This window comes from Nymphalis io, chromosome 7, assembly GCF_905147045.1.
Source record: "Nymphalis io chromosome 7, ilAglIoxx1.1, whole genome shotgun sequence".
Taxonomy (NCBI): domain Eukaryota; kingdom Metazoa; phylum Arthropoda; class Insecta; order Lepidoptera; family Nymphalidae; genus Nymphalis; species Nymphalis io.
Window position 1 is genome coordinate 12075823 of NC_065894.1, and position 72089 is coordinate 12147911.

Sequence of the window (72089 nt, forward strand, 5' to 3'; positions counted from 1 at the left end):
ATGCATTTCCATTCTTTGCCACATAAATATAGTAAAAATAGAGTTAATACCTTTACTAATAAGATCATTTTAATAAGTAATCGAAACCTGCTTAAGTATTAGACTTTTGACACACTCATTGATGTGTCGTTGTATTTTTTTTTTCTATAGAATAGATACGCGGACGAGCGAATGGGCCACCCGATGGTAAGTGATCACCACTGCATATACATTTATATTAAATATATTATAATACTTCGAAGTAAACAGAGAAGAAGTAACAGTACAACGTTATTTTTAATCATCCTAACTAATATTATAAATGAGAAAGTGAGTTTGTATATTTTTGTTACGCTTTAATTGACTGCTCAACCGATAGTCATGACATTTTGCGTACACGTTATCAGGTATGCAGCAAAAGGGCATAAGGATCTAACTCCACACCCAAGTGAAGGTGCGGATGGAAACTATTAATAATATTTGGCCGGGCCGGTTGGCGTGGTTGGCTGATAATTGCCTCTCAAGCTGAGGGTTGTGGGTTCGATTCCCACCCAAGACAGAAATTTGTGTGCATGAACATGTGTGTTTTTCTGAGTCTGGATGTGTTTGAAAGAAAAGAAAAGAAAATTATTATATGTAGTATATCAATTGTCTGGTTTCCATAGTACAAGCTCTGCTTAGTTTGGGATCAGATGGCCGTGTGTGAATAATGTCCCAGTATATTATTATTATTATATTGTTATTAAGGGTTGTATTCAGCTAAAAGCCCTTACCATTATAATACATACATCTTTCAATTACAGTTTCGTTTAGCAAGTCAACGTAGAAAGTAATTTTCAACTCCTAGCCAGATTAATAAATCACACTGTCGCCTTAGAAGATTTATCGGCCCATGCGAAATATAACTAAGGTCTCTTCACTTGTCAGCTTTTCGCTGATGTACATTTGTAGCAATTTAAAGGTGAAAATAAGCTTCTAATGTATTTATAAGACGAATCAACTATTTTTTTATATTATTTACAAATAAAAGTAGTCTCATTATATATAAGTCGAGATGGCCCAGTGGTAAGAACGCGTGAATCTTAACCGATGAACGTGGGTTCAAACCCGGGCGAGCACCTCTGAATTTACATGTGCTTAATCTCTGTTTATAATTCATCTCGTGCTTTTCGGTGAAGGAAAACATCGTGAGGAAACCTGCATGTGTCTAATTTCATCGAAATTCTGCCACATGTGTATTCTACCAACCCGCACTGGAGCAGCGTGGTGGAATAAGCTCCAAACCTTCTCCTCAAAAGGGAGAGGAGGCCTTAGCCCAGCAGTGGGACATTTACAGGCTGTTACTGTACTGTACATTATATCTCACCTCTGGTCTTCTCCCCTATTTTAGAGAAGGTTTGGAGTTCATTCCAATACGTTTCTTCAATGCGGGTTAATGGATGTATCTCAGGTATATCGTCAAAGCCGTGATATTATAATTTCACTTATGATATTATAATTAAGCGGTAGATTGTCGATGGACTTCACTTCTTGCAATTTAACGGCCTAATTTTAGCGACATTGAATTGTCATGGGAACACTATAGTGATTTTGTAATATCACGACTTTGACAATATACCTGCGACAGATACACATTAGGCATATTTACATCCAACGCAGGTAGGTTTCGTCACGATCACGTGATTGGCGGTGGGTCTCCTTCACGAGCATATGCAATCCAATCTAGAACATCTGGACCACCTCAGTTAATTAATTAGTTAACTTAATTTGTTGATATCAATACATATTATAAAACAAAGACCCTTTACCGAGGTTTTTAAACAATATTGAAATGCTTCTATTTTATTTATTTCGTATCAATTGTAATAATATAAAGAATACTCCGGGATTTAATATATTATATGATTAAGCTTAAAATATCCAATTCATTATAATCAATACATACACCTTTTCGAAGTCAGTTAAAATCGAATATAAATTAATTCCAAGCTTACTTATTACCAGCCCACTTAAAGAAAAAATAATCTAAACCTTACAGTTTAAAATCATATACGCGCTATTTAAGTTTCAAACACTTCCATTCAAACCTTAAGCGGCTTTGAGGACTTAACCCGTCATGCGCCTAAGTAGACTGGTTTATCAAAAATATGCTACACATATATTACAATGGAAACTCTATAGATAACAAAAATGAAAGCTTTATCTTTAGCATTTATATACACACGTACACATTTATATTGTAAAAAATATGGTGCCAGTGTCTCGATAATCTAGATGGCATCGTTTTTAATGACAAGTTTAAAAAACCGTGTAGCCCGAGATAATGGGCTCAGTTAAGTTACTAGTAATTTATGTGTCAAAAATATCAGTAGCAGCTCGTGGTCTGATGGATAGCAATATTTGTAATTTCATGTTCCGGAAAACGTAAAAGCATTTGGTCTTAGACGTGAACTCTTCGGGCGTGTCAGATATCGGCTCATTGAATGAATACTAGAACTCCTCGAAAATGCCGAAGCTGAAAACGGGCGTGAAAACATCAACATCATGAAATACTTATCATATTGACAATAGACTTTAAACCACTAGACATAAACCGTTATTACTCTGGTGTTGTCATCCTTCAAGCCGAAATAAAGTAAGAAAGATGCGATTAGGTGGTAGAGTGACGAGTATATAGTACATAGAAACATTAAATTACATATTATATTATTAGCTACACGGCAACTCACTTGGTGGTTTTGTGCAAACTCATCTGGGTAGGTTACCGCCAAACAGCAATTAAGTTCCAATTTAAAGGGTGAGTAAGCCAGTGTAATTACTGGCACAAGATAAAATATTTTAGTTTCCAAGGTTACTGGCACATTGGCAATGAAAGTAATTGTTAATATTTCTTATAGTGTCAATGTTTATGGGCGGAGGTGACCGCTTACCATCAGCTAGCCCGTTTGCCCGTCCATCTACCTATTTCATAAAATTAATATAATATTTATTCATTGCTCATCTCTTTGTATGAGCATGCTAAGGAAATAATAAGGGCTTATAATGTCGTGCGTAAGAATGGTTTTACAATAATAAAGTCGTTTTATGCTGAATATATTTTTCCTAGTCTCTAAGTATATACTTTTTGACACCTAAACTTTGCTTGTATAATATTCGTAACTACAGTGATTCATTATATATATATATGTCAGAGATAATAAATTTAAGCGGGTATACGACTTCACTTATTAGAATAGCAACACCACACAACGTGATGTATGTCACATAGGTTGGTCGGTTGCCAGACGTCAAGTGTGAAAAGTACCCCCTTGGTCTCTTGGTCTCTTGCTCTCAGGACAGCGCCAGCGCCGGACGTGCGCACTGACTGATTTAATAAAATCAACATATTGGACGACAATGGCGGCCATTAAAATGGCAATCCATTTGTATCCGCGACGTATATATATATATATTACGAATATATTAACGAATACATTACCAATGTCTATAAACGATGGTGACCACATATTAGTGGCCCTTTGGACATATCTCAATTAATTAAAAAAAAATCCCCACTCATTACACAACTGAAGCGTGTGACTGGCGTTTCACTTTGTGTAAAATACTGGCAAAAGCTTTACGAAAGCCGGATAGACTAGATAGTTTGATAAAATATTTAAAAGGAGCCAACACTGTAAATAGCGTTGGACATCGAAAGTTTGCAAGAGCGTCAAAAGAAGTTTTATTTTAAAAATCGAACTGGAGCACAAATATCTGGTCGAGCTAGGCATATGTTATTCCGACACATGTTTTATATAATATTTTTGACGTAATTTAATATCAAAAGAAAATATGAAACTTCTTCGTTCAAATATCAAAGGCTCCAATATTTGTGATAGATTTACAGAAAATAAAATGGAAATCATCGTGCTGTAATAACTTCTGAGGGAATTCTGATCGCGTCCGTAAATATGTCACGTACGTATCCGTCGTATAAGAGAGAAATGCTTTCAAATGCTGAAATGGAATCTTAACAAAAGAAACTTGTATTCTACTGGCACGACGACAGTGGAATGAAACAACTCAGAGGAATGAGTAGCTGGGGAGTGTTATCCGCGAGCCCGGAGCAATCATCGCGCTCATCCGTATGGAAGAACGTTTAATACATCTGACGTGATTATTTTACGATTGAATGATTTTTATAATAAATGTTTTAACTTAAAGGCTTAGAATTGTATCCGTTGCTTTAAACAATTACTTGAAAGTAAATCTTAAATTATGCATAGTATATCCGTTTGGATATAACATAGGATAAAGTAAGCATACCGTAACTGAGGAACAGGAATCATATGGAAATATATGTAATACTAAAAAAAAAAATACTTTTGACTTAAGGTAACTTCATCACATCACGCATACTTTTTAAGCAACTCATAATTAAAGAACAGCAAATAATAAATAAGTTAAAGTTAAGAATCAACAAAACATTAATAGTAATGTCCTCCAGACCGATTTCTGCCACGGCGGCCAATCTCAAGAGAGATTAGCCAACTGCGCAGGAGATATTATAATGCACAAGTGTGTGCGCAAACACAGGTGCACTCTGTATTCCCTAACTCTCATAATCCGACGGGACGGCAATCCGACACGACCGGAAAGAGTTCAGGCGCAGAACCAACGCCTTTACGTGCTTTCCGAGACACGGGAGTGTACACACTTCCAACTTCCAGACTCCGGTCTGCTACTGAGAATTTTCTGACAGAAAAACCCAATAACTTTTTACTGGCCCGACCTGGGAATTGAACCCAGCATCTCCGGGTCTGCAGCCTTACATCAAGCCACTAGACCAACGAGGCATTTACAAAACATTAATATATATATTATGATTAAAACTTATGAGTGTTGTTGTTAGATTTAATAAAGAAAGAATAAATCTTACTTTTATAACAAGACAAGATAATTTAACATCAATATTATATTCAGATCACAAAGTATATTATTCTTACATTGAAGTATTGTATTAACATAAGCGGCGTATAGTTTGAATTGTCAAAACAAAAGGGTTAGTAATCGAAAATATCAGGCAATCCGTTATCTTTAAGGATTAATACAAATGTATCGCTCGGGACCTTTTTTTCGCTTGAAATTTTAGCAACGCTGTATCTTTCTTAGAAATTATGATCATGTTATGTAGTGAAAATAATTTCATTTCACCAAGTAAATGATATTTGCATACATACATTTTTTGATATACACGTAGCAAAATTAGATCTTAAAAATTTCGTTTTTCCTGCCAATGTCTATTGAAATATTAAAAATATGTTGAAAGACTAAAGCAGTCTTCTTGTCAACAAGGTCTTCAGATATAAGAGCACAACTTTGGAGGGAAGTAAGTCTGTTAATGTCCTACTGCTCTTCTCTTCTAAAGAAGAAGGATTAGAGCCAGTTGGAGTATACATCTGTGGCATAATTTCATCGAATTGATCAATTTGTTTTCTTTTGGTACCGAGCACGAGATGAATTATAAATATATCAGAAAATGTAAAAAAAATTTATGGTTACCAGTAAAAACCTGTGAATGTCCCAATGCTGGGCTAAGGCCTCCTCCCCCTTTATGAGGAGACGGTTTTGGAGCTTATTCCACCACGCTGCTCCAATGCGGGTTGGTGAAATACACATGTGGCTGAATCTCAGTGAAATTAAACACATGCAGGTTTCCTCACGATGGTTTCCTTCACCGTCAAGCACGAGATGAATTATAAACACAAATTAAGCACATGAAAATTCAGTGGTGCTTGCCCGGGTCTGAACCCACGATCATCGGTTAAGATTCACGTGCTCTTACCACTGGGCCATCTCGTTTTATTTGGCTTTTGATGGTTACGCAGATTTAATTTCACGGTTTTGAATCCTTTATAATATAAGTGTAAATATTATACATACTATTACCTTTTTTTATATCTTTTTTAATAAAAAAAACAGATTTTGTCAAATTTTCGAAAGATCTCATTAATCAAAAATAAAAGTTTTATAATTTATAATTTAATAATATTATAATAATTTTGTTGTTTATTATTTATTTTAATAAAATTCATTCTGTTGTATTAGAAGTTAAGATTTGATTTTTAAATTTTTGTATAGCTTAGCTTGGTTTATATTATCTTTTGTTATAATTTTAAATATTATTTACGCCTTTAAAGACGCCTTCGTAAGAGTATATGCTTAAATTTAGTGTTTAAGTGTTTAGGAATTAGTTGAAACTGTAACTGTCTCAATAAATAAATAAAAAGGCTAAGTATAAGCGTATTACAGTACGTATACATTAATTACATAATTTAAATGATTAAAGGTTAAAAATTATGTTATATTTATTTAATTTTATTTAAAAGAAACGATAATACTAAACGGTTGGACATGAATTTAGTCAGAAGTTAACGAATAAATTTTGAGATTCGATTAAGCGAAAAGCGTCTGATACCCAAACAATACACAGCCTTATTTACTCAGCGGAACCAGAGCAATGAACGAACTGATAATTCTCAACAAAGCGACAAAGGAATGACAAATGCTTTAAAAATGTAACCCTTATCATTTGCTGTCAGCTACATAGTACGTGCCGCGTTGTAATCGAATTAATTATGAGGATAAAGCGGCCCACTGACGAAGCGACTCGAGACATTATCTGATATTTAATTTTATTTATATTAATAATAATTATAAGAAATATTATTTTGTTTTTTTTTTTTTTTATTTAAGCATTCCTTAACTATTTTATATTTTATCTGGTTGTAGATGGAAAGCTTTTTAAACAGCAGTACTTGGTATTGTTGTGTTAAGGTTTGAAGGGTGAGTGAGCCAGTGTAATTACAGGTACATGGGACATAACATCGTAGTGCCGAAGGTTGGTGGCGCATTGGCCCATATGTTCGTCCGCCTACCTATTCAATAAAAATAAGCTTACTAATTCCTTAAGCAATTAGATTGATAAATTATCACGATAATGTTTTGGATGTAAGAAATATTCTCTTAAATCCGAATAAATATCAGAAAAATACTGTAATATAATAAAACTCAAGAGTATGTTCGCTTGCACGCTGATCTCTAGATCAACCATTTTGATTTGAAAACAACCCTATCTTAATATTTTATAGCCCATTTATAGAGAAACGCTAAAAATAATAGTATCGTGATGATCATACTATAACGCAAAGGGGCGGAGCAGTAACGTTTGACGCGAGTAAAACGCGGAGTAGTAAGTTATAAACATATTATTAAATATCATAACTCTCAGAATAAAAAATACCATCGCTTTCCCCTATTCCGCAAGTAATAATTATATTCTATTTACTTTTAATATTTCCATCCTATTTGCTTATTTTATGCTACCTTGCTGTCTTGATTTCATCATTCATTCAGCAAATCCGCGTAGTGGCTAAGCTCCAAACCATATCCCCCAGGGACCTCCTCAAAAGACAAGAGGCAGCAGCTGGGTCACTTACTCATTGTTGCTTAATTTACTTTGAGGTAAATGTAGTATATTAAGGTTTTCGATGTATGTTGAATTAGACAAACCATATACCATTTTCATTTATCCAAGAACACAGAAAAACATCAGTAAAAATGATAACAAAGGACTAATTAACTTCGTTCTAAGTGGCTAACGTGTTTGTTCATTCTATTGTTACATTCAGAGAGATAAATAAATATATAATAAAATTCGCTAGGAAAAAACATCGTGAGGAAGTATGTGTCAGATGAAAATGTGTATGAGTCCCGTATTGGAGTGTACTGAAACGAATTTTAAATCTTCTATTTAGCCCAGCAGTGGGACAAAAACAGTATATTACTGTTATTTTTATAGAAAAGTAAAGTGGACTGGTCTTATTTTTCTGTAAAAATATTTAAATAACTGAACTATTATTGTTTTTATTTTTGCAATGCACCACCAGTAACCACTATGATTAAATTGTGGTTAACTTAATAAAAAATCAAATTAAAATATAGTAATTAATGTTAGTATAATTAATTATCCATATATTTTGTGATATATTTTTTCATTTTTATGTAATGTATATTATTTCCTTCTATCATAAAAAATCAATTAATACAAACATTGTTCAATACATATATATAATAAATAAATACTCTTTATTTATCTCGAACACGTAATTCCATAATACAAATCATCTCATTTATCTGAACAAAGAGCATTATTAATTACAAAATAGTAACTGCTATAAGCCATGCAAATATTAATTAGCACGTAATTAACCTGTCTCGAATCAAAACGTTTTGACATACAGGGAAATGACAATTCGAACGAAATTATAACGCTAGTGCCATACTTGATGAGAGATCAAAATAAAAGCGATATATCGCGGTTTCACACTCGTTACAGCACTATCTATCAGGTACAGATTAACATAATGATATAAGTCATTTTCGTATTTAAATATAGAATGCTAAAAACTTGATTAAGGTGCTATATATCGAAATCTAGCAAAGCTATGGATTATAGTCTCGTCAAAAATATAGTCATAGTGTATAAATATAACCTTTCTTCTGAGAAAGTTCGTACTAAAATTCGTAAATATATATACATATAAGTTTTCTTGTTTATATTTATCAGTCAATATTTCAAGTGAAAGTAAGTGAAGTTCAAACATTAATTTTGAAGTGGCTTCCATGTGTGCGTGTAATTATAGTAGTAATACAAACACTGACAATGCAGCTGCGATAATGCGTCGTGACAAAACATAAGTCCCTCTGCTTTATGACACGAGCGACGCCAATTCGATCTTTATTACGACATTACTTATAAACGTTGCCGAGTTAAAAAACGATTTTACTCTTTCTGTCATTTTATATTCGAAAGAAGGAGATGAACGTTGTTTAACGCAATTTTGGAAAGCTGTTATAATCTAAATTCAAAAATTTAAATCAGCCTCATATTTTTTTAAGCCGTATTTCTAAGATGAAGGCCGCGAGGAAAATAATTGGTTAGCGGAATATTAGCATTGTTTGATCATGATCGCAGGTTACTGATCTAGGTAATAAGCTGTCTCCTATATTTATTATATTGTTGTTAATCCTTCTTTAACAAACATGAGATAACACATAAACCATTTGAGCATATCACGAGTCAATTACGGACATGAATAGAACGTTCCTAACTTCACTCTTAACTCAACCCTCGTCAATGTCTAACTATTAGCGGAGATTGTATTGTTCGCGAAAAATCAAATTAACTTATATTGAATTTATGTATTAATTAAATAATAATTTTTAATTTTGTGTTATTTATACATACCGAGATGGGTCAGTGGTAAGAACGCGTGAAACTTAACCGGTGATCGTGGGTTCAAACCCGGGCAAGCACCACTGAATTTTCAAGTGCTTAATTTGTGATTATAATTCATCTCGTGCTTTACGGTGAAGAAAAACCGCGAGGAAGCCTGAATGTGTCTAATTTCACTGAAATTCTGTCACATGTGTATTCCACCAACCCGCATTGGAGCGGCGTGGTAGAATAAGCTTCAAAACCTTCTCCTCAAAAAGAGAGGGGAGGCCTTAGCCCAGCAGTGGGGCATTAACAGGCTGTTGCCATACATATCGTTACTACTTTCTAAGGCCATTTATGTTACCTTATATATGGCACTGAAAGATAGTAAAATACTTGGGATTTTGTTTTCGAATTATAAAATATTCACGTGTTCTTGCCACTAAAATATCTCAAGAATTGTAAAAAAATAATTATAATTATAACCCGTGTCAAATGTTAATAAAACAAATCGATTAATTAATACTATATGAGATAAACATAACAATCATCATAAACAAACGAAAATGATACTGCTATTTCAAATTACGCTGAAATCCCAAAGACCTTCCCGAAGCCTTTTTGCGCCAGTTTAATCTCACAGCTCGCGATGCATATGCAAAATAAATGAGGTCAAAGCGTTGTCACCGCAACAGATGAACATAGTCACATTGTATAATCTCAATATATGTAAACCTTAGATAAAATATACAATGCTACATTTACATGATAAAAATCATTTAATTTATTAATAATCTTTATTTTATCCGGGACCGCCTTAAGTTGTACGCTGTAGCGAGGACTGCGGGGTGATAAGAATTCCTTGGTTCTCAGTGTAGTTCCGCGTAATCAAAACACGGAACGGGAAGAGCAGCGGATGCGGATGTTAAAACGATCATGCGGCCCTTCCGATCCTTATCAAGGCCAGCAATAACATTGGTTATATGGGACTTCCCCTGCGAAAGAAAAAAAAGATGCAATTGCTCATATTGCACTATTAAATCAAACTACAGACAACATTAAACGCACATTGGTATATTTATGCTTTAAATCTAACTCGGTCTGGTCAAGTGAAATTGCGTATATTATGTTCATAACGTAAGAACGATGAAATTATAACTTCTTGACCGATTCCAACTACGGTGGCCAATCATGTAAGATATAAGTGTGTGCGTTAACACAAATGCGCTCTCTATACCCACACCCTCATAATTGGAATGAGTTTAGGTTTTACTTCGTATCTTTGAGCTGCTACTAAGAATTGCTCTATAAAAAAACGTAAAAAAATGTTTTGGCAAGAATTAACGCTTGAAACCAGTACCTTGGAATATGTAAACTGAAAATTAGCCAAAAGACTAACGAGCCACTTAAGTATACTCGCTTAATTGTAGGTTCGTTTTATAAATGCAATACAAGAGTTTATTTTTAGTTATAAATAGCTACAAATATACATCACCGAATAGCTGAAAAGTCAAAAGACTTAAGTTATATTTCACGTGGGCCGACAAACCTTTTTAGGTTACAGTGTTATGTATAAATCACCTATCTTCGTGGTCATACCCTGCATAAAAAGCTACTGATTTTAGCTCAGTGTCTCTAAATAATTTAAGGAACGCTTCATTTCAGGTTTTGCATTTCTTTACTGGATTTCTTTTGAATCACGACGCAAGTAATGCCGCGTGTAAAGCGCTAGTTGACTTCTAAACCTAGAAAAACCAAGATGATGGTGGGATGGAGAACACGCGCATGAGATTAATCGATGCGATTGAGATCACGAAAGCAATAATTAAATGTTGAGGATTGAAAATTGACTTAATTACAACGAATAAATATAACATTCCGGACAATTTTATTTCATCTTTTTTATCTCATCTTTATTAAATATAGGAGTCCTTCGAAATGGCTCATTTTCTCGACTGCAAATGTTGATCATATTTAATATAACGCCAATGCAGTTAACCATAAAAACTATGATGTTGTATCGCTTGTTACTGTTACGCTGGCTCACTCACCTTTCACACTGAAACAAATCAATATTAATTATTATTGTTTGGTAGTAGAATCAAAGAATTAGGTATCTTGATTATTCTACTGCCACTAATAGCAATAGATAAATAAGTCAACAAAGATTAAATCAGTACAAATAAAAGAGGAGCATTTTATTCTGTAATACCTATTCAACCAATATACATAAAACAAGAAGACAATTTTAATATATAATATTATTATATAAGTAATATTATATGAGTGCATATATAATATGAGTTCAATTGTAACCGCTTTGACTAGTGACGTGACAAGCGTGAATTTCATGTTCTTGTAATGAATACGTTACGTAGACTGCCTCATTGGTCTAGTGGCTTGATATACGGCTGCAAACCCGGAGGTCCTGCGTTCAATTACCAGGTCGGGCCATTAAAAAGTTATTGGGTTTTTCTGTCAGAAAATTCTCAGTAGCAGCCCGGAGTGTGGAAATTGGAAGTGTGTCCACTCCCGTGCCTCGGAAAGCACGTAAAGCCGTTGGTCCTGCGCCTGAACTCTTTCCAATTGTATCGGATTGCCGTGTCATCGGCATTATTAGAGTTAGGGAATAGAAAGTGCACCTGTGTTTGCGCACACACTTGTGCACTATAATATCACCTGCGTAGTTGGCTAATCTCTCTTGAAATTGGCCGCCGTGGCCGAAATCGGTCTGGAGGACATTATTATTATTAATGAATACGTTACAATTGCTTGAACAAGTTACAATATTCAGTACACCAAATTTTATCGTTACAAGCCCCAAAAGTTCTTGCTAAATTTCCGCTGAATCGGGTTGTTGAAAATCGCTTAAAAGCGTTGCAATACCACACATACCAACAGGTGAAGACAAAATAAAAGCTGCAGCGATATTTGTGAAACCTTACATTGTATCTCACTCGTGAAATGTTGATAAACGACTTACTTTGATACGCTATTTTGATCCTTATATCCTTCAAGTGTTATAATTATTTAATTATAGACAATGTCGCTTATCACTTTCTGACATTTCAAGATCATGTTCTGCGATGATTTTTCCCTGAGTTTGACAAAAGCAATTCTTATTAAATTACATAAGAAATAGTAAATAAGGGCTTAATATAATGTATATTAATCAATTTATCTTTATTTACAGGTAAGAGGTTCAATACTTACGATCAATAAACTTCACATAACGGTAAGGATTTCATTTATACAGGACACTTGTTTTATGCTTTTCTTTTATAACCGTTTTATGTTCAAAGTGATTGACGTTTTTTTATTGCGACTTCAGTACAATTGTATCAATAAAATCATGACGGATTTAGTGCGGTTCCACCTGGTTTGGTATTCCGATGATATATTTAATTGATTGTGCATCAGAAGTTAAAAACGATTTATATAAATTTAAAGTTTATGTCGCATTGTAAATTAAACATTTGTTTTTATGAGAAACAAATATTTCCATAAGACTTCCACAAAGAAATCGTAACAGTAATTTAAAAGATGAACTATGAACTACGAACACTAAAGACTTGGTCTATACAAAACTAGGTTCAGGTTTCAGCAGATGTGACTCAGATGTGATTGATTTTAATTTAATATCGTGTAAGCAAAATTTTTTATAGTATAGGTAGGCGGACGAGGATACGGGCCAGCTGATGGTAAGTGGTCAACAATGCCCATCGACATTGGCATTGTAAGAAATGTTAACCATCGCTTACATCGCAAAATGCGCCACCAACCTTGGGAACTAAGATTTCATGTCCCTTGTGACTGTAATTACATTGGCTCACTCACACTTCAAACCGGAACACAACAATACCAAGTTTTGCGGAATATCACAAAGCCCTACCACCAGGACTGACTAAAGATAAGTGAGTTTTCACGTGTATGTTGTTTTTTAAACTTATATATAGAAATTAATTCTTTCTTTTGTTCGTATTCGTTATGTACGCGTATAGTTCGTCCGATTGTATTAAAACTTTTGCAGGTATTGGTACTTGCGTCAAAGTTTCTGATATGTCCCGTCAATTTGAAATAGTTCGCGCGCATTTCGTATCGAGAAATTGTTTGAAGAATTGCAACACATTTCCTAATCCAAGATTGTATCTACTTATAAAGGAAATTTTACTAAAATCTATCTTATCATTCGAGTTAGGATAACTCACTATATTATATATTTCTGTATTACAATAATTTATTATATGCTTTATGAAATATTACATCGAAAACGAATAGTTTTCACTGAAGTAAATTTGAAATTTTATTTATAAACAAAATACGCGACAACCAATCAGGGCTGTTATCAAAAATAACTAACGTCAATTTAATTTGATACCGCTATTTTATTGGCCTCAGAGTAACATCTTTCAAATACCAACAAGGTACAAATCGCCAAGGGGTTTGAAAGCCGTCCGAAACTATTGCCAGTTTAATACGCCTTATACCACCGTGGGCTTGGACGAACGCGAATTATAATAGTTGAATGTTGTTAATTAATCTATGGTATTATTTTGATTTATATTTTTATATGAAAATTGAAAATTTTGCTCATCAAGTACAACAATAAAAGCAATTGAATACAACAACAAAATTAACCTTTTTATTCATCATTTCCTCTGGGTACTATTATCATCACGCCTTCAAGAAGAAACAACTTGAAAATGTTATTATTAGTGTCTGACGACTATTTATTAATGTATTACAGGCACAAGGCAGATATTTGTTTCCACAGGTCGGTATCGCATTGGCGATGTAAGGGATGATTAGTATTTCTTGCCAATATCTGTCGATGGTGACCACCAGGTGGCCCGTTAGCCCGTCCACCGATATTTAAAAAAAAAACATATGAAAAAAAAATCAGTTAACTATTCTCCCACAAGTCCTACAGATCTAGTCTCGGTCAACACTATAATACATGTATTGTAGTGTATATACAGCTAAGTATGATAATGAACTTATTTATAAAGATAAGTCTGTTGATTTATTTAGTGACAATACAAAAAAGAAAAAGAAATTTATTAAAATATTGAGTATAAGCTCAAAAAAAAATTTGCTAAACGGTTCAATATCATAACGAAAATAATACTTTTGTAATGATATTTTATATTGTAAGTATGTATGTACGCTCATAATGCGTAAACTATTAAAATAGCTTTGTTTTTCTTCCGTTATTAATTCGTTTTATTAATTTATTAAGCCTAATAAAAAGAGGTTTATGTGTGTGTTATTTAATTATATGTTAGTTTGTCTAGAGTTTATGTTTGTTAGTTAAAGCACCCAAACCAGCTGACAAGGTTTATGGGTGTCAGGAATAAAATTAAACAATAATATTTTGTTGTTAATAAATAAAATAAAATAAATAAATAAATGGAAAGAAGCAGTACTTGTTATTAATGTTATTTTATTTCCTATATTATTCGTTATTCTTGTTTTCATATTAATTTGTACATAGTAGGTGAATATTCAAAAATACTTCTAATACAAATTAACTGTACGTTAGCTATGTTGCACGGTATAACAACCTCTAAGAGGAATTATCTGTAACCCAGTAGCATAAGGCTTTGTAACGTGCGATATTAAATACATATAATTTATTTGTGGTCCTAGTAAAAATAAATAATTAACATTTATACGATCACAACTTGTCAGACGTATTTATAATTAACGAGGGTACTTGAATATTTTGATCGACGATATAACTTTCTTGCGTGAAGTGATTTGTATCATAGATTTATTAAATATTGTTTTAAACATTGGGAGCCTATAAGTGTATATAGTGTTTCAGTTAAGCAATTGATTGTTATCTTAATTGTTTTGGGATGAAATGTTTTCAACGCTACAATGAAAAACTCAGTCGAGGTTAGTTGGTGTTCATTTATTTCATTTTATATTTTATAAGTTGGTGGACGCGCAAATGGGCTATCGGATGTTAAGGGGTCATCACGGCTCCTAAACATTGGCGATGTGAGAAATATTAACCATTCTTTGCATCGCCAATGCGCAAACCTTGTTAACGAAGATGTTATAGTCCCTTGTATCTGTAGTTTCACTGGCTCACTTACCGTTCAAACCGGAACGCAACAATACTAAGTATTGCTGTTAAGTGGTAGAATATAAGTGGGTGGTACCTACCATGATATTTGGGCTTATCTCAGTGACAACTAAAGATTTTGCGTTTATTCTTATTATTATTAATACATATATAGTTATACATATAGTTGTCTATTCAGAGTATCTGTATTGCTAGTGAGACAGTATATTTTTTATTTTTGGTTATAATAATATGTAGGTAACTTGGCAAATGGACTACCTGATAGTAAGTGGTCACCACCGCCTATAGATATTAGCGAAGTAAGTAAATTGACCATTATTTATATTAGCCAAATGGATTTCCTTATTGCTTTTCTTTCACTGACGCAATAAAATGTCCTACTAGTTTCAAAAAAATATTAAAACTATCGTATTCGCTAAAATATCTGATAGAATTTCATTTGGATTAATATTTTTTCCAATTCCATTTCAAGAAGATTTCTCCTTTCCAAATAAAAACTAACAAGTACATTTGCTTTTATTTTTAAAATGTATTACATTTCTAGATGAAAGGTAACATCGTGTCACTAAGCCGTATTCCATGACATGTGAAGTGTAACGCTGGCCATGATATTATATAAAGAAATATATAAAATCTGTCTTAATTCGTCAAGTAAATTTCGCGATTGATATGTTTTTGTATAGATATCATAGTACCTGTACGTATAATATCATTACAATTAGTGGTTTAGTTAGGTGAGTGAGCCAGTGTAATTACAGGCACAAGGGACATAAAATCTTAGTTCCCAAGGTTGGTGGCGCATTGGCTATAAGCGATGGTTGACATTTCTTACAATGCCAATGTCTAAGGGCGTTTGGTGACCACTTACCATCAGGTGGCCCACATGCTCGTCCACCTTCCTATTCTATAAAAAAAAAAAAAGTTAAGACGCATAGATTTATTTTCACCTAGATAATATTACTCTTGTATTTAATTAAATAAATTTTAACCGTATCTATTAATTCAATAAAATTAATTAGACAGAGGAATAAATATTTAGTTAAATATAGTTTAAATGTATCAAAGACTTATAAAATGAGAAATAGATAAAAGTTAAATTAATTTAACAAACATAATAACAAAAAAATATATAACAACAAAAAGTAGACATAATATAAAAAACTTTTTATAACGTTATATACAGCGTGTATTGCACCCAGGATGCTGCTGCTGTCCACTTTAGTCCTTCCCATCGTCAGCTTTCGAGGAATTAAGGACTGGTCCATTTTTCACCCAAATGATCGAAATAACGATTAAACGGGAAAATGATGCCAGCATTCTTGCAACCATTCCGCGGTCATGTTTTTTTGTACAGTAGCTATTTTAATATTTCTTTATATATATTTATATTTAAGGGTTAAATGTAATTAAATATATTAAAGTTCATATATATGTTAAAAAAAAACTAAATATATTGATCTCAAGCACAGGCAACTTCTACTATTGTCCAATTTTGGTCAAATATTTAAACGTATTTTCTATTCAAATTTTTGCAATACTTCACTGGTGGTAGGGCTATGTGCAAGCTCGTCTGGGTACTCATAATATATTCTACATCAAAATAGCAGTACTTGGTATAGTTGTGTTCCGGTTTGAAGGGTGATTAAGCCACTGTAGTTACAGGGACAATGGACATAACATCTTAGTACCCAAGTTTGGTGGCGCAATTGCGATGTAAGCGATGGCTAACATTTCTTACAATACCAATGTCTATGGGCGTTGGTGACTTCTTACCGTCAGGTGTTATGTCCCGTGTGCCTGTAATTACACTGGCTCACTCAACCTTCAAACCGGAACACAATAATACCAAGTACTGTTGTTTTGCGGTAGAATATCTGATGAGTTGGTGGTACCAGACGAGCTTGCACAAAGCTCTACCACCAGTAAACTTCTATTATTTGGCTTCAATGCTTCTATTTCTACTTTGTAAATAATTAACTCTACTGTACATTTATTTCGGCCGACGGTGTACGAAACACACTTAGGTTAGACGTAATGTGGTTGACCAGAACACGGTTTCGCTTTTTGCTTGCTCCGGTCCGGCCGGTCTGACATAATCGCGTTTTGACTTTCTTTGTACGACCTTGACTGTTTTTTTGCAGTTATTAAAAGTCTCTCAACTTTTATTCTTTCCATTTCAATATTTTATTTGTATTTTATATTAACAAAATAATCCACAAAATTAAAATATTCTTTGCTCTTATTGCTTGCTGTACAAGCATTTTTGAAATTTCATATAACAGGATTAAATTTTATTTACTAATATATAAATGCGAAATTATTTGTCTGTAACGCTTTCATGGCAAAACTACTGAACCGAACGAGAACATTATTGTTTTATACATAAGTAGACTAATGATCGACATGCGTTACTACTACAAATTTGTTTACAAACTATTATAAAACACGTGCGTTAAATAATTACCGCCTTAACAAACATGCTCAAAATTATACTAATTATCATAGTTCAATTGATAAGGAAGTTGATGTGTTGCATTACATCAGAGTAACAATGAATTTTTTTTTAATTTAAACTAAGCCCATTTTTAAGAAATTTACAGCTTGTGTTAGGAGACTTAACCTGTAACTTTTACATTGCTAGGCGGCTCTAAACCATTTTGCTATTACACTATCGCTGTACTCTTCAAAGTATATATCGGAAAAATACAATATAATATAATTCACGGGCCGGTTGGCGTGGTTGGTAGATACTTTCCTTTCACGCCAAAGGTTGTGAGTTCGATTCACACCAACGACAGACATTTGTGTTCATGAACATGTATATTTGTCCTGAGTCTGGGTGCAATTATCCATATAAGTAAGTATTTACTAAAGAAAAGTAGTATATGTAATGCATCAGTTGTCTGGTTTCCATAGTACAGGCTCTGCTTAGTTTGGGATCAGATGGCCGTGTGTGAATAATGTCCCAGGATATTTTTATATTATTATTATAAAAGGTTTTATATGAGAAAATACATGTATGTGCCATCTTTAATGGTGATCAGTTAAACGATGTTGAAGTCTATTAATCTGAATACCAACATTTATTTTTATATATAAGATTTTGTAAACTCAATTATCTAACATGTTAAATTCTGACATCTCAATTTAATCAAATTAAGTCGCATCACTCCCTCCGCGTTCGTTAATGCACTTAACTAAGTGATAGCATAAGCTATATTGCTATGTATTAATTATATTCTACGATCAAGTATTAAAATATCTTAAAATTATTAAAACAAGATATATCATGAAATAGAAATCATGAAATAAAATAAAAGCCGAGACGGTCAGTGGTTAGAACGTGTGAATCTTAACCGATGATCGTGGGTTCAAACCCGGCAAGCACCACTGAATTTTCATGTGCTAAATTTGTGATTATAATTCATCTCGTGCTTGACGGTGAAGGAAAACATCGTGAGGAAACCCGCATGTGTCTAATTTCATTGAAATTATGTCACATGTGTATTCTACCAACTCGCATTGGAGCAGCGTGGGGGAATAAGCTCTAAACCTTCTCCTCAAAACGGGAGAGGAGGACTTAGCCCAACATTAACAGGCTGTTACTGTGTGTATCATGAAATATAGTTAAATAACTAATTCGAAAACCTAAATAAACAAAACAATCTACAAATAATGGATCGTATTTTAAACGCTTATCACGTCAATCTATAAAATATATAATTACAATTTTATATACTTAAACCATCTCTGAAACGCGTCGCATCTTGTGATATAAGTTTAATGTTTTTTTTTAATTAGTTTCCCCGTCCCTTTCCATTCATAATTCTCATTCCCTATTTATAATTATAAATAGATAATCTTATGTTAATTTATAAATTAAATAACGAGATTTTTATACATTTAAAAAGTATTATAGCAATTGTGAGTTGTATTTTGATTATTTACATAATAATTATAAACACGCAAATTTAACTAAATTTAGGTGTTATTGTAACCGCAACGCTCAAAATTACTTATTTAACTATAATGTGACATATATAGAACAAACATAATTATGATATTGGTTTTACCAATATGTGCTTAATATAATAATTAATTAATAATTTATATTCATTAGAGCTTTGCTAATAATATAGGATTTAATAGCCGTAGTTTTTTTTTGTATTATAGTATTTATATTTGAGCATTTATGTACTTTTCTAAATAATATAATGCTGAAAATTTGGTTATGAAACTATCAAAATAAAGACTTATGTGCAGGAAATAAATTATATAATATATAAATTAAATTAACCTGATTAATAAATAAAATAAAATTTATTTAAAAAATACTTTGAGGGGTTGGTTTAAGATTAATAATGACTTTAATTTTTTTATGACAAATTCAAAATTAATTTGTAATTCCAACTATTGGTAAGAAACGTCCAGGTGACCGCTAAAGTACAAAAAAATATTAGACCAAAATCAGTTCAGCAGATTATGGGGAGCGCATTGCGAACACTACACACCGGAATTTAATCCATAATAATTTTATCACATTCACAGTCACGGATTGGATAGGCTGCGGGATCTTGTTAATATAATGCATCCGCGGCCTCTCCCTTACTGTGCTCCGCTCGTGGCTCGGCGGAGTTCTCCTCAGGGGGCGAAGATAATTCCCCCCCCCCTCCCCGCACTCCTCGATAGTGCACTCGACAGCGCGAGGCCATCCCGTTTGCCGTCCTCCTCAGGGCCGTCTCGCATCCACGGCCCCAGGCCCTATCTTTTAAGCCCCGGGCGTCGGGGCTGTATGCCAATGTCTATGGGAACTCAACTAGGATCAGAGACCCACACAGGCGGGCACACTAGCCTACCTGTATTAATTAATTAATTTATTTACATGTTAACACCAACAAGTATTACAACAAATATACACAATAAATTAAAAACCAACATCAGAATTTAGGCAATAACCTACCTTTTCATAGGTGTAAAATTACTTGAATTATAGTCAACATTGTAAAAAAGAAATAGGGACATTTAATAAAACTAACGAAAAAAAATATTGAGAAAATAAGATAAGATTTTTTTTTTCCAATTGATTAATAATTTAATTAGTTAAGTAAAATAGAATAAAATAATCGTTTATGAATTTAAGTACACTAAGTAATTTAAACTGAGTCATAATGAAAATATTTAGTTTGAATTATTCATATTATAGTAAATATTTAGTCTATATGGCAGATCTCAAACGCGTAATGACTACTGTGAATTTATATAATATAAGGTATCAATTGTTATTTTTATACATTATAGTTTTTTTCTAATTAAATAAATTGTCATTAAAATGTCGGGGTCGAGTAAAAAAAAAAATTAAACGAACGAAGAATCCAAAACATTTCTCATGGCTCGACCCGGCAATATGGAACTAAAAGCCACACAATCCATTAGAGCAATGAAGCAGACGAATTGGTTTAACGAAAATTATTTCGACGGACAATCTCAATGAGTTTGGGAGATATAGTTTACCAAGTTATTAGTCAGCTGTGCTTATACAACATTCGTGTCACGTGACCGCACTTATAAATTTGTAGACCCTAAAGTCTACGTGATTTCAGAAACTAGTACACTTTATTTACAACCGTCTGTTTGCTTTAATTGGAACCTTTAATAGTACGAAAGACGATAATAGAAATATATACCCGCATCTGTTATTTGATGATGACAAAGCTTATATTTTAGATAATATGTACATTGATAAATCACAAATGCATTGCCTCGCTAAATCTCGGGCCAACTGTTAATTAATATTAACTTCAATTCACTTTTTATGATCAACTTCTCCGATTTGTTATTGAGGAAAATCAAACATTAGTGGAGAAAATTTTACTTAAGGAATTGGAAAAATATAGGTTGTCTACTTTCTCTTCAGCAAAACTAGGTTATTTTATTCCCTGTTTAACAGTATTCGGTTTCCTTGTCAAAAGAGTGACACGTCCATGGTATTCACGCTTCTCTGTTACTATCCCAGCTCGAACTGGTATGCTTAAAAGTTTAAAATCTAGGCATAGATGTGACATATTATGGGAATAAAATAATCTTTCATTTTATAAAAAAATAACTGAGATGTGCGTGTGTTGGATGCTTTTCTACCAAATATAATCAACGAATTCGCTTTTGAGCGGCGTGTTTACAAGAGCTCTAATTCTTTTATTTAAGAACAGGGTAGGTTTTTGATCAACAATGTGTTATTTATTGTTTTTGTTGTTGTTTTTATTGTTTTCTTTATTAAAACTAAAAGTAGTGACTCCATTCATTCTCTCACATTGAAATCTAAATACCATATAGATACTAAATAGATTTCGGCTACAAATTATTTATATTAAAATATATAAATATTTTAATTATAAAATATAGTATTATTAAAATATATTTTTCTTATATCTCAAATTTCCGATCTAAACAATTTTTTATTGATTCTTTACTTTACTTTTATTTAATTTTATATTTTTTTTATAATTACTGAAACATTTTTTTACAATGAATATGAACTTTGAAATTCTAGGTTTGAATGTTGTTCAGAAAATAAGCACTCCAAGGACCTTCAAGAGAAAATATCCAGAAACCCATTCATCCATCCAATCAATTAGTAGAGGATCACGAGCAATCTCACTATCACATATACTTCCCAATTATTACGTAAACGGTTTACCTTTGACTCATCCGTCCATCACTGATTTAAATCTAGCCCGATTTATCAATCAGACTTCAAAAATAGCTTCAATTTCACAGCTTGTTTTATTATCCAAGCAACTCACTATTTAAATTTCTCGTAATATGTGACTAAAATATCTTAAGCTAGGAAAAATCCTAGGGTTTTTTGAAGCGATAAATAATTTTAGGACGCAATTGTGCAAGTTAAGCTGTCTATTATAATAGAGTAAATAATTAATTAAAAGTTTTGAATTGAAAACAAGTTAGGAGAGCGGTCCGAAGGTCGTCTAAAGTATTATCAATATGCGTTGTTGATTTTACAATGTGTATATATTATTATCATTGGCAAGCTTATACCTATTTAGTCTTATATTTACTTGGTTTAAATTTATATTATTTTTAGGAACGTTGTATAGTTTGTCAACTAGTATTTTGCTGCGGGGATTGTCGTTGGAGGCATGAAAAGGTTACACACGGTCTGACTTACGATTGTCCCATTTGCCGAGGTCACAGATTCCTTTGTCGACCTGAAGACTTAAATGAAGACTTTATTCAACACCTCTCAACAGAACATTTACCATTACAGTGCAAGAAGTGCCATAAGTTTTTCCTGACTATGGAAGATTTTGATGAAATAGATAAATGTACAACTATTTCCGAACTAGTGGATGAAGATAAAAAAGATTTAAATGTTGATAATAAATTCGATTCAATTTATGAAAAAGTTCATAATAGTGATGCTGAAAATTTTGAAGCAATTGTCTCTGTTAATAATTCTACCAAAACAGCGATCATTACGCCAATTATACGAAAGAAGTATCTAGTCGATTATGAATCTAGTGACACTGACTATGAAGACAGTCCAAAAGAACAAATTATGGCAACACCCCATCCAAAATTGGTTCCAAAAACATCAAAATTTAAAAGGCAACGCGCAGCCACACCGCATACAAAGAAGATTTCAAGTTTAATGAGACAGCAGGTGGTTGAAGAAGAAGAAGAAAATAATTATATTGAAGATGAAGATTATGACGATTCACCAATCAGCAAAACAACGCCATCTAGAAGTGAAAATATCGAAAGTAAGTATTGTTATATTAAATTTCGGTTACATACACATATGTATTATAATAAAAACCTTAGAAAATCACAGTAAAAACTCGACATTAAGTTCTAACTCTTAGTCAGTGTTTTTGAAAAGTTATAAAGTTATTTAACATACCATTATTTATGCGATCTTGATCGATTTGATCGCTCGACTTCCTCAATTCACAAAGGGCCTCTTAAATATGAACACTCCTTGTAATTTAACACAAATAAGGAAACAAGAAATAAGCAGTGTCGTCATATCTTTAACGTCTGTTATGGAAATCGCAAGATTTTAATGGGCTTTAATTTATTTAATTTTCTTTTCAACCAATTATTTTCAATGATACTTCAGATATTTCAGTCACTCAATTTATCTGATTTAAGTTTTACCTGTTTATAAAAGAACTCGTCAAATTCTAATTTTTATTTAACACCATTAAAGCTAATAAAAAAACAATATAATTTTTACTGGATATCTTTTAATTTTATACATAATTTTGAAAATAAATTGTTGTTTAGTGTTCTTATTCCATAAACAAATATTATTAAAAAATATTCTTCCCCAAGTTACAGATTCCGAAAAAGAAATGACAACACCAAATTCACACTTACCACACGTCATGAAGCTCGCGCAGATTGTGACTACCAGTACACCGACACACCCTGTAACCGGGGGGAACTGGTCCATGTTCCCGGGACCTGGAAATGACTCTCCTCTCTCGGAAATCGAAACTACTGAAAGTCCAGCTCAAAGTATAGACAAAGAAATGGAGGTAATGGTACAACAATGTACCGTCGACAATTTTTGTTATTCTTAATTTCAGTACAATAAATATCAACATATTATTACCAGAAAAACTGAAATTTAAAACAAATTCTATACTAAAAGTAATAAGAAAAAAAAAACATTTTATTAGTAATGTTTGCTTATATTTTGTAGTCTTTGATAGAACAAAAGTATATTATAAATTTTTCAACATATAATTGATTCAAATTTCATACGATATATTTTCATCCTTTTGTCGTCACTAAGATGAAAATCTTGTCACACTTGTGGGGAATAAATTGTATAGCAATTTTAACGTTGCTATATTGATCCTTAAATTCTACTGAAGAGTTTTTACCGAACATTTTCCAATCTTGAGCCAAGAAATTTTATACGGCGCCTTACCGCTTTAGCGTGAAATATGTGCTCAACTTACCACCTAAAATTTTCGTTATATTTTCAATAAAAAAAATTGTTTATCTTTTTAAGTTGTATTAAAATGAAATTTTATTAAGTTTGTATGGTTAACATTTTAGGCATGTAAAACAGATGATCTTGCACCAAAGCTGAAAAGTATTATAATTATTGGAAGTCGCTCTAAGCTCGGTAGTCAAGATAGCTCAGAGAAACAAGTTACGTTCCAGGATAGTGAAAATAATAATGAATCTTCTATTAAAACCAAGAAAGTTAAATTCGCTGATGATACAGTTTTTGAACAGGAACCTAAAAGGAAGCGAGGTATGACATGTTATAATTGACGTTTATAGTTCTTATCGCATTATACATTTCCATTCATAAAGTTAAATAAACATTTTAGTATTTAGAAAACCAAAACGTATGTTAACACCTGGTCCGCAAAAGCCAAGATATACATACAATCCACGATTTCAAGCACTAATCAATCGTTTCGAAAGTCAAGCAATGACGTATGCCCGAACACCACTCAATACCAAAGAGCGCAAAGAAAAAGATTTAGAAGACACACCACCGGCCGGAGATCATAATAAGCCCGCACGAGCAATAAGTTTCAAAGACGATAGCCCGGTTGTGGAAACGGAAAGTCAATCAAAAGAGTCCAATGAATTATTCAAAACCTGCGTCGAATCTCCAGTTGGACCGATCAACAACGCAATATCAACGTTAACAGCTAATATTGCGGGCTCGCTCCAGACTTGTCTTACGTCTGTTTTACGCTCGACGGACGACGAAACAGAGATACAATTCAAATTCGTTATCACAAAGAAAAAAGTTTGTGTTAGAAGGCTTGCTGAGGACGGCGGATGTGTTAATTTAACTGAAGTAGAGAGGCAGGAACTGACGAATAAAGAAAATATTTGGTCGTCTGTTGCGAGAGCGGTTAAGAATGTTTTTTGGGGTAACCAAGGTAACAGATTTTTTTTTATACTTGAAAAGTAACAGCCTATGAATGCCCCACTACTGCGCTAAGGCCTCCTATCCTTTCTTCAGGAGAAGGTTTGGAGCTTATTCCACCACACTGCTCCAATGCGGGTTGGTGGAATACTGTGGAATAATGTGGCAGAATTTCAGAAAATAATGAAAATAGACACATGCAGGTTTTCTCACGATGTTTTCCTTCACCGTCAACCACTAGATGAATTATACATATACACAAATTAACCACACGAAATTTCACTTGTGCTTGTCCGAATTCGAACCCACAGTTATCGGTTAAGATTGATGCGTTCTAACCACCAGTGGTTAGAACGCATCAACATTTCCCTGGACCACTTGTGGTCAACAAACAGACTTAATGTCCTGGAAGCAATTAACAAATCATAATAATAACGTTGGAAATATTTTCAAAGAATACCATTACAGTTACCAAATTATCTCCACATTCTATTATCAGTAGAATAATAATAATAATAATAATATCCTGGGACATTTTTCACACACGGTCATCTGATCCCAAATTAAGCTTATACGAAGAAACTATAAGAATAAATATTACTTTCAGAATACACACAGAAATATCTCCTGTTTTCCAAGTATTTCGTTCAATAGCTTCTATATTATTGGTACGATATTTAAAAGACGATATTATTAATTCAGAAAATTATATTTCTAGTATATTATGGGTTTTTTAAAATAAAATTTAGTAAAAATAATGTTTAATCCTAGGTCATTTTTTCTAATACTTTTAGTTTTATTACTTCGCGACTGATTGAGTTACCCAAAAAGCGCACGCGTAAGCGTTGTATAAAACTTTTGTATGTGACTTATCATAGTTTTTATCGCATATAACTACAACACTTTTGTACCTACTCGTCTGGGTAGATACCACAGACTTACAAATATTCTGCCGCTAAATAGATAGAGATACTTAATATAGTTATGTTTCGGATTGAAGGGCGAGTGGGCCAGTGTACAAGGGATATTATATCTTAGTTCTCAAGCTTCGTGGCACATTGACAATGTAAGGATTTTTTTATATCTCTTACAATACAGTGCTTATGCCCATGGACAATGGTGACCATTTACCATCGCGTGGCCCAAAAATTTCACAATATAGCATAAATACAGTTAGTCTATAACTACACCTAGAACTATATACTACATACTTGTTCGTTTCATGCATCTCAATTAAAAAAAAATATATCTTACTAAAAATATAGAAGACGAGGTAGAATTTCTTTGAACGCTGCGTTACGTTACGTTAAACTTTTTTCAAAGTTATATTCTTATCGAGTAAGAAAAATATTTTGCAACAAGGAAACTTTCTCTGAATCGCATTAGGATTTAGATGTGTTGCGGGTTAGCTGAGAGAGGGCTACAAATGTATTCAGCTATAGAACCTCACTTTTCTCACTTGCTGTATGCGAGGAACTATTATGTTATAGCAGCAGGAAAATGTTTTATATAATAACAATAAAAAGTAGAACAAAAGTTTTATATAATGATAATAAAAAGTAGAACACTAGTCGACTTCAAAAATTTGCATATAAACTTCAAGTAAGAACTTAAAAATAATATGTAAATATTTACCGTTTTTTATTAGTCAGTTTTGGAGTCACTTTTCATACCTAAATAAATTTGCATTGCTTTACTTTCGCTAGTACTGATTTGGCTTTTATTAAATATTTAGATTAAATGCTAGTTTCAGCCCCATTCTTTGCCCGGGTGTGAGGGAGAGAGCAATTGTTAGGTATACTACCTTCTTTTCTGTACCCTCTGAGCTATATTCAAAATATCATAATGATCAGTTGAGTAGACATGAAAGCACAACAAACGAACAAGCAAATTTCATTCGACTCAACTCATTTTCGCATTTATAATTTGCTCATCATCATTTAACATCCTCAGTACCATCACTAATATAACGAAGCTGATTTGATAACATCCTTATTTGAGTTTTAATAAATATCATAATTAATATCTATAAGTATAAACATCTTTGCACGGGCAGAATAATGGTCGACATAAAACGTTTGTATCGTAATACACGTAACTCAATGGTTTACGTGGTGATGTCCTTTGAGCTTTACTCTGTTCAATCTTGCTTGATATCAAATTTCATCACAATCTGTTCAGTGACTGATCTCAAGACAGATTAGCCAACTGCGTAGGAGATATTATAGTACACAAGTGTGTGCGCAAACACAAGTGCACTCTCTATTCCCTAACTCATAATTCGACGGGACGGCAATCTGTCACGACCGGAAAGAGTTCAGGCGCAGGACTAACGGCTTTACGTGCTTTCCGAGGCACGGGAGTGTATACACTTCTAACTTCCAGACTCCGGGCTGCTACTTAGAATTTTCTGACAGAAAAACCCAGTAACATTTTATTGGCCCGACCTGGGCATTCAACCCAGGACCGCTTGATCTGCCGCCTTAAATATAATACATACTTATAATCAACATACATATACTATACCATTTACTTAAATATTGAATTAAATATACAGATTAGTATGCGGAATGTTACTACAACTATATATTACTTACATACAAATTAAATGTAATAAAACTATGGACATACGTTTATTACGAACAAAATTACTGTAGACCCTTTCGATAAGAACACGTAACGCGTAGCGAGACAATATTTCTTACTCTTCTGCACATGTTCCCAGACTCCAATTACTTAACGTACGATTAATGTATGAAATATCAAACAATATATTACGTGGTAAGAAAAGGTTGATTACGTTAATATGTTAAGTAATTTTTCAATAATAATTAATAACTTTGCTTCGAAGTTTCCGAGATTTTTTTTACTACTGTAAGTAATGTAACTAACACTAACCTTGGGAACTAAGATGTTATGTTTCTTGTGACTAGTTACATTCTCACTCACTCACCCTTCAAAGTAGAATGCACCAATAACGGCGGTAGACACATTCCATCAGGTGAGCCTTCTAACCGTTTGCCCCCTCTTACGTAAAACACACCTATACTAAGTATTGCTGTTTCGTAGAATGTCTGATTACTAAGTACCCATGGCCTGCATTCATTCCTACCACCAAAGAAAATACATGTTTAGTTTCATAATCGACCAATAATTAATGTATTATTCTTTAATATTTTTGAGTTGATTTAAGGAGTAGTACCTTTATATAAAAAGCCGAGTTGGCCCTGTGGTAAGAACGCGTGAATCTTAACCGATGATCGTGGGTTCAAACCCGGGCAAGCACCACTGAATTTTCATGTGCTTAATTTGTGATTATAATTCATCTCGTGCTTTACGGTGAAGGAAAACATCGTGAGGAAACCTGCATGTGTCTAATTTCACTGAAATTCTGCCACATGTGAATTCTACCAACCCGCATTGGAGCAGCGTGGTGGAATAAGCTCCAAACCTTCTCCTCAAAAAGAGGAGAGGAGGCCTTTAGCCCAGCAGTGGGACATTCACAGGCTGTTACGGTTACGGTTTACGGTACCTTTATATATATATACATATTATGTTTAATAAGCTGTAGTAGTAGGAACAGCAAAATATAACGCTATTTTTAGTAGTTATAAAAAATAATAACCTGGATCTTGGTAGCTAACCATTGAAACAGTCCTTTTTTATTTCAAATGAGCAAATCAAAAACATTTACCTTCAATTCACCAAAACGTAATAAAAAATTCCCAAAAACGTTTCAAACGCGATAGAAAAATGCAATATTGCTTTACGGATTCCACATTCTTTCTATTCACTTCCATTTTTATTTTCACTCGTAAGCCAGATTACACGAATAATAATTTTTTCTTCTATTTTAGATCCAATTACGGTTTAGTGTATTTAATTTATTTCTGACAATACAAGGTCAGCATTTCATATATATTTGATTCGATTGAAATAATTGTAGAGAAGAATTTGTGTTAAACAGCAATTTCGTTTATGAATAACATTTTTTTATCGTTTGCAGTTAAAATTCTTGGATCTTGGAGAAAGTAGTGTTAAACATTTCGAAACAATATAACACCCTGTTATTGCCTCAAATGGAAATAGAAACCTTTCTGGTAATTTTCGACCAGAGAATCGGTCAGTCGGAAATTCTAGCATTTTCGTTCTTCCAAGCAGTCGAAACTTATAATATATTACTACCATTTTAACCCCCGGCGGGAAATGAGGTGTTATAAGCTTATGACAGTACACACAGTATTATTGTGTCTGTCTGCGGCACCGTAACTCCTCAGAGCTCAATTTAAATAATTGTTAAATAAACAAATGTAATAATCATTTCTAAATTATTATATTATCTATAGAGAACTTAAATAATCAATGTTTTCAGTCAGCTTATAATAAAACTTAAGACAATATGAAGAGCATTTGCAACAATACTGTACATTGCAATAAAATTTATAAATATAAGAGCGCCGTTAAATTTAATTCGATACAAAACAAAAGCGCGAAGATCGTAAATTAAACATCTTACCCAAGTCTAGCACGTACTAAGTAAAGCAATTCCCGCTTAGTACCACACAAACTAGCTTTATAATATTCAAGAAACTTTTATTACAAACTTAATAAGGATCATAATCTTTTAAGTATTTTCGTACTTAGATATTGCGATCGTTAAATGTTTGGATGTCAGAAACATTTTTTACGATGATGCGTCTACGTAATAATTTCTAACAAACGCTGTTACTCGTTAGTGACATTTAGATCACGGGATCGGGACGTGACCGCGACGCGTGATGAGACGAGACGAGACAGTAGCGGGTCGCTTGTAGACAGGAAGGGGTTAGGTATCGTCTGCTTCATTCTAGGTAATATGTCAAAGATTGACATATTCCCACTTGCATACTATGTTTGTTTTTGTCCGCGATCGGTCGTCCACTAACCTGTCATATGTCACTTCGTCTGATACGAAGAGCTGAATAAAAGCTATTCCATTATTCCTGCGCCTTATCTTTTCGATCTTAACGGACGTATGCTAAATGTATTGGGTTCCGGTGCGTGCATGGCTATTGCTGGCTGATGTTTGTAATGAAACTTTGACTGATTTATTTCACTGGAAAGTTATGTTATGTTTGATATAAATAAATGGCCATTCATTGATATCAAAATGTAGCCTTCATCTAACCACTATCGTTTTTATAAGACTAACGTGTATCTTTTTAGGGTCTCGTATGCTACGAGTCGGATTGATTATATCTTATTTAAATATTAAATATTTTTTTATTGCGGTAACAATATTTTTTCAAGATTTCGAGAAGTATACATAGAAAATTTCTACATTACACATAAGTCCGATGTGAATATATAATCTAAATGTGTTTAAGCTTTTCTAAGTTAATCAGTGCTGTCTTTTTCAAGATTCTACTTCAAATGTCATATCAATTAATTAATTTATTTATTTATATTGGTACACAAACAGAATAAATACAATCAGGGCATACATTAAAATTACGAACTTATACAATTTTATGCTAGATTACATTCCTAAGCACGTGTACACGGCATGCTCATCAAAATAATATTAATAGTCAGTTGTTCTATCTAATAATGGCAGAAAGAGATAAATCAGTGCTCAACTAAACAGCTGCTAAGCAACGTTGCTAAGCTCGTTTGTGACTTTACTAAGTCCCAAATGAGCATATAATTAGTCGCCTTTAAAACAGCATATAAATGGCTCACTGCTGGGCTAAGGCGTCTCCTTACAAGATAGGATTTCCAGCTTATTCTATCACGCTGCCTCATGATACAGTTACATGTGGAAATACATTGTCAACTAGTTAGAAATTGATACAATTATCCTTGAATACTTTGATCATTTAGTTGACCTTAAGCAGAACACTCATTGTGATAGACTTGTAGGTTTAACTGTCTAATTATAGATGAACACGATATAATAAATAATGAAAATTTGTGAACAGCGAACGCCCACTTGTCGTCATTTACACATTATTTACAATATTATTTGCGGACATTCTTTAATTTAAAAAAGGTTTTATGAAACACAATTGTGAGCTCATAATACATTAGGTTACAAATTTAGGTAACAATATTTTACTTGTCACAGACAGACTTATTATGTTTTACAATTAGCAGGTATGTGTTAATATGTTTATAACTAGATTTATTTATATATAAATTACCACCTAAAGCAACTATAATACACATTTAATACATTTTATTTTATTGCACTTTTACTAACAGGTAGCGAGGTACATTATTATTTACAATTGTTTTTTATTATAAATTAATGGTATTATAAATATTATAATATATTATAAATTAACCAGAATGTTCGAATTATATTTTGATTTATAAATGAAATTGTAACTGAAAGTTACGGAAATGTATATAAATATAACATAATTACAAACGGAATGAATTATTATTATAAATGTATAATATATATTAAGAAAGGCTTAAATAAATATTAAGAAAGAAATATTAATAATATTATTAATAGAATAAAAAATCTTAAAGACCCATAACACACCAAATTATATAAATAACGAAAAGATAGATGTCGCTAGTAGTACAATATTTTGATACAGTTTTAATAATCATTGGTAGCTCGGTCAATGTTCGATTACTATATTGAAGAAACGATTTATCTTTTCTTAACCTTAACCTTTAAAGTTAATATATTACTGCTAGGTTAACACCTAGCCCTTCGAGGATAAAATTTGGTGTGTTCCACCACGCTGCTCCGATTAGGGCTGGCATTCTCCAAACCTTAATACTTATATTAATGATATAATTGTAATTGTTTTCAGTCACACCACATGTACAAAACGATTCTAGTGATAGTTCATCAGCTTCGAAAAGAAAATTTGAACAGATGTCAGATTCGGAAATGAGTCCATTGAATCATAAACGTCACAAATACGAAGGCAGAATCAGAGGCAGACCTCCTCTCCACGGGAGTAGATGTGGCGTTTCCACCTTAAGAAATTCTCATTCAGCTGAACAGCATTCAATATTTAAAGAACTCTCAATGAACCAGGACGATGTCATGAATTTGAGTTTCTGAGACACAAATAATATCCCTCAGTGTTAAGTTAATGCGTGATCACGTGTTTGATGATTTATTTAAGTTTAATTTGTAGATAAATATTTCATAATTAATTTATAAACTGTTTTAGAACTTATGGCTATCATTATTTAATTATTTTTTTGTTCTGTTTTAATGAATACACAAGGATAAAAGTATGAGTCGTTTTAATTCATCTTAGAATTCCTTTACTCGATATATAAAAATAAGACATTATGATTCTTACAGGAATCTAGCCAACTTCATGGGACTAAATAGTGCATAATATAAGAAAGAAGATAAAAAACTAAATAACTCTTATTGGGCTGACCTGGGATTTGACCCGAAGGACCTTGGACTGTGTATCTTTATGTGTCACCATTAGACGAATTCAAATTCATAGTCTATATAAAACTCCCAATAAACCTTAACACTAATATTCCACAAAAGACAAGACCTAAAAGTTATATAGGTATTTTCATCACAAGCCAAATTCACGCGTTTTTGAAAGTAAGAAATAAGTAAACTCAACTTGCGTAATAGTATTAAATAAAAATTAATACATAGAAATTTGAAATTTGGAGAAGATTTTGCGTAGCGAATTAAGAAACAATTATGGGATATTTAGATTTTAATGGGGGAAGGGAGATTATTATCATCGTTAATTGAATACATTTTATACTTCACTAAATCCACTCGTTTCAAATTCAGTAATAGTCACGCAAAGTATTGATATTTTATCCGTGTCCTTACCGAAGCTTAAGCGTAAAATTTACGATGTACTATTAGATTCTTAATAATAAATTTGTAATTGTTGTTGTTTTTTAGACTATAATTAGAAAATGTTTTTCAAGCAACTGAACAGTATTAACACATACGAGTTACCTTGTCAGTGGTGTGCACATCTGTAATTGATACATATATCAGATAGATGTTGCTAAAATATGATACTAAATTCAAAAGTGTTTAATATAAGTTTAATTAAGTAGATAAAAAAAGCCGAGATGGCCCAGTGGTAAGAACACGTGAATCCACCGCTGAATTTTCATGTGTAATATGTGATTATAATTCATCACGTGCTTTACGGTGAAGGAAAACATCGTGAGAAAACCTGCATGTGTCTAATTTTAGTGAAATTCTGCCATATGTGTATTCCACTAACCCGCACTGGAGCAGCTTGGTGGAATAAGCTCCAAACCTTTTCCTTAAAAAAAAAGCGAGAGGAGGCCTTTAGTCCAGCAGTGGGACATTCACAGGCTGTTACGACTGTAGATAAGCCTTTTCAAATAAATAAATAGTCACATACCAAAACAAATTAATATTGTCATAATATAATATATTATATGTTTTTGGAGAAGGAAACGTGTCGGGCTATAAAATATTATTTTTTAATTTCCGCGGACGAGGTCGTCTTACTACGACCTAGTGCTACGACTAGTGCTAGTTATCTAGAGATCTAGCCTCGTGCAGAAATAGTTAATATTAAATACCGTTTAAAATAAACGTTTAAAAGAACTACAGTTAGAGGGAATTAAAATTAAAACTTATATAATCAAAAATACATTTGTATATACGACAAAGGTTTAATTTTAAATATCGAATTTGAAATATTTTTCTTATTAACTTTTTCACACTGTTTCATTGAATTGAGTTTTTATCGTATCGTCAAAATATAAGCTTTCAAAACCAGGCCCGGACTTAAATATCTAAGACCCCTAGGCACTTTGGCTTTGAGCTGAAGCGGTTATAGTAAAATTATATTAATTTTAGCTAGAACCCTAGGCCGATGACATGTAGGTAGGTCTTAGCATAAAACACTCGGAAAATTGACTCGTTGAATTCATATTGTACTAAAATAAATTTCAAATGAAATACAATTTAAGTACATAGAATGAAATCAAGTCGTAAAGTCAAAATATACTTTTAGTTAAACTATTAAGATATATATTAAATATACAATTAAAAATATATAACAATAATATTCGCTCACTTAAACTCGACTTGGGAATGTCAACATTTTGATAGTCTTTTCTCCTCAGACTTATTGTACTGAGAATACTTCGAATCTTAAATTCAAATGTAAATCTTTTAACATTCACAGATATAGAATGTCACGTAGCATCATAAAACTTCGTCTTTTGTCTTCCAAGCAACAGTAAGAAAAGGTTGAAGAAGAAAAGTAAATTCGTTGCTAGGTATACTGTTTATTACAGTCTCTAAATTGCAACCATCAACGAATAATGAGCCTTATCGACTTCGTAGTAACGATTAAATTCGTTAGCTTATAATATGCTGTTGTCTCCGAATTTTCCGATTTTGTTCAAAGAATTATGACTCTTATCCTTAGCACCGTAATGACGTCGATTGTGAGTCTTTAAACAGTCCAGCTTCGGGAGCACTCACTTTTCCACTAAACTGAGTACGTGGCAAAGTTTGTGTCCTATGTTTAATTTACGTTCTACGTCGTTTTATTAATTCAATGTTTTTACATTTGCTTTGTGACAGAATGAAAGCTGACTTTCGGACACATTAGAAATTGTTTTCTATGTTTTTATCAGATGATAAATATGTAATCAGGAAATTAATTCTTTTTTTATATTCATTTTTTACCGTATTTATTTTGTAACATTTACATTTTATTTTTCCAAAAAACGGTGTATTGCTACTTCTGTTATTAGTTTAAACAATTGGCTATATTGTCTGTATATTGTATTTTTAATGTATAATATGTACATATATATTTCGTATGCTGGTGGTAACGTTATAATTTTTTTTAGTATATTGATTTTTTTAAGTTATTTGTTGAATTTTAAATTCACAGAATTTCACAAACCCCTACCATTTATATGGTACTACCCCCAAAAGATATAACGTCCTACTATAAAACACCCTACCTGAAGCGATAACTTAACGTTTTTTTTATATAAAATCCATAAATTCTATACAAGATTTGTGTACAAAAAAAACACCTTTCTAAGTAAAACTTTAGTTAAATGTAGTTGATGTCTTTTCCCCCATTAACGTTAATGTTGAACTTTCCTCCGTTTTATTTACCCGAACAAACTTTTGAAGCAATTCCGAACACAATATTGGCACTTAAAAGAATTTACGGCTTGGTTCAAATTTTCTTTACTACTCTCTCACATCGTGATTAATGAAGTATGAAATAAATCACAATTTACTCCTCTAAAACATACAATATACTGTATGTATATATGTGTAAGCACCAACAAAAAATATATCATAACCATGTAAGGTTAGACGAGATGATCGTGTGGCACACACGTTGTAACCAATGGGCTTTCATATGCTTAATGTGTATTCAGCAACCCGCATCGGTGCAGCGACATAAGCACTAAGCCTTTTTCTCAAGAGGTGAGGCCCAGTAGTGGGACAGTTACGGGCTTTTGTTTGTTTATCTAAACCAGGAAAGCAAATGACTCCACTCCATGGTAAGTGGTAGTGAAGTCCAAACGCGACGACGGCTAGTACGGTCGGGTAGAATCTTCAGCACTAGCCGCCCGTTTGAAGGAAGCCAGGCTGTAAGAGAAGGAGAACACGTGTGCTGATAAATAATTCCATTTTTTAGTAGTACGACAAAGAAAAGAGTTGCCAAATTTCTTCGTGCGCGATGGAATTGAAGTCACAGTTAGGCGGTGACATCAAGAGCCAGCTCGTGACTTGTGAAGCTGTTACTTTAACAAGTTAAGGGAGCTGTAATAACTTCGTAGTTCGAGTAACTTATTATATAGCCACTAGGATTATGTAAAGTTATATTGTTTCGTATTTATTTAGTTTGAACTTTATTGCTATATTACCCATAAAGCAATACTTTACTTTTTATGGGAAAGAACATTTATAGATGTGCAAAATAAAAATAAATGATGTTACAAAAAAACTGTTTATTTGGACAGATATGGACAAAATATATAATATATATATAAGTGCAGTTTAATTGTCACAAAGCAACCAAAACGAAGGAAACCAACACGACCTTAACGTCACTAGCTGCCAATATCAGTGTCGTAGAAGAGGACCTGTCATTTGATTTGTCAAACATTAGAGAACCGTTGTCCAACCCTGGGGGGTTTCATAACCTCCTCTTAATTCAAACCAATTGACTACTTACCTAGTCAATAAAATATTTCTTGTACAGATACATATAAAATGCGTGATTATTCGAATTTGTATTTTTAGTTTTAATGTTTTTTATTACTTTTTAGCTACGTTTAAATATTGATCAAATAAATATACACAATACCTTGATAAAGATCGTGATTGAATAACGCAAAAGTATTGCTATTCACCAACTTGTTTTATTTGCATTATGGAATTAGCTTCGAAGATTTGTTTTTTATTTAATTTATAATAGGTAAGCGGACTGGCAAACAGACCACAATATACGATGGTGCTGTAAGAAATGTTTACCTTTCCACCAATTAGCCAAAAACCTTGAAAACTGAAATGTTATCTCCCTTATACCTGTAGTTATACTGGCTCACTTACCACTTAAACCAGAACACAACAATATTAAGTTTGTAGTTTTGTGGTACAATATAATATTATGAATGGGTGATACCGACCCAAAATGGGATATTCATGGTAATGATACCCAATATTATTTCAACGTTACATATATATATTAATAGCGGTTTTTATTTAGGCTTACATTGAATTTCTTCTGATCTTAGTTTTATGAACTAGTTTAATACTAAATAAATAGGCAAAGATATTACATATTTTCTGTAGCAATCCAAAACTAACTTTATCCCTGATTGCCCTAGGCTTATGTTCCAATAACACTGAAGTCCCTTTTTATATCAATTCATTATGAGTCCCCATTTGTTTTGCCAAAGATCAAACATTATTTATATATTTTCCTATTAAAAGACCCTTTAGCTACATTTAACCACCGCTGATGAAAGCTCTAATAGAAAGTACTAATGGACGAAGTAGTGTCCCGATTGAGAGTAGTTTGAACAATATTATAAATCAGATTTATTATTTTTATAGCATACAGAGCGATATTTTACGCCAATATCTATGCTGACATATCATAGTTTATGAAACTATTATGCTTCTTATTTATACATATGGATCGATTTTCGCTACAAATATTTTAAGCTCTGGTGTTTTCCATCCCTGGCGCTCAAGTAGCAAATACTTTCGCACTTGCAAGTATTTAAAGATATAGGCGGTATATCAGGGCACCGTACTTCGAACCTAAGAATCAATTTAAAAACCTAGTAAGTAAAAAATATATGTATGTCTCTGGTCTAAATGGTGTCGTTAAATTAAGCATGATTTGTTAAACGACTTTAATCGGTTTTCCAAAAAATGGTGATGAGATGCGAAGCAATAACCTTCAATTAATGTGGTAAAGTATTTAAAACAGCTGTATAATACAAATTAAGAATAGCTAATTATATCAAACAATCTAAATGAGACAATCAAAACACCCAATCCTGTCGACGTCGTCAAAGAACTGAAATCCGTGTCAAATTCTATTAATTTAAATTTATTAACACTTGAATTTAGTCATTATGATGATGTTAACGATTAAGATCCTTATGTCAAAAGATTTAAGAGCACTTGTTGCATGCGTATAAATAAGACATCAATAAAACAAAATTAAGTATTCGCGTTCAGGATTGAGAGTTTAATTAAAATTGTCCCGGGTTTATGGAATGAAGTGATATGGGTAATTACTAAAATTGCCGTCGCAAAAACGTATAAAATTTGTTTAATGAAAAATATATTTAGTACAATATTCAAAATGCGATATTGAATCATTAACATATAGGTTCTGAGATATCTGAATCAGTGATATTTTTTTATATTTGTTATTATGAAACTGACTCGTTGGCATCATCGACATTTTAATACTAATTGAACGTTTTCGTCCGCGTAGAATTCAGTATGTGTAATCGATTCATCGGGTCTTATTATTGCCGAAATAAAAAATATAAGCTTGTGCATCACGTTGGAGTCACCACTTTAGCGTATAGGATATCTTGAGATACTGAGGCGTATATTATTGAGAGACGGATCCAGGTATAAGGCTAGCCAATACTCAAAGACCGAAGTCACAATTGTTTGAGTACCCTGTACTAACTGATTAATGCATTATAATAATCTAATAAGAAATTGTTATGATTTCGTCAACATGCCAAATATGGAGTACAACTAAAAAGGCGATGTGCTGACGGCAGAAGCTTGTAGCAACATTACCTATATAAGAATATAGATATATATAATACATGAGAATATATAAATTAAATCTTAAAATTGGTTGAAAAGTTTCAGTTTATCGTTTATTAAAAATATTTCAATTTTTAATCATGTGTTTCATTATAACTATTATTCAAAGAGAATACGCTTTATTATGATGAAATATTTAAAAAATAACAACTTGTATATATTATTTTCAATATTATCAGCTAGTGCGTAGCGTATGTATCTTTATGTTGTTAATTTATATAGCAGATAACTAAATAAGTATTCAGTATTTTTAAAAGGTTAGCCTATAAAGTAATAATAGGAGCAATGCCAGTTTTCATTATATATTTTCCTCTTGGATGATAATTGATAAATAAATGATTTATAGTCATTAAACTAAAATTGGTTTCATGTAAGATTTAGTTCAACTATCGCTCAGATCAGTTACAATTATTCAGTAGCAATTCTGAAGCAAATGTTTCTTGGCCTATGAAAGTTCAATATGCAGGTAAGCCGTTAAAGCCCTAAGTTGCCATAATCTCATTGAATAGTTCAAATAATTCAAATAGTTCAAATTTATATCTACCCACAGAATTGATAACTTATATCGAAACTTCGCTAAGCATTTCCTCGTCTTCTATAACTGATTTGCTTCTAAATCTTACGTTTTCTTATTAATACACTTATTAAATAAATAATAAAGTAGTAGTACTAACAGCCTGTAAATGTCCCACTGCTTCGCTAAGGCCTTCTCTCCTTTCTTCATTAGAAGGTTTGGAGCTTATTCCACCACGCTTCTTCAATGCGGGTTGGTAGAGTACACACGTGGCATTATTTCAGTGAAAGGTGCAGGTTTCCAACGATTTTTTCTTTCGCCGTCAAGCACGAGATTAATTATAAAAACAAATTACGCACATGAAAATTCAGTGGTGCTTGCCCGGGTTTGAACCCACGATCATCGATTGATTCACGCGTTCTAACTACTGGGCCATCTCGGCTAAATAAAACTAACAGTTACCTTAATTAGATATTAAAATAGGAAATATAATTCATATTTATTTTATAAGTGTATATCGATCTTGGGCCCTGTTATAATATTATAAAGTATATTTTAGCGTGACGAATTGAAAAGCCTAAGACTGCTATGCTAGCAGTTATTCTGATCACGTATGATATCGCACGTGACAGTATTATTTCAAATTCAAAGGGTGAAAAGCGGGACTGTATTAAAAAGAATAGCTACCGTATTAAAACCCACGCACGAAGAGTCGGTTCTTCATTGCAATTGGCGGTCGCTGTGGGAGAGAACTAAGTTTTTTTCAATTTCCATGACACTTAATTCCTTTGATTTAGGGTTCATTTTTATTAAAATATTAGTAAAAAAAATACGTGTCTTGCTATGTGTAATGCCAATAAATATGTCACTACATTAGAGCACTCTGAGTAGTTCAAAAGAACATCTTCCCTTTGTCTGTGGAAAAAAATATTATTGTGCAAAAGTTGTCTTATGTTGGCGATTACTTTGAGCTCAAAGAAATAATGCTGACTTTGGATTGGTTGGAACTCTCGAGATCTGAATGTAAATATATTTTTAAGTAAGCAATTCTATATTCACTATGAGTTCTGTAAAAATATGGATAACAACAGCAAATTTGCCCTAAAGTGAATAGGGTGATAGAATAGTTAAAATTATTTATATGTTTCTAAGCTTATTATAGACATTCATATTACGATTAAGAATTTTTCATTTGTGTGAATGTTTGCAGTTTTGTTAAAAATTGTACTGAATCTTCACCATGAGATATGTGGCAATACTGATGATGATGTCGGTTATGACTGCTACTTTCAAGTAACCGACTGTGCTGGACATATTATAGTGCGCCTGGTGGCCACGAGCAAGTTTACTTCCGTAATCCAATGAAAACTTTACTAAAAAGCACTATAGATTTACGTACTTTCCAAGACGCGGAAGTTTACACTGCCACATAAAATCCTAATAAAAATTTATGGACGGAAAAATCTGATAAATTTTTACTGGGTTTGAAATTCCTCGCGATCTGCTCTCTTATAAGTTACCGAAAGACAAATGAGGCAGTTCAGCTAAGTGGCAATATAACTCGTCTATTAATTATTTTAGTTCAATTAACAAGTAAGAAATAAAAGATGAAACAATATTGCACTCCCATCAATATCCAACATTAGAACATATTAATATCAAGGACCAAAATCGATGGAGTGTAATTGGTAACGTGTGCGGAATACTAACAGAAAAAGCGGTGGCGTTTTGAAGAAGAAATTGAAGAAGAAATAGAGATCAGAGCAGATCAGTATCTGCTGTCTGTCCAGTGACATTTTAATATTCTTAATATCCTGGGAGATTATTCACGCACTGCCATCTGATCCCAAACTAAGCAGAGCTTGTACTATGGAAACCAGACAACTGATATACTACATATACTTCTTTTCTTTTTTTAAATACATACATATATAGATAATTACACCCAGACTCAGGACAAACAGACATGTTCATGCACACAAATGTCTGTCCTGGGTGGGAATCGAACCCACAACCTCCGGCGTGAAATGCAAGTATCTACCAACCACGCCAACGGCCCGTCAAATTGGGAAAACGATTATGATTCCTCGAATTGTGCTCTTTAGTTTTTACTATAATTATCATTTATTATATATGTATAACTTATTAATATATATACCTAAAAAAGCGGCTTTTAAATTCTTTATGGGCTACTTATGTAGAGTTGGTATGTAGGTATCCTTACGATGTTTAATTTTAATGTCGAAAACGAAATGAATTACAAGCCCCATGATTCAGTGGTGATTGTCCGGTATTGTGAACCCGCAAACATCGGAGTCGATACACGTATTTTTACTTATTTGTATACAATATTTTAAATATTTTAATTACAAATTTATATGATCAACGACTGAACAACTTCAACGGAACACCACCATCGTTATATCGCATACATCGTTTTATAAATATCGAGAATAGAAATCGATAAAGATTAATCGGGAACGTGGCCAGAATACGAAGGAAATGGGAAGCGTTTAGACTTCAGATGAATCATTTTCAGATAGACTGTGAGCATTAAGGAAGAATTTCTTGAACTATTTGTCTTATAATTTTTTTTATCTATTACAACATTTGATATATATTTTTAGTTAAATCCAGTTTACACTAAAGCATGATGTCGAGACTGGTGATGAATAACCAGCAGAACCTTAATAGTGGGGTGAACCTCTACTTCTTGTATCACGAGGTGATATACTAATAAATTAATGCATCTTTCTATATCGTACTAATATGTTACAAAAAATTTGTTCGTTTGTTTTTACTGTGTGTTTACGTAAAAAACCAAAAGTGGATTACCCAACGCATGTTGAAATTTTAAATTACTTTCGTTCATAGTTTCAGTACGGATAAAAGCTATGTATATAGATATTAATATATGTTGATTTTTTAATCTATATTGACTTAAAAAATTTTTTCGGCTCAGGTGCTTTGAAGCGAACGCTTCCAAAAATAGTGCTGTATTTATGATACTCAAAAACGGAAAATCAAAACCTTATTTTAACCGCAAGAAGACGAAATGCTTCAGAGTAACTTTTATTTTATTAAAATAATATCTTAATATTATGAGACTTGAGAAAACTAAGAAAATATATGACGTAAATTACATACTTTGCCATATGAGATAACAGACGTAATAATTAAAATTATTATTCTGTATAAATAAATAAATACCACTACTGTAACGAAGTGCACATAAAAATACCATAAATAATTAAAGTTATCATTTATGCAATAAAAGAATATTTCGTATATATAATATTTGGTGAAGTTAATAGATTTTATATTAGAATCCGGTCACGAGGGACCAATTTAAGGTTAGGTTAAGAAAGATTAAGTTATAATTATTATCTCATTATTTCCTTTTTGGAACGAATCCTAGGAGAAAACATTTTGAGCATAGTACAACAGCTCATTTAAATTAAAACATTATAATAAATACTATAATACCATTGTAATACCAACCATAAACACCAATAATAATATATTAATTGGTAAAGTTAAAATTATCTAAGGTATAATATTTAACGTGTATTTGCAAGCTACATTTATAAAGAACGTATGTAAAGATACTTGTTTTATATATTGTCTGGAAGTAACCAGATATAATTCACTGATGAATCTTAATTAGATCTGAATGATTTTGCTTTTAACGTCCTTTCCTCCTATTTCCTCCCAATTTCCTCCCAAACAAAGTAACGTATGAGCAACAAGCATTATGTTTCGCTAAAGCTATTTTATACAGTACGATTAAAACGGCCAGACATAACCCAGAAACATTAAATACCAGTAAATATAATAATTTAATATTAATATTTAAAATATAGGCAATATCGCATGTGTCGGATAAATGTTCATTTACTTTTATTATAGTAATAATTATTTTGTACCTAATTTTGTGGACAAATTTATTGTAAATATGTAGTAATTATTTAATATTATTCTGTTTGTTATATATGTTTTGTCTTGAATAAAATTATTTTGATGTACGCAATTGATCAATATTTTTTTTAAATAAAAAACCACCTTTCGGTATTAGTTATATTCTATACTGATATTATAAATGCGAAAATAACTCCGCCTGTCTGTTACGCTTTTAAAACTTAACCTCTGAACTATTTTAGATCAAATTTGATTTGAAGCTTTAACCCAAGGACGTACATTAGCCACCTAATGGTAAGTGGTCATCATCACCTAAGGCATTCGCACCGTAAGAAATATAAGCCATTTCGTATATCGTTTTTCTTGTATCGTATGCGCCACAAACCTTAGGATCTAAGATGTTATGTCACTTGACGCCTGTAGCCAATACTAAGCTTTGCTATTTGGCAGCGGGATATGTGATTTGTGTGTTACCTAGGTCTTACCTACCTACCTGTCTAGGTAGACAGACTTGCACAACGCCCTATTGACGAGTAAATTCCTTCTTATTATGAATATATCTTTTATTTTTATTCGACAAATGTGGTATTTATATTTGGTATGAAATTATGAATGAATTAAATACTTCGATTTAAATAATTTACTATATAATTGATATTCTTCAATATATTTCATTCAACTGTGATGAGTATGCAAGTCAAAATACATCTTATACCGTTTGCTATATATAAAATAATACGGAGATATAATATCCTTTAATTAACGGCTTATGTTGACTTCAATTTGATAGCAGACGTCACTCACATTTGCGTACATAACTAGAAATAATATAATTGTATATATACATACACATATAACTAGCGTTTCACCCGCAAATTTGCTTGCCAAACCCATAGCTTTCAAAATTAAGAATTTTCATACAAAATTTTATCTCCTTTATAACTTACTTTGTTAAAGGAAACCGTATGCAAATTTTAATGGTGGTAGTCCCTGTTGTTTGGACTGTGCGTTGATATCTCAGACAGTCAAACAGTTTTTTATATATAAAGATAAAATATGATTATATGATTTACCTTTAAAACCTCCTTTGAATAAAATTCAAATTTCTTTATTAAATATAGTATTACTTTTAGTCAAATCATTTTTATAAACACTAGTATTTCTTAACGACCTTACTAATAAATGTTGTGAAACCAGACGAATAGTTAAACAATGATTGTCTTCCTTTTTCGAATGTCAAATCAAAAAGGACAGAAAGATCGAGACCATTGTTTAACTAAACAACTAAGCTACGTTCGTAAGTAAAGCCGTAAGTATTTATCGTTTTTATGTTATCTATTTAGTAGCATTAAATATTTAACTAAAATAAACGGTGACACTCGTATAAGCTTAACGTATGTATCTGTGTTTGTCTGTGGCATCGTAGCCCCTTAGCGGATAAACCGATTTAAATGAAGATTTATTTTGAAAGGTGACTCGATTGAGTGTGTTAGAGTGTTTCTTAAATACATAATTTAAGAAATATACTCAGGTGATGAAGATTATCAGTTCTTTTCTAGTTTTTGAAAGGCAATGTGAGAAACTTCTTCTGGTTTGATCGTATCAAAATTTAGTATCCCATGACTAAAATGATTTTACAATAAAATGGTTAGCCTGAGCTGATGCATCATCATATCCAGTAAAGCACATAAAGCCATTAGTGCAGACGATGACCACTCTCCGGTCGTATAGAATTGTCGGATTATGAGAATAAGAGAATTTAAGGCACATGTATATGCGCACTCTCACTCGTGCTATGTAATATGCTCTGCTAATGTAACAATGTCCTGGATATTGCCGGTCGTAATCGAAATTCTAACCGAAGGACTTTAAAAGCAATATTTTACTGTTGAGATAAACAATCCCTACAATGAATTTTATTACTGGCATCAAGAATAAATATTTCCATTAGGTGATGTAGATACGGCGCGTCTGTTCTATTTTAGTTACTTACAAAGTATAATTCAAAAATAAACACTTCGTAAAACTATACAAGCAAAATATAAAAATAATTAATTTTTTTTATTTAAAAATATATTACATTTTATGTATTATATTTATACGAGACGGCCTAGTCGTGAGAACGCGTGAATCTTAACCGATGATCATTGGTTCAAGCCCGGGTAAGCACCACTGAATTTTCATGTGCTTAATTTGTGATAATTCATCTCGTGTTTCACAGTGAAGGAAAACATCGTGAGGAAACCTACATGTATCTAATTTCACTAAAAATCTGCCACATGAGTATTCCACCAACCCGCATTTGAGCAAGGAGGTGGAATAAACTCCAAACCTTCTCCTCAAAAAGGGAGAGGACGCCTTAGCCCAGTAGTATAATTTTTATAAAGTAAGCCGAGATGGCCTAGTGGTTAGAATGAGTAAATCTTAACCGATGATTTCACAGGCTGTTACTGTACTGTATACAATAGTATAGTAACAATTTCAATCGGATATGATGTAAAACATTCGATGTAACAGCAGCATCATCTGGAATTATCTCGATTATCTGGAGGATATCTAACTCCTCATATCGTGTTTGAGCTCATTGGAATAGTCTCAATGAACAGGTTATAGACATTATGTATGCTTTTTAATTTAATGTTCATTGTGCAAATTATTTAATCTAGTATAAACACTATAGTTGAATTATTTAAGAGTTTACTGATCAGTTGAATTCAAATCATTTCAAGTCCCAGTGCTTTCAGTTCAATTATTCTTGTGAAATGACAATTTGAATAGAAGAGCCAGCTTGAATAAAGTTTATTTTGATTCTTCGCTGTCTATTTGCCTTACTCATTTATAACAATCCTTGATATAGAACGGGACAAAATGATAGCTTACCTTTATAAGATCTTTATCCTTCAAGTAATAATTGCTATTTGTATATACATATTTTATTTGTATATGCATGGCATGGTAGGTATGCCCACAACCCTACCCTAGACCCTAAGATCGATAGAAGTGCCTATAAGTCCATACGGACAAAGCTTGGGCAAAGCGGGGGCGTCACAATTCTTTTAAACTTCTCCTTTGTACGAGTAGGAATGCAATGTATCGATTATAAGTGTGTCCGTAGTCCGACACGCACTTGGCTGATTTTCGTGTGGCCATGCCTACAAACTTTTTTAGGGCTAGATCCGCGTCTGTTTATATTGTTATTAATGTAGTCCTTTTTCCATCGTCGTGAATTTCTGTTTAGCATAAAGGTGACTGATAGAGAACGCTTAGATGGCATTATCCCCCCTTTGTACAGTGCTATTGTTTAGGGTTAAAATGTAAATAAAAACAAATAAGCAACAGCATAAAAATAGGGACATCGTGTCTTGTCGACTCGTCGGGTATAGCTGAATACGTTACCTCTTTGGAAATGATCAAATGAATAAGTAGTAACCAGATATATTTGCACAATCGTCAAGTCGGATTTGCAATCCCATACCTTTTATGAGAGAGACTCTTAACATGAATAAATAGATGTTTGCGCACCAAATTGTATATTTAATATTTCCTACCCAGTTGATTAGTCACTTGGTAATGGCTGCTGTGGGCAAAATCAATCTGGATTACCTCATCGTAATCATAACCATTATTACATGCTTGATCCATCAAAGACATCTATCTAAATTTATCAATGATTGATGATGTAAAAATTACCTGGTGCTAAAGTATTCTTAGACCATCTGTAATGGAATTTTAACTATGATCAATATTAATAACGTGTCGTGGTCGTATCTGAATTAATAAATGGCACCTACCTTTTGGAAGAAACTAATAAAACGGGAGACACAAAAGATGCGGAACAATGGACGCACGTAATGGCCCACAATAATGCCAAATTCCTGATGTAAGCGATGACGGCAGATCGTTTTAAAACATCCGAATTTTGATAGATCGCTTACAATAATATCATCGCTATGATCGCTAACAATAATATGTAGTATACCAGCTAGTCATACTGACTACACACGGATACGAATAAGGATTTTTTTTCAATTGCAATATTTATCAACAAAAACCGCTTAAAATAATATAAGGTTAGGTTAGGTTTTCATTATTTATTTTTTCCAATTAACAAAAATTATTTCTGTAATTTATTTATAAAAGACTGGCTTAGTTTGCTTACAACTGCTTAGTTGCTAATTTTTTCTATCGACATTTCAGAGGCCTACAAATATTTTTTGCAAATTGTTTATGTATCTTTTATTTTTTACATTAGTTTTTCACTTAAATCACTAAAAATAAAAAATAAAAATAAACTCAACTTACTCGTGTAATAGAAGTTCAAATCCATTGCGCCCATAATGTTTGTATAGGTTCGTATGATTATTGAAGTATACAGGAAAAGTAATGAGAGCTACTCGTTGTTTCTCAGTAATAGTAACAAGAGCACAACTCGAAACATACCACCACTGACATTGTAAAAAATATTAACCATCCCTGACATCGCCAATGCTCCACCGACATTTGTGAGTTTTAATGTCCCTTGTGCCTGTAGTTACACCGCTCACTTAAACTAAAACACAACAAGTTTTGCTGTTTTACGATAGAATATCTAAAGTGGTTGGTACCTATCCAGGCGTCCTTGTACCCAAGTGAAATTTGCTAAGAATTTATCATAATTTATACACTACGCACATACAAATAAAGAATTTTTAAATAATCATAATAGCACTGCAATAATGACAATTTTATATAAATATTATTCTATGTATATAATGTCACTCAAAATCTATTAAGGTTTTATTAATCGCCTATCAGTACAAAATTATCGAATTATCAAAAGACGACATTGAATTTTTATATAAGTATGCTTAAGTAGAAAAATGCTACAAATCTCTTCAAACGAAATTGACAAGTTCTAAAAGAAGCCGATAAAATTACTCAAATCACGTTGATTTATTTGAACACAGTATTTGGGAATTCAATTGAATTTGCTCGTCTATTTGAGTGTTGGAAATTGAACTTTATAATATTGATTTAGAATGTAATTTTGCTTACAGGTGCATGGATCCTGGGGCCTGCCAGCTTTCATCTGTGATGTATATATCGCGATGGATGTCACATCGTCTACTTCGAGCATATTTAATTTAGTCGCTATTTCTGTTGATAGGTAAGCTACATATATTGACACTTTAGAACGCTTAACATACTATATTCTGTTACTATAACTGCAGGTCATAATAATGTAACGTGTCTGCAATATCTGAATATCGTCATGCAATCAGTGTACATATAAACATAGTTTTGTATTCGTGCATCTTTAAAGTATGAAAAAAACAATAACCTCTGCTTCAAAAAGTTTTTATAACTTAAATTTAATTCATATATAATACATTATTCTAAAAACATTTTTGTGAAAAAAATATGGATCTTTATTTAATTATATATTAATAAAAAAATAAACGTATTTTAATATTTTTGAAGTCAGCTTAAACTCAATTGAAAACGAAAAAAAGTAAAAATAACTCAATTGCTTTTCGGTAATGTAATTTAAAATTGTGTTATTCTCGAATAAATAAATATAAAATTAATTTATGATAATTAGCAGTGAAAATGTTTGTTTTAGGTATATAGCAGTTACGCAGCCAATAAAGTATGCGAAACACAAAAACAACACACGTGTCTGGTTCACCATCGTCCTCGTGTGGCTGGTCTCGGCTGCAATCGGAGCACCCATCGTCCTCGGTCTCAACGACACACCTGATAGGAACTTTGACGAGTGCCTCTTCAACAGTCAGAATTACGTCCTCTACTCCTCGCTAGGTTCCTTCTATATTCCATGTATCATGATGATGTTCCTGTACTATAATATTTTTAAGGTAAGCTGTGGCTTTAGTACTGATAAATATCAAAATATGTACATAGGAACAGCCTGTAACAATATAGGGTATATTATAAGGAGCAATAATATAGTAAATATCACTTTCTTTCGTATAATATAAAATAAGATCAGTATTCTTATAACAAATTCCCTTGAATCGGTTCCACGTTGACTCGGGACTATATATTTCAAATTATTGTTTAATTTCTTGAGTGAAATATTATAACGAAATAAATTATTTCAAAATATTATTTATATTACAATATTAAGTAAAAAGTGAAATAAATTATTACGCAAGTGATAAATTACGCGACGTTTTTCTATATTTCCGAGGAATTATACCATAAATTTCTTTCATCTTTCAAACGATTACCTGTGAATTATTTTCATAATTTTAATTTTAAACTTAAATTGCAAAATGAGATCTTGTTTTTGTGAAAAGAAATAAAGATTTATGTATTTGATTGAAAAGCATGCTTTGTATTTACAACATAAATTTGATAATTAAAAATATATTTCAATGCAGGCTTTAAGAAATCGTGCTAAAAAGCAACGTGCGGCTAAAAAGCCTCCTGTATCTGGTGACACGATAACAGGGGCAACAGCGGCCGTCGTAATAGAGAACGTAGCTCAGACGAGACAACTCGAGACAGCGTTGGACGACCGACCTACCAACACTGGCTCTGGTAGCAACGAAGACGACCACGAGGACAGGTATCATATAACTGTATCAATGTTTCCATTATCAAATCAAAAATCATATAAACGAAAGTTACCATTACATTACCCTTATAGTATATACTTTATCACGGCTGTAACGTTGGTCAAGTTAGGTAATAATCCTGAGATTTTAGCTCCAAACCCAAAAAAGTTATTGGGTTTTCCGTCGAAAAATTCTCAATAGCGGCCCGAAGCAAGCAAATCGAAAAATGTCTCCGTTCGCGGCGCTCCGTATGAATGTGATCGAATAACACTTTAGAGTCGTATAATATATCCTTCGCTGTTTGCTAATCTCCCTTTAAAATCCCTTACATGGCTAGTCATCGGTCAGAGCATCATATCAGTATGGAACTAATAAAATTCGTATATTGGATGAGATTTAATTCTTTGCTGTACAGATAGCTGGACACTACCTAACATATATTCGTTTATCATCATCGTGTAAGAAGAATAGGAAAACGGTTATAAGATAACTATTCGATTGCGATAAAGTGACAAATTGTTAATACCATTATTCACCTGCTGTTAAGTGTCACCATTAACTGGAAACCATGGTCCAAAATTCCCTTTCACCCTTAATTACACTGGGTAATTTAAACCAAGCAGAACAATAATTTCTTTTTGGGAATAGAATTCCCATTAAAGCCCTACCACCATTAAATGGTCTATCTATCTACAATAAAACAATCACTATGAAGCGTTTTCAGAAATCCGGATATTGCGGTTTCAATAGTTAGAAACTCCTTGTTATTAATATTTAATTTACTGTAAGTAATGACAGATACCGATCTAATTAATTTTGGTTGGAATTCGTAATAGTTGAACATAAATTTCCGTGACATTAGCTGTATTATGAATTTAATTCTCGTGTCTTACAATAATGACGGGTGTGTCAGTATTAATATCATTGGAAATCGGTCTACTTGAATAAAATACATTTTTATTTTGATTTTATGAAACTATTTTTGTGTTTTCTAGTTTCGACAAGCGTTCAGTGGATCTTGAAGCTGATGCTGAAGAGTGTCACGTGATCCCAAATGACAAATCTACAGAATTTATGCTAGCAACTGTCCCGGAAGATAAGATTAAGTAAATATTGTTTACTACAATCGAATTCATAATGTAATTATAAGCCCTTAACATCGTATAATGCTTTGAGAAATATAGAAGGGTAAGAACGTAGGCAATGAATGGTTATTTATTGTGTAACAATGTTGTGAAAATGTGCGACATAATATTTAGAATACGATGTTTGCAAAATTATTTTATATTTCAGAACAAAACCATAGAAATATTTAGAATCTTAAAGTAAATGGCGCAGTATGAGTTAGACACTTGCATTTAAATTACAACGCTAATATTTTTGACAAGCCGAACGATCCCTGTTAATAATAATAGGCTATTAATCGATTTTTTCTTTTTAATACGAATATGACTAATTTTTTTTTCTAGAATACCCAAAAAAAGTTTCAAATCACAATCAATACCAGATCCGAATGGTAACAATGATTCCGGATACGCACCATCCAACCTAGAAGACACCATCAGAGAACACGTGTCACCACCAGGATCTCCCGCACTGAAAGATGCCACTGTCTTGAAAAATATGGGCTGTGAATCTAAGTGGAAGAAAAATGGAAAGAGAGTTGACACAGATTCGAGGTACGCCTTACCTCGAATCAATTGTTTTAAACTGAGAGCAGTATTAAATATATTTTGTAGATTTTTACAATGAAATTAAATTAATGAAACGCTTTACCTGTATCTGTAAGGTAGATTCTTTTTCAAACGTATAAAAAGATGGCACAAAATCCCAGACCAATATAGGAACACCTTATATATTCATGAACGACGGTTAAAGCTTTTACATTAATCAACTTTTTTTAAAATAAATAAATTTAGAGAAAAAATAATATTTCAGATTATACTAAAACGATTATTTTGTGTCAAGTACCCATTTCATATGTGAAATCTAAATCTTAAATCTAAAGTTAAGTGAAAAAAAATTATTTAAAGCAACGTAAATCATAGATTTTTATACAACAGTCTCAAGGTTTAAGCGTTGTACTCAAATGTTCAGCCTATTCAAATATTGTGATATCGTTGTAGGAACGCATCAATTGCTTTCCGTTCGGATGACGACCTAAGATCAAGTCACTACGATATCCGCGATGGATCGACCTGTAAAAAGGAAAGAAAAGCCAGCGCTGCGACAGCAAGATTTACTATCTATAAAGCCAATAAAGCCAGCAAAAAGAAAAGAGAAAAATCTTCTGCTAAAAAGGAAAGGAAGGCTACAAAAACCTTGGCTATTGTATTGGGTGAGTTTTTTTCTTCTTAAGTCACCAGCAATCTATATATAATAACATTGTGGTCTAGAATCTAAACAACGATAGAAATAACGTGCAAAGAAACTTGGCCGCAAATATTGAAATATTAATAAAATTACAAATGAAAATGGTACTTATTATATATGACTATAGAAGTTACATTATTTGATTAAGCTTTACATACATATTTGTTATACTAAAAAAGTACAAAGATGAATACAATAGTAAGGTACTTACCCCATAAAAACATGGGATGTTCGTATAATAAATCGTTACAAATTTTCGTAGACGTTTTTTTGTTTGTTAACGAGATTTTTTCCACGTCTCGTAACTCTGTCAATCAGTGATTTTTCTAACTAGTTGCACGATTTTTTCGTAAGATTGGTGTGAAGTTAGTTTTAGAAATGATTCCTCAACTTTTGTACATGGCCTACGTTTTGTACGAACTTGTTAAAAGTTCCTCACTTAGAAACTATTTATGTTGTAGGCTTAGTTTGTTTTCTATATTATTCAATAATCGAAAAATAATTATAACAATTCATCACGCCAAAAATAACATTTTTATTTATCTTGCTAACTCGGTTGCTTTATATCTAATTGTTCGAATTGTAATTTATAAACAAGTACAGTACAATATTTATAGTGTATTGTTCTGCTAACCTTGTAACCTTTCATTTTGTTCTCAGGTGTTTTCCTCTTTTGTTGGACTCCATTCTTCACGTGCAACGTTTTGGACGCCATTTGCGGAAAATTCGGCCTTCAATTCTCCCCGGGAGTCACTGTCTTCATCCTCAACACCTGGCTTGGGTATATAAACTCCTTCTTGAACCCTGTCATCTATACTATTTTCAATCCTGAATTCAGGAAGGCGTTTAGGAAAATACTCAAATGCAGTACCTAGCCCATAGATTATTTGGTCGTTTTTACTCAGTAGATCTCCAAAATATGTTTATTCAGGTTTATCAAATTATGGAGATAATATCTCTGTGTAACGCTTTGAATGTATGCTGATAAGAATTCATCAAACTATAACATATTCTATGACAACGAATAAATTTTATTCTTCCATTTCTACTTGGAGAGATCTACTAAACGGCCAAATATTGATATTGATTGACGTTTATTACTTTGTGATATTTTATTAACTGTAAATGTTCGTGTAGAATCTTAGCATATCAAAATTATTAGAATTTATGTCTTAATTAATATATTAAAATATACTACATACTAAGATGTATTCTACTCAACTATATATATATATAACTTATTGTATAAAATGTTTTGTCTTAGTCAAAATATTGCCAAAATGTAATGAAATGTTATTCAGCTTTAGTTGTTTTAAGGTTGTGATATTTTCAATTCTAGATTTTTAATTATTTCATATGTAAAAAACTCAATGCGTATATTTAAGAATAGCTTTATAAATATGATTTTGTTATTTATTTTAAGTATTATTGTGATGTATATAACAAAATTGTGCCATGCTGGCGCAGATAATAGATATAAAATATTCGGTTGCTTCAATTTTCAGAATGAACTCGGCTCTCAATCTTTTCTTATATATTATGTTTGTTTTGATTGCATTCATTTAGTTAATGCTTTGTATTTTCCGTCCAATGGTAATAACTCAATAAAAATTAAATGTTAACAATCAAGATAAATATGTTTTTATTTAAAATATTTCAACATTAAGTTTACTCTCAACCACAATTACATAACGCTATACAAATATTAAAAAGCTGACGAGTCCGGTTTTTTAATGTACTTAAATCAAAAACAGTCAGTCCGATTTGATTTCTTTAGCCTATAGCCTATTTGAGAAAGATAATATATTGACTATATAACATGACCCGCGATGGCAGAGCAGTAAGGTAATTTCATCTTTAAGAAATCTATGTACAAATATATAAATAAATTAACTATAATATTGTATATAAATAACGCTTAATAGCAGTGATCACTCGCGACTCTCTTTTATTTAGTACATAAATGTGCGAAATATCGAATATAAGATTATGCCTAAAAATGATATATTAAATAATTGAATTACATAATTCAGACATAATAATCTGTATTTATATTCGGTTAAAGATAACGTTGGTAACAAAAGAATTAAATATTCGAATTGTCCAATGACTTGAAAGTGCACGACGAGATTTGATACTGTAGTGTGTAAATGATTAAATGTTTCATGTTTTTGTGCCATAAAAATAGCTGAAATTCCTATAAAATAAATCTTCAAATGTAGATTATTCTAGAAATTATCGTGATAATGTGTAATTATTATAAATTGTACACGCTAATTGCTCAGATTCGTAATAAAAATATATAATGCTCACGATTATACAATAACTTGTATATTTTTTTTTATTATAATGTTTATATTATTTCCTATTTATGTATTTTTAAAATTCCATTTATTTATCATTTTTGCTCAAATTTACTTTGTCATAAATATTTTATAACATCTAAGACATTAAACCTAAATGTATATTTAAGTAGTTATTATTATTAAAATAACCTTGTTATATTCCACTTTCCTATTATAAATAAATTGTTATAAAATATTACAACAAGTAATTATTGAAAATTATAGCCATATATATGATACTTTTTTTGTTATCTTCTCAGAGTTTATGCAAAATTAGAGAATTGTATAATGTTGTATGTAAATTACAATTATGTAATGTAATCTAAGTCATGTAATTTAAAAAAATGCAAGTAGTAGGGATCTCTTTTACTAGGCTAAATTTATAAGCAAATAATAGCAATATTATATACTTGCATGCGCTATGTCCATGCATTTCATTGGATTACATATGTAAGAATTTTGTGAATAATTATGTAATTAAATAGTATATTACAAACAGTATTACATATTCGTAACGTATAACGTAAGTTCCTTTCTTCAATAATTAATCATTTATCTTAAGCATATATTAAGAATATTGTATGGTTAGCTTAAATAGTTTTTAAATATTTTTCGTTAAAACAAACTAAACAGATGTTATGAAAAAGAACACTTTAAATATAATTTAAGTGCTTTGTAAAATCTAAAGCTTTTAAACGGCTGTATTCAAACTCAAAAAATCAATGTACAACTAGAATTTTAAATTTCTATGCGAAGTGATGATAATTCGGAAATATATAATACTCTGTTTTTAAAAAACGTTTTTTTATTTATAGATATTAAGTATTTTTTTAATATAATCATTTAGTGTCAGAGCATGTCATTTAGGTGTTTTTTTTTCAATTCAATTCAATCACGTCATACTAAATGGCCATCCATCTTTATCTTTAAAGACATAACATAAGCAATATAAAATAGAAGTAACAGTCTGTTAAATTTCCGCTGCTGGGATCTCGTTTTGAGTAGAAGGTTTGGAGCTCATTTCATCACACTGCTCCAATGTGGCTTGCTAGATACAGATTTAGCAGTTTTTTCCAAGTTTTACTTCACCACCGAGCATGAGATGAGTTAAACACACCAATTAAGCACATGAAAATTCAGTGGTGCTAGCCCGCGTTTGAACCTGCATTCCTCTAAAATGTTCGAACCATTGAGCCATCTCGACTCTTAATTAGTAATATTTCATATATCTATAAAATATAAATATTCAAAATTTTGCAGGCCCTAGCTAAGTGTATCTTATGTAGCATTTGTATGTATACTGTATGAGCAAACTCGCCGTGTTTGTAAATAGCTTAAGTTATGTTTCGTTTACTAACTATACACTTAACGTAAGCATGTTATGATGAACTCAAAGGTAAAACTTAAATACATAGAAATGACGTATGACTTGCGGGAAAAGGTACAAATTATTATTTTTATTGCGAAATTATTCCATAGACTACAATATCATCATTACTGTTATATAATTATGAATGTGGTTGATTATATACCAAGACACTCATATATTCTATATCTTCTTAAAGTCAGAATGATCCGGTAATCGATTTACGAATTCTCGAAGGCGGAATAAAGTTTAATTACTCGACTCAGAGCTTCCAGCCGCCTACGAATTATTTACTTGATGAAATTCAACTAGTTTTTCTTTTCTTTAGAAGGTCATAAGGCTTTGAACAGACTGTGAAATGTATTTTTTTTGTTACATAACTTTTTGTTTATGAATATAAACAGAGTTACTTGTAAAACAACAATACCTTTTAAGTTGTCAAGATCATAAGAAACTTTAGTCCTATTACTTTATATCAGTAGGCAGACTTCAAAATGAACCATCTAATGGTGAGAATCACCACTGCCCATAGGCATTCGCACTGGAAAAAGTATTAATCATTCTTTATATCGCCAATGCGCCTCCAATTGAGAACTTTAGAAACTTAAAATTCATATCTCTTGTACCTGTAGTCACACTGGTACATTCACTCTTCAAAACGAAACACAATACTAAGTATTGCTGCTTTGCTATGCGAATACGTGATAAATCTCACTCCGTAACCGTAACCGTAACAGCCTGTGAATGTCCCACTGCTGGGCTAAAGGCCTCCTCTCCTCTTTTTGATGAGAAGGTTTGGAGCTTATTCCACCACGCTGCTCCAATGCGGGTTGGTAGAATTCACATGTGGCAGAATTTCAGTGAAATTAGACACATGCAGGTTTCCTCACGATGTTTTCCTTCACCGTAAAGCACGAGATGAATTATAATCACAAAGTAAGCACATGAAAATTCAGTGGTGCTTGCCCGGGTTTGAACCCACGATCATCGGTTAAGATTCACGCGTTCTTACCACTGGGCCATCTCGGCTTTTTTCTCACTCACCAAGTAATAATTATTATAAAAACAACAAAGACTCGAATTTTTCCTGTAATATCTAACACTTTTTCGGTCTGTATTTCGTAATACATAGTTTCATAATGCGCTGTGAGTTACAATAATTATTCGAAATACCGTAATGTGTAGCTAATGTGTACGAGTTCCCGCGCATTCTGCGTTAATGGCAGATAAAACCTACCCTCTTACTCTGTCACGTAGAACCGCATTGAAAAATAGTTCGTGATGAAAATATTTTAGGTTGAAGGTAAAGAGTCAAACAATAAAAAATTAGAACAGTACAATTTAAATTTTATAAAAACCTTGTGCTCGACTTCGTGCGTAAATAAGATTATTTTTGCTTAATATCCTGGAATGTTTGCGCAGCACCACCTATCGGGTCCAAACCAGACTTACTCAAACTCACACAAAAAATAAACATCAAAATTGGTCCTGCCGTGAAGGAGTTCGGTAACATACCTACATCATATTATATGATCATCTCATATTATGGGTCTTGTTATATATATACGTATATTATAATTAATTGAATTTATTTAAAATCAACTTAATATGTCTAATAATAATATCGTAAAAAAACTGGTTTTAAAACGAAGGATACGTTTTAGTTATTTTAGTTGTAATCAGTTCGGCGAAAAGTAATAAAATGCCAAAATTTAGGTAAATATAAGTAAAATGAACTAAAATGTTGTGGTACCTGGGAATATATATAGGCCTCATCTCCTCATAACTCGAAGATTTAATGCTTATTATATACTTCATTAATTCGAGTTGCTGAATATAGTTATCATATAAAGGTCCCGACTCCCGACTTTACATAAGAACTGAATTGGCAAGTCTGGTTGTGAATTAGTCGATTTATTACAAACCTGGCGAAATGGCGAAAGAATGGTAGACTAAACTTTTTTTTCACGCAGTGGAAACTTTCAGAAAAGTACGGGTTATGTGGGATTCTTACCCACTAAAACCAATCCAATGGCCGCCCTTCGCACGGATCGGAGGGGCTGCGGGATCGTGTTGATATAATGCATCCGCGGCCCCTCCCGTGCTGTGCTCCGCTCGTGGCTCGGCGGAGCTCTCCACAATGGGGGGAAGGTAATCTCGTCCCCACACTCCTCGCTAGTGCGTATGACAGCACGAGGCCATCCCGGCTGCCATCCTCCTCAGGACACATGGTGTGCCCATGGACCACCTCGGGCCCAAGGGTTACGACCTATCTTTGAAGCCCCGGGCGTCCGGGCTGTGAAAGGCCGAGACGACGCCGACGTCGTTTCGCCTAACGAGATCGGCCCTTTCTCGTTGCCGTTCCGCCGTCTCCTTCTGGATCATGACCGTCTCACAGAAGAAGGCTACGGCCCTCCACGCCGATTCCCTGCGAGCATCGCCGATACGATTGCTGGCACTGACAGGTCTTGTCCGACTTACCAGTATATTATACTAGCAAAACTCGGCAATCGTTGTCCATCACAGGCATATGTATTTACAATTTTATTATTATAGTGATCAGTTGAACGATATAGAACTTAAAGTGTGTGGTGATGCATACCAACTAAAGTTCCTCATAATATTTGCTCCACGAAAAAATACATATACATTTTTCCAGTTCAAACGGGGTTGATGTCTATCAATCTCCAACAGATATACCAATATACATTTACATATAATATAAGATAGCCCATTATATCGTTAGCAGAGTCGATTCAGAAATCATGAACGTTCAACGCAATTTCTTTGTTATTAGCCAAGCTATCTGCCAGATCACCATGATCCGAGTAATTATTTTTAATCTCTAACAATAAGTCGTAATTTGTATGTGTTTTTTATTTATTTATGATATAAATTTATAGAGTAATATTTTAATTATTTTATAACACTAAGACATTATTAAAGTAATCAATAAAATTGCAAAGATTAAGTGCCTGTCTGTGATTTCAATGTACTGACGTTTTTGAGTTAACATGGCTAATTGCATGTGAAGAAAGCAAAATAATAATTATTTTTATATTTGTCTGTCTATCTGTCTATTTGTTCGGGGAAAGGTTTAGGACGGGTAAACTATTCCAAGATACGATACATTATTTGTTACAATGAAAAATGATGATATCATATGCAAAAAATATATATAATACAATAACAAAAAACGCATTATTGGTTTTCAGGTTTGCGATTGACAATATGAACATAAGCTATGATGTTATTTAATATATTGTATTTGTAACACATATTTATATTTGTTTAAATATATTGGTCTTTCAGTTAAGCGTAACAAAAAACGTCTCTTCATTTATTAAATAAATCAGACGAGATGTCTTTTATTTATTCCAACGTAGTAAAAGTACTCCCAGAAAATGAAACACCGAAGTCTTCCGATCCTCAATCATAAAGTACAATGTAGATGGCCAGCGCAGGTTATTGTAAAGGATGCTATCACGAGCCTATCTCGTCACAAAGGCTATAATACGAGGCTGATCAACCTGGGAGACGAGATCTGACTATACCGAATGTCACAACGCTAGCCTGAATGCCATTCATACTTTTCCATCATTTTCTTGTCCAAGTTGTAGGCGTTTTAGATTCTCTTAGTCTATATTTTAACTAATATTAACTGGTAAAGTAACTATTAAATTAAGTCTGTCTTACTGGACCTTTCGAGAAGAATCCAGACGAAAAAAGATTCAACTTCAGTCTTATTATCAATTATATAGATTGACGGTATTTATTTATTACGAACAAAAAAATATTAATTATCCATATGTTGTAATTAATTCAATGTAGTTTTTAAAAACCACAAAGATATATATTACTATTAAGAGATAATATATTTAAATTAATAAAACGTTAACCCGTTCCCTTATTTACTTTGGACCAATCATAAACGCGGATAATGGTGGAGTTGTCTCGAAGCCCGAAGTCAATTCCTGGCACATTGTCCGAAGAGAAAGGCCCGATTCACTCAGTTCAGCTAAATGTACTTTTACGATGATTTTATTACAGATGTTCTTAAGTCGTTTCACAATTGTGATCAGTCTTTTGTAATGTTTTAAGCCGACGATTCTTTTCAACTATAAACTTCAATTGCATCGAATTATTGAAAAAAAATCCTTTTTTATTTACTTTAAGTTAGTCTAGATAGGTACCACCCACCACCCATTATATATTTTACCGTCCAACAGTATTGTGACCGTCTAGCAATCACTTGAACTATTTGATGAAATGCTCATTTAGAAAAGTCTCGAGTCTATCTCTCAAAGTCTATTAATCTCAAATAGATATATCAATATCTAATGTTATATATTTAAAAAAGTTAAGCTGCCACATCCCCCCATGCTCCCACTGCCCTCTAATTATGAAAATATATGAAAAACTAATTAATCGTGATCTAACATAATATGACAATGACATTAAATTGATATAATGTTTTTATTAATACCTATTACGAAGTGTTCGTAAGTATTCATTTTAATTTTATTACATACATTCGTCAATTATTTCCAAATATAAAAGCCAACTGCATTCGCATTATAATTAATATTTATAGTAATAGTGTACGGAATCTCCCTCTACTAATTTTATTTATTTATTTTCAAAAATCCACGTAAATAGAGTAAATTGTGAAAAAAATATTCAATTTAAAAAGCTAATCAACCACTTGGTAATTTGAATGTAATGTGTTTTTCAATAATAAGTATATCTTTAGACAATTATATTTTATTTCTGCCCACGATTTTACGCGCGTATAAACTGTCAATGACCTTTTCTCGATATGTTTCATAAGACTTAATGCCATGTTTATTAAAACGACTTAGCATAAAATGCATTATTTTAGAATAAATTTGATTACCAACCTTAAAAGATAGACATATGCTATTACGCACTTTCTTTTTAATTTTTCAAGAGGAACAATACCGTCATACATGATTGTTGTGTAAATTTAACCCTTTGCGTAGCGCACGCAACGCTCTCAAGAGGAATTAATTTTCCCCATTTTTGCAACATTTTTTATTGATGCTCCGCTTTTATTGGTCGTAGCGTGTTGTTATATGTCATCATCATATTCAGCAGACATAAATCCACAGACCTTCTCATTGGCGCGCCAATTCTCTCGATCATTTATCGAATAAATGTTCGGCATGATTCTTTAAATTGACATAACTTTTTTATTTAAACCGATTGAAATAAAACAAACTCAAACTTTAATTGAAATTACAATACATTAGTGAGAACCGCACCATAACTTTTACCTAGCAGAAAATCTGTTAATATTTTGTTGTATGTTTTTTTTTTTTAGATTTATTTTCACGGAAACCAAACTACCGAGTTGAAATTAATTTATGGTTTTTAAAGCGTTATATGACGTTTGACTTGTATTATAATATCGAGCTTGTTTATTAAAAGTGAAATTTGACTTCCAAGATATAGGTTATCGCCTAGTGTGGAAGACAATAGAATTATTTTTGAGTATCAACTATAATTTAATTAGCCTACCACATGTCATGTACCTAGTTTTTATATTATAATGGTGTTTTTACTTCATATTATTAATTCTTTTTTTTACTTGGTAATATAAATTTTCTTTAACTTTTTCTCAATAAATTATTATTATATATTTAATTAACTTATTCCACTTTATTGTAAATTTAAACGTCCTAGTAACGTTGATACTGATAAAATATAGGTATGTGTAATAAAATACTAATAAAATGTTGGTATGTGTGAAACGAGTATAAGATGTATCGTACTGTCACACTGAAAAAACATGAGGTGTTTTGCACTTATAGAAATTAAAAATAATAAACTTAATTTAATAAAAACATGAAAATAATTAACAACTCTCAACGACGAAGCCTTACTGTCTTTCTTGATTATAATCTCGAATCATCTCGATTGTCCAGTGATGGCAGATCAATATTAAGCGCTGTCGAAAGATGCTTACTCATTGAAAACTGATTATCCTTAGATTATCATGGCAATTTACATGGCAATGAACATTTCTCAATTCTACACAAGCTTTTATTGAGTCGCGTTCTAGGGAGATCTTTTTTATCACTTTTCCAAGCAGTAAGTAACAGTAACAGTAACAGCCTGTTAATGTCCCACTGCTGGGCTAAGGCCTCCTCTCCCTTTTGAGGAGAAGGTTTGGAGTTTTCAATGATCGGACTCCGAACGTGTAGTCGTATGTGGCGCAGATGACTTTAGAAGTGTCTTGAACACTATAATGAGTTACAATATAAGCCGATGAACAAAGGAAGCGAGCGGCCGTTGACAATCGTCCTTATTCTTATCGTAGTATACGCAGCGCAGCTCCAGCGCTTTTCAAAAATGGGCGGGTCGACGGGTCGACGGTGTCAGATGAGTACATAACCAATAACAAATGATTGCTGTGTTGTAGTGGTAGCGGTAGTGATAGATCAAAAAGTGTTAAGCTTACCGCTGTAGAATGCATCCTGGTAAACGATTATTAATTTATTTTATTTTAACGTTTTATAAATTCATATTTTAACAAAAAAAATAGACGCTCTAGTTAAATGCTTAGGGGAAAGCAGCCTTATATTTCAAACATGAGTATATCCTTAGACTGAATGCCAATCCTCATCACCTCGTAGAAGAAACAATGTCCTCCAGTCTGAACTTCGATTATGACAGTCAATCCCAGACTAGCCATGTCACGCATATAATTTTGTATATGTGTTTTTTTTAATTAGGCAGGATATCTGACGAATGGGCCACCTGATGAAAAGAAGCCACCACCCATTAACAATCGCTGCAATGCAACATCAACCTTGGAAACTAAGATGTTATGTCCCTTTTGCTTTTATTTACACTGGCTCATTTTACCTTCTATCAACAACATAATTGTATTGCTATTTGGAGAATATGTGATAAGTGGGTCTTGATCTATACGGGCTTATATAAGCCCTAACACCTAGTATCCCACCCAACACTAATAACCCACCTAGTTAAGTAACCACCGTGTGCAACCCCAAGCACATGTGTATTTTCTATTCGACTGCCCTATTGGTCTTGTTGCTTAACTTTAAGGTGGTAAATAACAAGATCCTGGGTTAAAAATTACTATGTTATGATATTTTCACTAGCAGTCTGGAGAAAGTATGTCGGCTGTGTTTTACTCCCGTACCTCAAAAAGCAGGCAAAGCCGTGACCCTGCGTTATCCTCTGATCATATAAAATTGCTATTAAATCTGATAACTGAAGTGAGAATTATAAGTTTTTCTGTATCATTATATCTGTATTCAATGATATTGACACAAATATTAGAATCAGAAGCATATCGGCATATAACGAGGTAAAATTAGAAGACTCTTTAACAAGAAGGCAGTTGACATTGCTTTTAATCCCACAATAGCGCTGCCATTTCAATTCTTTTTATGCGGTCGACGGTATTTTTCTTTCCAAATGTACCATCTCCCTAGTGCGAACAGTTCCGGATAGCAGCTTAAGAAATAAAACCACTTTTATACGAAGCTGCAATTTCACCTCAGTACCTTGAAATAACCATTTAACCACTAATTTAGTGGCATGCGCTTTCTGTACGTTTCTTTGTTCTGTACTTGGGCATAATAGCTTTTGATCTATACTGGCTTTATACAGAACTTTTTTTAATTGATTTTATAACAGTAGACGAGCAATTTGCCCCAGAGGTAAATGGTCACCTTCACCTACCTTGTTTTAAATTGCTCGGGACCCTCAAAAATAACCTATTCATTAGCCAGCTCATAGTAATGGAATACAATATGAACGGTTAGTTTTTATATTCTTAGTTAGTTTTATATAATTTATCTATCTCTTAAAAATAATCATGAAAAATCTGTTGACAATGGACAAAATAATTCCGTAACATACACACAGAAAACAATGAAGCCGGATAAAGTAAATGTCCCACTTCATCCTTCATCCTTCTCTTTCTAATCTTTCGTGAGAAAACCTGCATGTGTGTGAGAATGTACTACATCAAACAAAGAGAATAAAATATTAGTTATCAAGTTAAATTCGGCATTATATCTTAAAAAAAGACAATTTGAATATAGAATTATTTTCTTGTATTAATTAATTTCTTAAACGCGTTATCAACAATGTATGTATATAACATGGCTCATTAAAAATGGTGAGGGTATATTAAATGTAATGAAACAGAGACATTACCGATAGCGTTGTCTAGTAAAGCAGACATGGATTCTGATAAGTTTCAAGTAAATGGATCAGAATATTTAAGTAAGTAATATTACAACTAAATGAAATATTCATAATCATAATAACTTTTTTTGTACTTACGTAATTTATCAAGACTTATAAAAAATTAATGGAAACCTGGTGGAATATTAGGTTGTGGTTCAAGCTCCACTTGGTTCTTCGGATCACGGCCTTATATCTACCAAAGTGCCACAGGCCAAGCTGCCGCCATCAGCGGTATGCAAACGTCGCGTTTGGCACTATAAGTCGGCAGATTGGGACGGTATGCGCGATTACTATGCGACAGTCCCTTGGAAGGAACGTTGCTTCAGTGGGAATGACCCGACAGCTAGTGCCGCTGCTGTTGCTGATGAGATCATGTTAGGAATGGAATACTACATTCCTAGCTCAGATCTCACGCGCCTGTTCCAACTTTCTCGCTCTTCGGGATGTGTACCGGAGGCTTGGAGAAGAGGTAATGTGCAAGCGGTTCCCAAAAAAGGGGAACGGTCTGATCCGGCAAATTATCGATACCGATAAATTATCAATAGCTATCACCTCAGTACTTTGTAAGGTGATGGAACGGATTCTAAACAACCAACTGATCCATTACCTAGAAGATCACTGTCTAATTAATGATCATCAGTACGGGTTTCGACCAAAACGGTCCACAGGTGATCTTCTAGCGTACGTAACACACCTCTGGGGTGAAGCTATCGACAAGCATGGAGAATCGTTGGCTGTCAGCCTCGATATCTCCCAGGCTTTTGACAGGGTCTGGCACAGAAGTCTTCTCTCCAAGCTACCGGCATATGGTCTGGAGCATAGCTGAGCAGGCGCTCAGCTATGCTCCTGGATTGCCAGCTTCCTACACAAGCGTAGCCTTCGTGTTTTAGTAGATGGTTGCGCTTCACAATTCTATGTAGTGAATGCTGGGGTCCCCCAGGGATCTGTGCTATCTCCCACACTCTTTCTTTTGCATATCAATGATATGCTCTCCCTTGGGAACATACATTTCTATGCAGATGATAGTACAGTGCATGGTGGATAACACGGACGCGCAGTGGCTGGGCGGGCGGAAACTGAGGAGAGGCGGGAGAATCTTGTCATTGATCTCGATAAGACGTTAGAGCTCATCGCCAAATGGGGTTCTGATAATCTTGTTGAGTTTAATGCCAAGAAAACACAGGTATGCGCTCTCACAGCGAAAAAGTCACCATTTTACCCTCATCCCTCCCTCTGTGGCATACCGCTGATGATACAAAGCAAAATCGCCATGCTGGAGATGGACGTTCGCTGCGACCTTAGTCCAAGGGATTACATCGAGGCTATTATAAAAACAGCTTCACGGAAACTCGGAGTTCTGAACAAGGTGCGGCGTTTTTTCACGCCACAACAACTGTGCCTGTTATACAAAACTCAGGTACGGTCTTGCGTTGAATATTGCTCGCACCTTTGGGATGGCTCCGCTAAGTACCTAATGGAGGCCTTGGACCGGTTGCAGCGACGTGCAGTGCGCATTATTGGCGACGTAAAGGTCACAAACACCCTTGAACCTTTACAATTGCGTCGCGAGATAGCAGCACTGAGCGCTTTCTATCGACTGTATCACGGCGAGTGCTCTGAGGAATTATTCTCTCTAATTCCTGCTTCCCCCTTCCTTCTTAAGTCCACGCGAGCTGGTTCTCGATGTCACCGCCTAACTGTGACATCAATTCCATCGCGCACAAAGAAATTTGGCAACTCCTTTCTTTGTCGCACTACCAAAAAATGGAATTCCTTACCAGCTCACGTGTTCCCCTCCTCTTACAACCCGGGTTCCTTCAAACGAGGCGTGAAGAGGCATCTTGTGGGCCGGCAAGGCGGTGACGGCTAGTACAGAACATTCTTCCCGACTGTACTGGCCGTCGTCGCGTTTGGACTCTACTACCACTTACCATCAGGTGGAGTAGTCATTTGCCATCCCGGACATATAAAAAAAAAAAAACTGTTATATTCTTAAAAATGTCAAATACGCCTTGATAATTACAATTAGGATAAGTAAGTCATACCGGAATTGCAATCATCACAAATGAACCATGACTTTGAATGTTTAATATCTTCGTTATTACAGTTTAGGAAGTGTTATGAAAAATAATTCAGATAGGTTCCTTTTCTTAAGCCCTAACTGGGTTTAAGGAAACAACACCCTTACTTTGAATTTTTTCTATTGAAAACACTTTTCTACACTTCGCTACAGAAAAAAAATCCGTTAATAAATAGATAATAAAAGTGTACTAATTAGTTTTGTGTATTCATATATGTAAATACTACGTTACTATTTACGTTACGTTACTATTTAATATTTATCTAAATTTTATGCGGTATACGTAAAAAATATTGTAAACTAGTGTTATTTGAGTCAAAAGATCTTGCTGTCAGTTGTACAATTGTTCGTGAAACAACAACGTGACATAGAGGTTGACCAGTCCGCACTCGCTCCTGAACTCGTAGATCACTAAAGAAGTCCAAACAATATTAAACAAAAGATATTGTTACATTTATTCTTATTGCTCAGATAAAGTTTGTGGACTTGGATCAGTACCACAAACATTATCGAATTTAAAACATTTCTTACATTAATGAAGCCGTATCTAATCTGAAATGATTACATTTAAAGGGTTATTTGACAGAACATGCTTTTACTAAAATAAATATTAATTATATAAATATTTATTATATTTATTAATAAAATAAAAATAAATACTAATTTTAATAAACAGGATGTTGTTGTCTGATGTCTGTCTGATGAATCGTTTTTAAACATCGATTTCATGTTAAATGATTAAAATGTTAATTACATACATACAAAACTTTGTTTTGCATAGTTTATTAGTCGGTAATGAAGTGAGTTCCACTACGACACTGCTCGAGTTCCTGAGAAGACGTCTAGAACTGCGCGGTACCAAATACATGTGCCTCGAGGGTGGCTGCGGATCATGTATCATAAGCGTCATAAAATCACCAGGATCAATACCAGAAGCTGTTTATTCAGTAAGATGACCTTCCGATATTATTACTTGATTACTTGATCAATACCCTTATGTAGGGCAGGTAGTGCATATGGCTTAAAAACTTCGAAAATAAACTAAAATAAGTCAATTTTAGTTCAAATTCTACTGGCAGGGCTTTGTGCAAGCTCGTCTAGGTAGGTACCACCCACTCATCAGATATTCTACTGCAAAACAGCAGTACTTGATATTGTTGTGTTCCGGTTTGAAGGGTAAGTGAGCCAGTGTAATTAAGGCACAAGAGACATAAAATCTTAGTTCCCACGGTTGATGGCGCATTGGCTATGTAAGCGATGGTTGACATTTCTTACAATGCCAATGTCTAAGGGCGTTGGTGACCACTTACCATCAGGTGGCCCATATGCTCGTCCGCCTTCCTATTCTATAAAAAAAAAAACATTGTTACAAAGTGACTCGATTTATAGCAACTTGACAGTGAAGCAATCATCTTCAAGTTGATTAATAGTAATCGTTAATGTTATATATTGGTTTGAAATTTAAAACGACGAGGACAAAGCGCAGATTTCAGATTAAAGTTTTTTTTTTATTCAGTAATTTTTTTTTTCTTTGACTGAAACTCGCAAAACTGGATACAATTACTCGGGTGATACTTGCACGCTAACATAACACTTTAACAAAAACAAAATATATGATATATAACGTCAAATAGGTAAAATATACCAAGTGAGATTAAAGAAAGATAAAAGTGGCAAAATCATACGGCATATTATAAATAGGAAAATAATTAATCTTTCAGTGTATGGTATCAGTACCATCTTGTCATGGCTGGGAGGTTACAACTATAGAAAAGCTTGGTAACCGACTGGATGGTTACCACCTACCTTTGTAAAAAACTCTGGCAGAGACGAATGGTACTCAATGTGGCTATTGCAGTCCCGGCTTCGTCATGTCCATGTACAAGTAAGATTATTTTATTTATTAATATATTTTGGAATAGTTCCATAAACTTGACTTGGTGGTAGGGAAGCTCACCTGGATAACTACAACCGACTCATTACATATTCTACCACCAAACAAGGTTATTAGCACATTGGTGATGTAAAGGAATTAATATTTCTAACGACACCAATGTCTATGGGATGTAGTGAATTCTCATAAGGTGACCATCTGCCCGACCAATACCTATACTAAAAGAAAGCTGCAATTTGTATTTTCATTGTGCCATCTATCTATTTAATAATTGTTATCAACGTAATTTAATTTAGTTGTATTTCTTCATGTCCCAATATTTTTATAATTGGTTGGCGTGGTTGGTAGATACTTGCCTTTCACGCTGAAGGTTGTGGGTTCGATTCCCACCCAGGACAGACATGTGTGCGTGAACATGTCTGTTTGTCCTGAGTCTGGGTGTAAATATCTATATAAATATGTATTTACAAAAGAAAAGTAGTATATGTAGTATATCAGTTGCCTGGTTTCCATAGTACAAAGCTTAATTTGGGATCAGATGGCCGTGTGTGAAAAATGTCCCAGGATATTATAATTATTATTATAACCAAATGCGTGTGTCATGCTCTTCCAGTAGAAGACCGAGTGGAAGATAACGTTTTTATATTGAATAAAGATTTTCAATTTTGACATTAAGAATTTCTATGAACCTTGAATGAGTTATAGGATAACTTTCTGCTTTTTTGTGACGTATGAATATTTGATTAAATACAACATGAATTATGAGTCAGGATACTACTGTGAAATTTGAGTTTGAGATTGACCTTAGGATTTATTAAAAAAACTTCAAGGCGTCTCAAAAGCCCTTAATTGTTTCAAATGGGTGTGGGGATAGGGGTAAAGCTTTTAAATTTAGTACAATAAGTGTAAAAAATGTAGAAGCTTATGTGCTGATCAATAGGGATTTGATAGATACTGTAAAATCTAACATGGCTTGCCTTGTAGTTATTGTTATTAGTCATTACTTTCACGAATAGATTACATTTTGATCTTATGGTATCGGTTCATGGTAATACAATAATAAACGAAGTGTAAGTGAATTTAAACCTTTAATATTATGAATAAACTAAAAAAGCACGAAATCTCTTATATTTAATAGGCCGGGAATGCAAAAAGTACCACACGTTCAACCAAGCCAACGTGTGGCAACATATATGGCTCTAAACCGCGATTATTAACGTAGAAATAGATTATATTGGAAGCTATGCGAATTGGTCGACATATTATACAATCTCCTAAATCCTTTAATTGAGTGTGAGCGTTGCAAATTGCTTTTCAACGGGATAATGCGGTTGGTCCTACCTTTACTTTAGGTACAACCCTTATGTTATAAGCCTGTGGCTTTCAGAACATATTTATGTTGATTATATTAAGCAAGATAATGTATATTAAGACGGCGATTTAAATAATTCTAATTAAATACATAAATATATACTTTAAAAAATTGGTCTGCATATACGATAAAACTTAAAACATATAAACTAAAAAAATTAGTTATTCACGGCATTTTTTTTAACATTTTTTTTTCTTTTTTTTTTTTCACACACGACCATCTGATCCCAAATTAAGCGAATCGAACCTATAACATTACATATATACAATAGCCTAAGAGTTTTTTCCCTACTGTACCTTAAAAGCGCTGCTCAAATCAGACAGCGCTATACAAACGTAATTTTTCACAATTACTGTTGGATATTTGTGTTCTAATTTACATAGAATCCCAAACTATATTATTTATTTAATAAACTAAGATACGTTAGTTCGATATACAATTTAGCAAATATTGAGTTATACAACGAACAAATAACAAATCCATTACTTTTCTATCGTCATTCCACAATTATGGGTGGATTATATATTCAAATTAAAATAGAACCACCGTCTTACACCAAAGCATTTTTTTTTATATCGATTCACATTAAAAAAAACTATCGATGAACATACGTAACGAGATTTCAATTTTAAGTAAAACGACCTTATTAATTTTTTCCCTACAATACAGTAACAGCCTGTGAATGTCCCACTGCTAGACTAAGGCCTCCTCTCCCTTTTTGAAGAGAAGGTTTTTTGAAGCTTATTTTTACCACCACTTTGCTCCAATGCGGGTTGGTGAAATACACATGTGGCAGAATTTCAGTGAAATTAGGCACATGCAGGTTTTCCTTCACCGTCAAGCGCGAGATGAATTATAAACACAAATTAAGCACATGAAAAACAGTGGTACTTGCCCGGGTTTGAACCCACGATCATCGGTTAAGATTCGCGCGTTCTATAACCACTGGGCCATCTCGGCCCATTTTTTTAGATTTTTTCATTTGGAATTTTTCCTATTGTTTTTTTTTTTTATTTTTTAAACACTTTATAGGAATTCTCTTAAGACTGAAGATTTTTTTAATAAAACCCGTCTTATTTTAGGAGTACGCCCCATCATTGAATATCCTCGTATTTTAATCGATATCACTGGTATAGCCGATCAATGTGTCGAAAACATATGTATCGTGACTTCTCATCTGACATATTTCTCCTTCTTCAATCAATCGATGCACAGCTAACATTGAGTAAAAATTACGTGTATTAGATTACTGTATTTTATAATTTTGACTCGAATAAGTTTATTCAAATCAAAACTAAAAATAACTCTACAAGTTGTGACTACGTAGAGCGGTGGCAAGAATTATTTGACCGTTGATTCACAATTTCGGTTCCTACCAACAGATTTCCTGTTAACAGCAATAATATTCTTATATAAATAAATATTACTTCTTTTACGGTTTCTTTTTAGGATCTGCTGGTGGTGTTACGAAAACAGTTACAATGGAAAATTTTCTTAATGAAAATATGAGAGGCAAAATAATTTCTAATGTTTTATTGCCGCCATTTAGTTACTTACAAGGTATCTGTTTTAATGCATCTTCATATAAGATTTGAGAATGAAAAGCTAAAACTAAAAAAGCATAATGAATAATTGCAAGATCCCGAAATGCAGATGCACTTATTAATGCAGCGTTTCTTTACAAGCTAAATGCAGATGATAACAGAGTCGTCAAATCAAGAATTGTATTTGGTGGATTGTCTCCAAATTTTTCACGAGCTACAAAAACAGAATAGTATCATTGGAAAAATACTTTTCGATAATAACACTTTGCAACAAACTATCAAAATTCTCTCCAACGGATTGATCGTAACTGAGCTTCGAACAGCTAGCTAGAAAACAGCTAGCAATTGGACTTTTTTATAAGGTGAAAATGTATTAATTTTTTATTTATTTCTAACAACGAGCCAAAAAGTAATTTGATACAAAAAAAGCAATTTCAATCTGACTCTGACTGACGGTCCAAAGTGAGTATTTTGTTACATGAGCGTTGAAATTAATAGCAAAATCGTGATCAATACATCACAACATGAGATTTTTAAAGCTTTTTTTATAGAATAGGTTGGTGATTGTCCATCACTGCGCATATACATTGGTGCTATAAAAATATTAATTATATTGCCATTGCCACACCCACATTGAGAACATAGTTTTTAAGTTCCTTCTGTTACACTGTCTTACTCATCATTCAAATCGGATCACAACAATACTAAGTATCGCTGTTTGGTGGTAGAATATCTAATGAGCAGGTGGTACCTACTCAGGCGGGCTTATAGGCCCTACCACGAAGGAAATAACAATATATAAAAAAATAAAATTTAAATTTCTATTACATTTAATATTATTAATATAACCATTTACAGGGACTTTTATTCCTATGTCCTCAAAACATATTAAAATCGCGTTACATCCGAAAACATCAAACTTCATCAAACACGTCCAGTTTCTACTGCTTCACAGTCGTTTCCAACAAATCCAAATATATGGCCTCTCAATGAAGCAATACCTAAAGTAGAAGCATTGGTAAGTTAACTAGGTCAATATTAAAAAAAAAAACTTACTAAATATCATATCATATCAACATATTTTAATTATAATCATAATAACATTAACAGCACCAGTGCGCAGGAGAGGCAAAATATGTCGATGACCATCCGTCTTTACCTAAAGAAGTGTTTGCTACTTTTGTGCTTACTACTATCGCGAGAGAAAACATAGATAGTATTGATGCTACCGAAGCTTTGGTAGGTATAATTAAATTAACTTATATATATATATACAATACAATTAAATT

At 32.8% G+C, this 72089-nt stretch overlaps 2 protein-coding genes and 1 pseudogene across 6 annotated transcripts; all 3 read left to right on the plus strand.

Moving 5' to 3' along the window:
• Nucleotides 1-15003: 15003 nt before the first annotated feature.
• On the plus strand, nucleotides 15004-32443 carry LOC126769461 (mitosis initiation protein fs(1)Ya-like). 5 transcript variants are annotated; one of them, XM_050488275.1, is made up of 6 exons: nucleotides 15004-15139; nucleotides 22432-23110; nucleotides 23685-23890; nucleotides 24420-24621; nucleotides 24701-25267; nucleotides 32067-32443. In XM_050488275.1, the coding sequence occupies exons 1-6, from the start codon at nucleotides 15122-15124 to the stop codon at nucleotides 32321-32323; spliced, it is 1929 nt and encodes a 642-aa protein (XP_050344232.1). In that variant the 5' UTR covers nucleotides 15004-15121; the 3' UTR covers nucleotides 32324-32443. The 5 variants fall into 5 exon arrangements, with proteins under 5 accessions (XP_050344232.1, XP_050344233.1, XP_050344230.1 ...); XM_050488276.1 differs by having other exon boundaries at nucleotides 23691-23890; XM_050488273.1 differs by having other exon boundaries at nucleotides 22445-23110.
• Nucleotides 32444-41751: 9308 nt separating this feature from the next.
• On the plus strand, nucleotides 41752-52824 carry LOC126769776 (dopamine D2-like receptor). The gene is made up of 8 exons (XM_050488693.1): nucleotides 41752-41823; nucleotides 48053-48162; nucleotides 48619-48871; nucleotides 49400-49587; nucleotides 50572-50682; nucleotides 51046-51255; nucleotides 51703-51914; nucleotides 52610-52824. The coding sequence occupies exons 1-8, from the start codon at nucleotides 41752-41754 to the stop codon at nucleotides 52822-52824; spliced, it is 1371 nt and encodes a 456-aa protein (XP_050344650.1).
• A 17575-nt stretch (nucleotides 52825-70399) lies between these two features.
• On the plus strand, nucleotides 70400-72060 carry LOC126769777 (xanthine dehydrogenase-like; annotated as a pseudogene).
• The last annotated feature ends 29 nt before the right edge of the window (nucleotides 72061-72089 follow it).

Coding starts and splice junctions, on each gene's coding strand:
- LOC126769461 (XM_050488273.1), top strand. CDS start 15,100: ATGAAATGTTTTCAACGCTACAATGAAAAACTCAGTCGAG. Junction 23,891..24,419: donor GTATAGACAAAGAAATGGAG/GTAATGGTACAA, acceptor TTAACATTTTAG/GCATGTAAAACAGATGATCT. Junction 25,268..32,066: donor TGTTTTTTGGGGTAACCAAG/GTAACAGATTTT, acceptor AATTGTTTTCAG/TCACACCACATGTACAAAAC.
- LOC126769776 (XM_050488693.1), top strand. CDS start 41,752: ATGTCGAGACTGGTGATGAATAACCAGCAGAACCTTAATAGTGGGGTG. Junction 41,824..48,052: donor TCTACTTCTTGTATCACGAG/GTGATATACTAA, acceptor TTTTGCTTACAG/GTGCATGGATCCTGGGGCCT. Junction 50,683..51,045: donor GTCCCGGAAGATAAGATTAA/GTAAATATTGTT, acceptor TTTTTTTTCTAG/AATACCCAAAAAAAGTTTCA.